The 72089-nt window shown below is 36.0% G+C and overlaps 4 protein-coding genes across 8 annotated transcripts in view; 2 read left to right on the forward strand and 2 right to left on the reverse strand.

Moving 5' to 3' along the window:
- Positions 1–1125, forward strand: part of LOC116144544 (protein ETHYLENE INSENSITIVE 3-like) — a 3378-nt gene extending 2253 nt beyond the window's left edge. For all 3 annotated transcript variants that reach the window (XM_031429988.1, XM_031429987.1, XM_031429986.1), the window contains one exon: positions 1–1125. This exon is cut by the window's left edge and continues 1269 nt beyond it. In XM_031429988.1, coding sequence (XP_031285848.1) covers positions 1–739 — 739 coding nt within the window. In that variant the 3' untranslated portion in view covers positions 740–1125.
- A 27549-nt stretch (positions 1126–28674) lies between these two features.
- Positions 28675–36440, forward strand: LOC116144564 (probable inactive receptor kinase At5g10020). 3 transcript variants are annotated; one of them, XM_031430013.1, is made up of 4 exons: positions 28675–29895; positions 32628–34187; positions 35725–36063; positions 36185–36359. In XM_031430013.1, the coding sequence occupies exons 1-4, from the start codon at positions 28980–28982 to the stop codon at positions 36214–36216; spliced, it is 2847 nt and encodes a 948-aa protein (XP_031285873.1). In that variant the 5' UTR covers positions 28675–28979; the 3' UTR covers positions 36217–36359. The 3 variants fall into 3 exon arrangements, with proteins under 3 accessions (XP_031285873.1, XP_031285872.1, XP_031285871.1); XM_031430012.1 differs by having other exon boundaries at positions 35731–36440; XM_031430011.1 differs by having other exon boundaries at positions 28676–29895; positions 35725–36440.
- Positions 36441–37221: 781 nt separating this feature from the next.
- On the reverse strand, positions 37222–38213 carry LOC116144546 (NDR1/HIN1-like protein 13). The gene has a single exon (XM_031429991.1). It carries the CDS (start codon positions 38211–38213, stop codon positions 37392–37394), a length of 822 nt encoding a protein of 273 aa, XP_031285851.1. The 3' UTR covers positions 37222–37391.
- An 814-nt stretch (positions 38214–39027) lies between these two features.
- LOC116144553 (nitrate regulatory gene2 protein) lies at positions 39028–47778 on the reverse strand. Its single transcript, XM_031429997.1, has 7 exons — positions 47562–47778; positions 47350–47414; positions 45073–46242; positions 44630–44701; positions 42858–43072; positions 42194–42417; positions 39028–40080 (listed from the first exon to the last, which is right to left on the reverse strand). The coding sequence occupies exons 3-7, from the start codon at positions 46181–46183 to the stop codon at positions 39345–39347; spliced, it is 2358 nt and encodes a 785-aa protein (XP_031285857.1). The 5' UTR covers positions 46184–46242; positions 47350–47414; positions 47562–47778; the 3' UTR covers positions 39028–39344.
- Between the last annotated feature and the right edge of the window lie 24311 nt (positions 47779–72089).

The raw sequence follows: 72089 nt of genomic DNA on the forward strand, positions 1-72089 counted from the left end.
AGAAGTTGTTACAAACTTTGATTTTGTTCGGAAAAGGAAGCCATCCACTGAAATTAGCATGGCGATGGAACACAAGATCTATACATGTGAGTACCTTCAGTGTCCTTACAGTGAACCCCGCTTGGGCTATCATGACAGGACTTCCAGGGACAATCACCAATTGACTTGCCCATACAGAAACAATTCTTCAGAATTTGGAGGGTCCAATTTTCATGTTAATGAAGTAAAACCAGTTATCTTCCCTCAAACATTTGCACAGTCCAAGTCAACTGGTCCATCATATAATTCAGTGCAACCTTTCGACATATCAGGACTTGGAGTTCCAGAAGATGGACAGAAAATGATAAGTGAGCTCATGTCAAACTACGATAACAATATCCAAGGCAACAGGAATGTTACTCCCAGTAACACTGCAGCAGTGACAGAAAGTCAAAATCCTCTTCAGCAAAAAGTTCAGCATCAACAGGACAATTATTTCCATGGACAAGGAGTGGGGATGGATGGGAACTTGTTTGAAGGATCCAACATGACTGATAATCATCAGATGTTTCCCCGAGAGGAAGGTCAATTCGACAGGTTTAAGATAATGAACTCTCCATTTGAGGCGAACCACAACAACAATAGTTTCCAGTTAATGTTTGGTTCGCCATTTGATTTAGGATCATTTGATTATAAAGAGGATCTACAAGCAGTAGGAATCGGTAGTCTGCCAAAGCAGGATTCCTCAATCTGGTTCTAGTTACATTGCAAACTTGTCATCAACATGGTTGAGCTGTCTCTCTCTCTCTCACTCTGTCTGTTGGGGTGATGGAGAAGACATTGTTGAATTAGTTAGTTTTTGGTGTTTTGATTATGATGTGGTGAAGTTGTTGGTAGTTGTATTATTTTGTTTGTAGAATTAGAAATTAGGGAGTAAGCAGGGTTGATATGGGGAATAAAAGGATTAGAAGGGTCCCATTCCATCCCATCAAAAGGCCCCTGCTTTAATTACATGTATGAAATGTCAAATAAATAAGCTAGGGTTGATCTCCATTTCTGATTATTTAATAAGGTAAGTTATGTTGAATTGTTATAAGACATGTGTGAGTTGTTGAATGAAACTGTTGGCCACAACACAACCACAAATAGAATAAGTTAAAATAAAAGATGCCAAGCATCTTTATCATGGTAGGGTCAGTTTTAGCTGTCAACACTCTTTTGTTCAAAGTTTGGAACTTCTCGTTTTCACACTTTTTATTGAATTAATTGACCATACCTACTACATATTCATATCTACCATCTTCATCTTCCACTACAAATACTTCACTCACGTGTGCACTGTTCAGTAGCCCACCTTTTCTGACTTACCCTCTTCCAAGTTAAATTTCCACATTGATATCATTATCAAAACATGAAAGCATATATATGTATGACATTCAAATATTTATCATGCATATAAAATAATATCAACTTATTAATAAAAGAAAAATAACATGTCAATTGAAGGATATTATCTTATCATTTTCTATGTAAATAAGTGACACGTTTCTTAGCATGTGCATAACTTGCATAGAATCTTCCCTTTGAACCTTCCATACTCTCATATATTACATTCCACTCTATTTTACACCACAGGAGAGCTCTCTAACTCGATATTTTATCGTATGTAATTCTATACGACTGTCCTTATAAGTATGCTTTGTCGTCACAAATAAGTTACATATCTTACCTAGAAGCTTGATGAATATTTCAAGTCTACAATTTACAACACTCAATCAAGATGATGAATATTCTTATCTCCCATAGGCAAAGCAAGGTGCACATCATTTTCGATTCGTTAATCTTAAAGAAACAATCAAAGTGAATAATCAAGCTTCTACGTAAGATAAGTCAAAGGCTTTTTAGTTTCTCTACCACCCCATTTAGATGAAAGCTCAAAGACTCAATAAATCACTATAGAAAACTCTACTAATTTGGTGGAAGAATTTGAAGGAATTAATTGATTGTCAAAGAGACATCTTCCTCCCTCGTGCTTAATATAAATGAATCTAACTTCAGATCTTAAGACTACAAGACAGTTGTTGAATACAATTCAACTTTATTCAAACTAACTTCAATTCTACAATTATACAGTGAAAAAATAACTGAGAACAACAACATAGAACAAACGTTTTCTACGCTGTACATCTTGAAATTTGATATTGTTGTGCCAGGTTGTGCAACCACCTCGGAACAAGCGGTAGCTTAGAGCGAGCTGTAGCTCAGTGTAACTTATGGTGACGACCAAATTGAAGCGAGTTGCGGGTAGATTGAAGCGAGTTATGTCCAAGCTGAAGCGACCTCTTGGGTGGTTGTCTTATGAGTCAAGGATAAACCTTATCACCACTAATAAGCCTTATCCCCTAAAATCAAAGAGAAAATATAGGCATGACTCCTAAAAATTTCACTTTAATGGCAACACCTACAACCATGGGATTAACTCCTTAAAGTCAGGCCCTTATCCTTGGTTTTCCTCTTGTAACCGTTATTCATTACGCACTACATAAACCTCCTCAAATTCATTGTAAAGGGGTATAAGCCCCGAGGTCATGTGCCACAAGTTAAATATCGGCCTGGAGGCTCGACCTATCCGCCAGAAGAGAAGGGTGATGGATGCAAAGCATTCTCAAGCGTCTTATTCACCCACACCCCACCCCTCCAAAGGAAAAATCATACTGTCCATCACAATGGTTGAGGAGCAGCACATGGCGAAGCTGATGGCGGATTTCCTAATAGTTGACTACATGTCAGCATACAATGTAGTGATTGGCAAACTGCTCCTTAAAGACTTGAGAGCAGTTACTTCAATTCACGATCAGGTGATGAAGTTCTCCGCTCCAACTAGAGTAGGAATAGTCAAGGGATCGCTAAAAGACTATAGGGAATGTTACAACCGAGCAATCACCTTTGCTAAAAAGGAGAGACGACCTCAAACAATGGTGATCGTGAGGACCGAGTTGTAGCCTAGACCAGTCGAGGATACCACTGATCCTCGCATTCACAAGGACAAAACCTCAACTAGCCTAGTGGAGGAGTTGCGCGAGGTCCCCATCAACGAGCGAGAACCTACTCGCACACTCAAGATTGAGGGTAACCTCGATGGAGAGTTGTTTAAACAACTAGTTAATTTTTTTTTAAGGCAAACCTGGATGTCTTTGCTTGGACCTATGCTAATATGGTGGGTATAAGTAGACTTGGCAAAACAAGTTGGTGGGCCAAGTATGGGTACGGGTCTCACAGGTACGAGCCCTAAACGGGTACCCGTACCCTACCCTATGCGGGTATGGGTGGAACCACGGGTGCCCGTTTTCTCTCTCTCCAGATTTCAATTTTTGCATTTTCACCGCCAGTAGTTTTCAATATCACAGTTACATCCCCAAAATTCCTGCAGTTTTAATTTTTACAATTACACCCCCACAATCAACTACTCTAAATTCAATTTAATTCACATAAACAAATACCAACCAAAATAAACAAATACTTAATCACTAATACACATAAACAAACATAATAAGTCAATAACATAAAATACAAAATTACAAATACCAACCAAAATAAACAAATACATAATCACTAATACACATAAATAAACACAATAAGTCAATAACATAAAATACAAAACTACAAATACAAATACATAAAGATAAATTTAACTTGACTTGACATTGTTCAATAAAAAACATTCTTGGCCAGCAAATGTTCATCCCACAATGGGGGTGGTAGAGTCTTTTGATTCTACAAGCCCCGTATTAGTTAATGGTATATCAAGTTCATTATCCGAATCATCATTCACATCGTCATCTACAAAACAATGATCAACTACAAATATTAATAAATGTAAATAATAAAACATATGAAATATTATGTTAATATGTTACCTGTAAACTCATATCCATAGAGCCAAGTCCGAGTGCATATCAAAGATTCTGCATTTTTTGGTCGAAGTGAGCTTCAATATTTGTTGAGCACTTTAATGCCAATACTAAAAGCAGACTCTGAAGCAACATATGTTATTGGTATTATGATGATATCACGAGCCATCATGACAAGTATCAGATAACGATCACAATTGTTCTTCTAATGCTCGAGGATATCCAAATTCTGATGTTTGACGCGATCAAATCTCGTCTCTTCCAAATAAAGATCTAATTTGGATTTCTTAGTGGTAATAAATTCACTCTCATAGTTGTCAAAATCCTGTACCATTTAAATAGTTAAGTATCAAAAGTTAAAATTAAACAATAAACAATCTATATATCTGTATTAATCCTGAAGCCCACCCTCTCAATTGATCACCATTTGGACTCCACATAGGATGCCACATGCAATCTTAGGAGCTCTATTAATATATGATTGCCATGTAGGATTTTAGTTGCAACTCTAGAATTTCTATTTATTAGAATTAATAACACATATTGGGCATCCAAGGGTCTAATTAAAAGATATATAGATTCATGTTAGTCCCTTCACATTCACCTAAATATTAATAACAATTAAATAGTGGCATCCCAAAGGACTAAAGAAAACTTTGTTTATATATATAGATTAAATATTCAGTTTTGCATATATTTTGGATTCGAATGTGAATTAATTTTGCTATGCTTTTAGAGATTGTTCAGTGTAAGAAGAATTGGGCTTTGTACAACAGAATTGATGACTCGAGACCGATTCTCTTAGGCATTCTTGGGTATTAACTTTTATTCTCTATTATATGTGATTTTACCTATAAGAACTTGCTTAGCAGTTACTTATTTTGATGTTTATTTGGTTGTGCTCTTGAATCAGATCAGTGTTCGATGTAACGAAAGGGAAATCTCATTATGGTGTAGGAGGAGGTTACCATCATTTTGCTGGAAGGCTTGTGGTTTGTTCTTTCACTTAAATGCTATTCTTTTGTTTCTAAATAAGTTGTACATAGAAATTTTAGCATCTTCAAAGTTCTTCGAAGAGCTTAAAACATTGTTGGATTCATTGTATTTTATAAATTATGTCTCTAGACCTGCTCTGATAGCTTTTTCTTTTCCTTGCAAACTCAGAGATTCTTCTCATGTATTTGTTTCAGGAAACTTTACAGGTACAAATGGTTGATTGTTATCTTTATTTTATGTTTTAGTTTTGATCTTCTTGATGACTTCTACGCAGGTATCAAGTGCACATTTTCTATGACCTTCTCCTCATCCATATCAGTTGTAGAATATTACCTTTTGAAATTTTTTCTTGTCCCTTACAATAAGCGACCCACTGGCACCCAAATTGCACAATTATTTGTACTTCTGTAATTTCTAAACATTAGAAAAACATGTTTCCAAAGAAATGCACAATGTAATTTGCATCTAGATGTTGGATCTATGGTTTATCTAATTTCAATTGATTTTTTACTTTCTTTGGTAGCTCTCTACTTTGTTGTTGTGGCTACCGTTGCTGCTTTAATTGGCAGCATGTTGTGAAAAAGCTGATTATTTTATTGGGAAGGGCATTGCTTATCATCTTCATTTTAACCTTTACCATATTTGTTAGTGCAATATCTTTAGGTTGGTGCTGATCTCTTTGTTGCCTGACTTGATAATATCATTTTCATTCAGATATCATTTTACTTGGACAAAGTCTGAAACTGATGTTTTCTTCTGTTGATTGGTGGGGTTGGCATATCAAGCATGATCGAGAAGATTGAAGCGCATGACTACATGGGATTTGAGAACCTTTGCAAACAGGCCCGACCAATAACCCGCAAACACGTGCATTTGCATACCACTAAAACTTTGTAATAAAACTATTTACAAACTGCTTCAAAAACAACCACTAAACATACCCGGGCAACACGCGGGCCTTCCATCTAGTACTTTATTAATGTCGTTTCAAGCATTAAAAAGGTCAAATTCCATATAGTGGAAACATCTAATCTTAATCCCATTGCTTTTCATACCCATTTGTACAACAAGTTTTCCAAACTTGATTCTAGCCTCAATTGCTTTAATATATTTCACACTATCTTGAATCTTATTTAAAGCGACACTGGTATCTTTTAACATTTCTTGAACAATAAGATTCAAGACATGTGCAGAATATCGCACATGAAAAAATTCACCCCTACATAACAAAGCATTCTGCAAACAAAGCTGGTTTCTTAAGATATCTTTTATCTTGTCATTACTACTTACATTGTCGAAAGTAATTGAGAAAACTTTCTTTTCAATTCCCCGTTCTTGCAAGAAAGTCATAACATTATCTGCCAAAACAATCACTGAGTGTGGAGGTGGAATATGACAAAAGTTGAGTATTTTACTTTGTAACTCCCATTTCTCATCTACGTAATGAGCCGTCAAAGAAATATATCCCTCAGTTGTGTCAGAAGTCCAAACATCAGAAGTTACGCATATTCTACTTCTGAAATGTGTTTTGGGTGTGAGTTTATAATTATCAGGTTGTTTTTGGTAAGAACTGACATCATGTCAAACAAGGATTTGAAGTGAAGTGGAAGGTGAATGGCATGGAATTCTGTTATAAGTGCATTCAATCCAATGGAAGTTGTGGTTATGATCTCTAGAATCAAACAACTTGCTATTGCCCACATCAACCTTTCCCCCACTTGCTACATCAAGGAGCATGTTCAACCTTGCCTATAGGACAACTGTCAAAAGGTCTTCCAGATACATCAGGTAAGTACCTCAATTTTTAGGGCACTGCTTTTGTGACAAAACCAAAAGAAATTTTGACACTTTGAAGGTTATGCACAGGATCATCTTTCAAGAAGAGAAGGAATTACATCGCTATAGGTACTATATTCACATGACAACTCGTCTATTTTTTATTCACCGCAACATTTTATCAACAAATAATTCTACATGGTTAGAGTGAGGATATTAAACTGCACTCATATTCATTCTTAATCTCATTGAATTACGATTTACCATTATATCTTTCAATACAGGCATTACAGCTAGTGTGGCCGACATAACTCTTTTTTGTCATAAACCATGCAGCTTCTAAGCTTCTTCCTATATATACACATCACTTAATATCTCTTTCAAACACTACTATTACTACCACCATTACTAAGCTCTCAGCTCACTCTGTCAGCAGATAACATACAATTATGATTCCAGGATTCAATCATGCTCCTTATTGAATGAATATGCTGCTTTTAAATGTGCAATGAAACTACTTCATAATAATTACTTATTGATAAGAAGTAAAAACTAACGGGAATAGAAACATACCGGCAGCCTTGAGGAGCAAAACAAAAGCAAGATGTGGAGATGAGATTGGCGTTTGGAGATGAGTGTGAGTGAGCTAAACGCCTAAACAGAGGATGAGAGTGAGAGACGAGAGTGGGTGCAGAGCATTCTCAAGCGTCTTATTTGTGGCTCGACCTATCCGCTAGAAGAGAAGGACAATGGATGGATGCAGAACATTCTCAAGCGTCTTATTCAACCCCCAAATGAATGGTTTTTACAAAAAGAAACAAATGGATAGTACCATGGGGTTAAACAATCATCAGAAGGTTGTTTGTGTTTCATTCATGGTTGAGGATGAAAAGTTACTTCACGACTTCTGAGAAACCATTTAGGGAAGATTCTTTATTTTGCAAAAGTTAGGCTGATACAAGGCTTTTAAGTAACCGAGTTTGTGAAGATGATTCAACTACATGGGCCTTGAGAATTCATAGAGCCAATTAACTAGTCATATTCTAAAGCCATGTTATGCTTGATGATTGGTTATACTTGTAGACTCTTTTAATTACCTCATTAATGGCATCTTCTAAGGAATTTGAATTGTCCTGTCATCTCAAACTCTGCATTAAAACTTCCCCTTGTGTCGTTTCACTTTCCTTTAACTTTAAACACAGCTACTAAGCTTTTTAATTGCCATCTTCCAAACTGGGAGATCTCCAAATATTAAAATATTAATTCTCTGTTCCTTCTCCTCAGGAATTTTTGGGTGACATCAATTGAGGTTTCCTATTCTACCCTTTGCCATTGCACTTACTTAACTCAATCCTCAATCATGGAAAAACAAAATTCTCTCGCTCTTGCTGCTTTGCCAAATCCTACTTTCAGTCAACTTCAATTCAAGTTGGTTCTATAAAACTTTGGAAGGAGGATTGCTTCTTCATTTATGGGGCTTATGAATTTGAATCTGATTAGCCCCTAATGCTTTTTTTTTTTAATGTTTTTCCTCTTTCCTCCTTTTTTAGCTTTCTTAATAGGAAACCTCTTTATGACAAGGGTCTTATATACATAGTATTATATTAAACAAAATTGATTTAATATATATATATAATTGCAAAAACATTGCATACAAATTTCTATGGTATATGTAAAGGTCTTGTATATATAGTATTAAACAAAATTGATTTAATTTAAAAAAAAAAAAAATACTAGTAATTGCAAAAAAGTTACATACAAATTTCTATGGTATATATAATTATATATATAACATGTTTGGTAGAAAAAAAAAAAAAAATAATTAATGAATATTTTTTTCATTGTTTTATTGGTGTACCTTCCAGTGGATTTTATTAATATTATTATTATTGTTTATTTTGGTCACTCCCATGTCGTTGCTCCTTCTTATCGACGGCCGACGACCACTGCTCTTTTGCGTGATAACCCATCTTTTAAGGACAGATTTCGGTCAATTTTGCCACTAAAAATTACCCCTAACACCACCATACAAACCATCATCCTCTCCTCAACAAAACCCACCCACCCACCAGCCGTCCTCTGTCGTCGTTTGCTATTCACGAATTGCCCTCGCCGCCGTGCGACAGTCGCGATTTGCGACCCAATTTGTTGTTTGTAGAGTTTGATTTGTAGGGAAATTTGTAGGAGATTGTGTGTGTATCGAGAAGTTTTTATATATTTATTGTGTTTTGCTGGTGATTTTCTGGTTTTCCACCATTTCCAAGCTTTCCCCATAGCCTCCCTACCTTGACGCACACCACCTGCTCGACCATTTGCCCCAACTAAAATCCAAGCCTTTCTAGACATCACCACCCCACTTGTTAGACTTTTTTTCCCCTAGCCAGCCTTCTCCCAGCCTTCTATCACTACACACAAGCCTAGGTGTTCGGATGGTGCTGAAGTGTGTGCCCGGGCGTGCGCACATTGCTTGGCATTGGGAAGCAGCCAAAAATCTGGCTGTTTTAGATGGTTAGGGTCGCAAAATGCAACTGTCTTGCAGCGCCAATGGTAGGTCACTGGCAACAAATGACAAGATGGAAGGGCAAGTGGAGGTAGGGGTTTTGCTGAATTGAGGGTGGGGATTCGATTGGTGCCGTCGCAGAGAGTTTCCGATGTCACATGCGACTGGAAAAGGCCGCGAAGAGGGGAAAAAGTGTGAAAAAGTAGTGGGTGTCCGCCGATAATCGGTGAGAGCTACGGGTTGGGGTGAGAGGGCTTTTGTTAAGGGTATTTTTGTCTTCACAATAAATATGATTGTATTTAACAGAAATTACTAACAGAATATGGGGTTTGGGCAGGAAAATGGTATTTTAAAGTGCCATCAGTGTTAGAGTAGATGCCCTAGAGCCAATCAATTATTGTAGAATTGACTCTTTGTAATAATGTTCATTAATCAATAATAAAAGGCATTTTATTCTATATCGCGTAAATCATTATTATTGCAATATGTATTGATATATGTCCTTAGAATTGTAGAACCGTGACGAGGGTATCAAGTGTTTCAAATCTTGATAGCGAGAACCCTATGAGCACATATGGTGACCATTCTAGAAACGTCCGTAACCCCAATATTATTATGAAGTAAGGGCACAGATAATACGGTAAGGCTATCATAGTGTTGAATGACCTTGTCGAAAGGCAGTGACTGATCTCACTTGTCAAGGTTGTTTGGTGACAACTTGGTGCAACACATGGGTGCTTGTTGTAGGCGGATATACCGCAGCAAGTTCACTGGACTGACCCACCAGAGGATTCCATATGGATGGTAACCCCAGTGTCTATGGAACAAATCCTCTAACGAATGGTGGTGCATGTGATCCTTAGACTTGAGATCACTGGAGCGCCTTGTGCACCGATTGATACAGTTTGACACTAGCTTAACGCAATTCTATTCAGAGCTGTCAATACGATGGTGATTGGCTGCATCAAGGAGTGTATCAAGACTATGGTGGATTGACAGAGGATTCATCACTCCCGGGTACGGGAGAAGTTATCTCACGGCGCAATTCAGTATATGGCAATGACACTAAAACTATGGCCAAAGTGGGATTGAGTTATTGCTCTATCCGGATTATAATACAGGTCATTGGTCCAGAAACTGAATACATAATATCGAGAGTAACCGAAGGTTGATACTATTTCTATGCCTTCGTCTCGTCGAGATAACGAATGATGAAAGAATCGAATTGTATGGTAACCATATCGTTGACAGGTAGTTGCTTTGCTGAATCCGAATCTATCGGGTGGCCATGATGCCTTGCTAGGGGCCAATCTTGGTCTGTGTATTAGTGAGACGATTAATTGGTGTTAATCATGATACTATACACTGCCGGTATGATGAGGAGCCTATGGGTCACACACATAGAAGATAATTTAAAAGCCAAGAAGAAAGAAGAGCGTTTTCGTCTTTTTAGACAAAATGGTATTTTGGTAATTTCACAGTGCAATTAAATTTGCTGGGGTCGTAGCCTTTATTTAATTTGTTAGAAAATTAAATAAGTGAAATTACGGTTAAATGTGTGTTCGCACATATTTTTAAATAATCATTATTGTTAAATGTTAATTAAATATTAATTGATTTTAATTGAAGATAATGATGAATTAAATAAATATCTAATTGGGAGTGTTTGGCAACATGGGGTGTTTGGGTTGTAGCCCAAGCCTATTCCATATGGGAATAGGTCAACTAAAATTACACTATAAAAGAAAAGTTTTAGTTGAAAAATTAAGAAAAAGAGTTTTCATTATTTCATTTTGATTAAAAAGAGGAAAAATACAGCACCCCAAATACTCTCCCACGCCAGTTTTGGTTGTTGCCAAAATCAAATACTTTTTGTTCTTCTTGATTTCTTAAGACCAAGGAGGATCTAGCAAATCCCTCCTTGGTTCTTGGTGATTGTCTTCGTGTGGACTTCTTGGTTCGATCCTACACTTGGATCGGTAGCAAACACGTTCAGAGACAATATTGGTGGAGCCTTCAACGTGGGTATGAATCTAAACTTTAGATTTAATTTTTATGCAGATTCTTGATGAAATACATAAACTGTAAAATTTGTGCCTTGATTTTGGGCTTTAAGGAACGATCTACGGTTGTATAAATTTTTGTTTTTTGCTGCATAACCGTGTCGTTTCCTAACAAGCAGTACATTATTCGGGCGGGAAAAAGTCATTTACTCTTTCCAAAAAGTCCAGGTTTCAAGTAATGATCAACTTTTTTAACCAACTTACCCTTGGAAGTTTTAAAAAGTAATCAACCACCCTTGAAAACCCTTAACACCTAAAAAATTTGTTAAATGAACAAACGTAAGATAGTCTTTTCATTCCCTCTCAACCATCTTCTTCTTCCTCACTTGCTTCTCCCAACAATTGTTTTTTGAATTAACAACTTTTTCCCACCCAAAAAATGGTTTAATGACACTTTCTCACCCCTAAACTTTTAAAATACCACTTACCCACCCAAAACACAAATTTTGTTGATAATTCCCTTTAAATACAATAATGTTGATTACAAATACAAAAGTACCCCCGCCAAATTCCACTCCCAAATCTCCAGCCACCACAAATTAAACTTTCACGCATGATTCTAGTCGACTCTGACCACCATAATCTGACCCTCTACCGCCAAATGAATCACCAGCCATCCCTCTTCAATAGCCCAAATAATCTAAACCGTGGTAGCTCTCCAATCGCTGGCAATCGTGGTTTAGTCCTTTTGTTGAATGATCGGCGTTTAATGAACGGTGAACAACCAAGGTCTAGGATGATGTGGCTTTTAGAGATAAGGTGTCGCTGATGCTACAAGTGGCTTCAAGTGGAATTTTTGGCAACCAAATCGGTCGGAATCTAGCCTGGAAGCTCAACGGTCGCATGAACAAAAAACCAACGGTGGCTAGCGATTGGCGTGCTCAATGTGGTGGGAAATTGAGGGTTTTTGTGAGTGAAGGATGGGGAAGTTGAGGGTGGAGTCGACACTGATCAATGGCGCCAGAATCATGCCAAATTGCCTAAACCGGCCTAAATCGACGGTTAGGGTTTGGAAAGGTATCCAGCCAAAACGACAATATGACCATTTTGTGCTTCCCTTTAACTAGCTTTTGACTATCTTGCCCTTCTTCACACCAAAAATTACTAACTGATTTATGTTTTGAGTGGGAAAGTGATATTTTAAAAGTTCGAGGGTGGGAAAGTGTAATTAAGCTATTTTTTGGGTGGGAAAAAGTCGTTTATTTTTTTTTGTTTCCTTAAATTTGAAATGGTGCTTAGGGAATAGATCCAACAACGTAGAGCTCCTCCGAATAAATTATTTTTCATTGTAAATGGAAATTAAGTGGGATAATTTGATGTGAAATATGTAATTCATTAAATTAAATTAATTTTCTTATGTTAATTAGTTATATATAATTATTTGAAGTTTATTTTTTATTAACTTCATCTACCTGATGGTCCATTTCAATATGGTGTTAGTCCCTTGGCTTTGATTAACATCCTTTCCTCCCATCCATTTTTAAGATTTGTTATATTGAGTGACCAAAGTAGCTTGGCCACAAACTCCTTTCAATCCACAAAAAGCAATCTAGCCATACTTTTTTTGATGACTAAGGTGTTTGGGTCAGTTTTTGCACATTTCAATTAATTCCCGAAGCCCATTGAATCCAACCATACTTTTGATGCCACTTCAAGAGTTTGTTGGCATCCCAAGTTGAACAAAAAGCATGAGGAAATTTAACTGGCCAAACCTCCCAAGTTTGCATTTAAAAAATAATCCTGAAAATATTTTGCAAATTTTTTTAAGTTAGAAAAACTGACATGGCACACTTAGGATTCATTAAACATGTAAAATGGGTTAAACTTAAAAGATTTAAACATATGTGGGTAATATTATAATTAACAGCAGCTGTTCAAAGGTTGTCAAAAAAGAGGCTCCAGTGGATCATCCGATGAGTCAAGGTGGTCCAGAGGCAGAGGAGACAACGGTGGCACAAGAACAGAGAGAAAAATCCAAAAATGGTTCTGAAGAGGAGGATGCCAGCGAGAATTCAGGCGAGGAGGAGGACGCTGGTGAAGAAAGGGTACGTTTTTTACTAGTGGTTTTGAATTTGATGAGAAAATTGATTGATTTGTGAGAATTTGGGGATATGTAGTTGATTTTATTATTACGGTGGTTGTGGCGTTTTGTCGAGCAGTTGGCGGACATCGGGTGAATGGCTTTGTTTGGGTTCCAAAGGATTAGGGAAGGCAAGGGAGGCCATAGGGAGTTTTTTTGTGGGAGGTTGGAGGGCTGGGGATGACAGGAGGTGGCGAAATAGGGGACTGGAGGGCTGCCCTGCAACGCACGCAACTCTGCGTGGCCAGCCCTCTAGGGGCTATTCCGCCACCTTCTGCCATCCTCAGCCCTCCAACCTCATGGAACCTGCCACAACAGCCTCTGTAAGGCTTGCATTGGCTTCCCCGGTCCTCTCGAGGCCAAAAACACCCACTCCCTGATGCCTTCGAAGCCCATATCCCCCAAAGTGGTAGCCTATTAGTTGTTTTGGTTTCTTTTTTTGTTGATATTTAGTTTATATCGATTGTGTAGATTTTTCAAAGCGTAAATTATAAAGGTTAGACATTGTAAGCGATAAGGTACCGTACTTCCCCGTAAGAGTGACAGTTAGGTCGAGTTGGCAAGTTTTTACAAGAATAATGAAGATTTTCGAGGAACAAAAGAAGGGTATAGACTGATTCAAAGAGAGTTGTTTTGGTCATTTTGTGAACATCGGAGAAAATTGGAAAAAGGCGTTCTGGGGGCAGGGAGTGCATTATATGTTGCTGCACTCAGTTAAAAGCGAAAAAAAAAAAATGAAATGTGGTTCATGGTGGATGGGAAGCCATTACGTTTTGGGATGATGAAATATGCCTTGATGACAAGCTTGAGATGTGGGGCATTTCCAGATGCCGAAGAGCAAGAAAGAATAAAGAAGAGTAAGGCAGCCGATAACTTGGCTAAAAAGGTTTTGGGGGGGAAGGCGTTTATTATGGGACACGATTTAGAGGAGAGGTTAGGAGAAGTGGGTATACCTCTTCAGAGAGGTTCAAGATGAGCCTAGTATGGTTCGTGCGTATGATCATAATGGCTTATGACTCAACAAAAGTCGTTAATATGGATTTGGTGAAGTTTGCAAGCAGCATGGACTTCTTTAATGCTTATCCGTGGGGACGGGTATCATTTCAGCTAACCATAGACTCCATACAAGGAAAAGACATGGCGTTAAAGCATCGCTAATCTATCGAAAAGAAAAGACCGAGCACGTACAATTTGTTTGGCTTCCCATGGGCAATGTAGGTAAATATTAATAGTTTTTTGTTATATTTTTTGTATTATATGTGTTTTAATTATGATATGGACTGTTTTTTTACAATGTAGGCTTAGATGTAGCAATCGCAATTTCCTAGGATGTTGTGGTGGCACATCGAGAAGTGTATCAATTGGGATTACGAAAAAATAGACATGGAAATTCAAGCGGCTAGGATAAGATAAAAGGATTAATCTTTTGAATATGCACTTGCTTTTAAATGTGGCTTAAATTTGATTGATTTTTTTCTTATTGCAGGGAGTCGTCCGTCCTTTCCTCACCGCTACTAGGGGTGAAGTGGGAGACGAGTTGTATATTACATCGTTCAAAGCACTGGAAGATGCAACAAATGAAGGGATAGACCACTAATGCAGGACCTAGAAGGGGTCACGCATGTGAATGCAGTTGTAGAGCCATTGCTTGAGAATGTTGTTTACGCCAAGGATGATAAAGCTCTAATCGGCGGGTGGGAGGAGGAGGAGGATGAAGAGGTTTGTACGCCTCCACCCAATTGGAAAATTAGTACAACAAGTACCGCTTTGCCGAGGCATTAGGGTCGGGAGAATGAGGTGATTGACCTCATAAACGGTCTGTTTGAGAGTTTTGCAACAGTTGTTTATGAGAGGTTTGAGAAGATGGAAGAGCGAATGAAAAGGGTGGAGGAGAAAGTTGATAGGGTGGAGGAGAAAGTTCGTAGGGTGGAGGAGGAAGTTGATGGGGTATTGAAAGTGGTTAAAGTGCAACCTGAGCATAAAAGAGAGGGCTAAAAGAGTAAGCACGTAATTTCTCCTTACATGGCAATAATGTATGGAAAGAAAAGGAAAACGAAGAAAAATAATGAGGAAGTCCGTGAAAGTGGAGAAGCAAAAATGGAGGAGGGTAAGGAGGAAGGTGGAGGAAGTGGGAAAGTGAAAATGGAGGAGAGTGAGGCGGGACCCGAAGGAAGTGGGGAAGTGAAAATGGAGGAGGAAGGTAGAAGAAGTGGGCAAGTGAAAATGGAGGAGTTAAAAGTCGATTTATATAGGCCAATAGATGAGGAAAAGAAAAAACTCTTTTATGCCTATTACAATAATTCTAGAAGTGATGGGCATGTGAAGTGCAAGACAGAGGATTATCCCCGGGAGTGGTTTGAAAAGATGTTGATAATGGGCAAGTGGCTCGACGACTCGGTGAGTTATTTTCCCTTATTTTTGCTTATGTTTTCCATGAGGTATTGTATACTTATCATGTTGTTTTTATTTGATGCAACACATCAATGAGGTATTGACACTTATAAGGCTACGATAGAGCAATAATGGTGATATTTTATATCCGCACTGTGCTATTACTAATGTGGCCTTTGGCCAAACACTAGTAACTACATATGACACTTTAATGAAAAAGGCCAATGGTAGAGGTGCAACAAAGGGAGACAAGCGGAAAAGATTGGCCACAGATGACTTCGACGGTGTCCTTGATGATTTTCAGTTTGATGACAAGATGATGCAGTATGTAAGGGGGGAAAGGCCTAAGCATGGCAACAGTTGGGCAAACGTTAAAAGAGTATACTGCATCATGAACATCAAGGATATGCATTGGATAACTGTCATCGCGCTACTAGAGGAGGGCTTGTTGCAAATCCTTAACTGTAACCCAAGAATTTGTTGAGAGAGGCAATTGGAGACAAGTTGCAGCCACTGTGTATATTGTTCCCGTGGCTATTGCGCGACAGCAGGATGTTTCAACACTTGGGTTATGAACTACTAAGCAGAAAGTGACCACTCAAGTGTCTTCCCGTCCCGACAAATGACTTAAGGTAAATTTTGTATAAAACTTATATAATACAATTGTTCTATAAGCTGATTCTAATGCTAATGTCTTCCTCTTGTTGTAGTGCTGATTGCAGGGCATACACACTAAAATTTATTGAGTTCGACATGACCAACACCCCAATGGACAGCTTGAATGACAAAACAATGAGCAACTGTCAGGAGCGCTGGGCTATTGAGTGCTTCTATGGGCATATGGATCCCTTTTAACTAACCAAAACCCAATCCAAGTCATTATTGATGCTGTCATCAAAGGTATGGAAGTTGGACTTAGAATTTTCTAGTTTATGCGATGCTGTCTTATTGGGTTGTCTTGAATAATTGGATTGTCTTGAATTGGATCAGCTAATGTTGTTAGGCGTCAGGCTGTTGATACTTGGGTTATGGTGTTATGTATGCTTTGTGGCCAAGGCCAAGGCTGGATAATGTTGAAAGGGGTGTTGTAGAAGAAGACGAAGAGTTAGTTGTTGCTGCTACTGATGCTGAAGGTGTTCTGGATAATTTTGGAGGATAGGTGATGTAGACCCTCTAGGCGAATTACCCTAGGAACCCACGAATTCAATGGAATAGGAACAAGTTAGTTTGTTGGGAATGTGTTGAGGATGATCGAATTAGAACCCTAAGGAAACTAAGTCCTTAAAACCCTAATTTTGAGACGCCACAAAGGTTGATCACTGCCTTTGATAAGTCGAGATTCAAGCATTCATTTAAGAACATAAGAAGGCAAGCAAATAGCTTTCTGAAAGTAAACTTCAATTGATAATAATATGTCCCCCAAAAATAACATGGCTGCCCTTTTTTATAAGCAGCAAACCCTAAAAAAAACCCTAGCTAATTGAAAAAAAGGGGTTGGGTTTAAGTAAAAGTGAATTAGGCCTAAATAAACCTTAAATAAATAAAAGACTAAAGAATCTAATGATAATTAAAACATAAAAAAAGCCTAAGATTAACAAAAATGAAAATTAAGTCCTAAATTAATCTTCGCATCCAACTTGATCTTTCGAATCTACCCCTTGCGTAAAAAGATAATAGATCATCCTTGGTGAAGCTTTGAAAACTTCGAATTTAGTCTTAGAGTCTTCTAGTACAGCCTCTTTGTATTACACTTCCATGATCAAGCCTTGCAAAGCCTCTTTCATCCTCTTTGTCTTTGCCCTAGTCATTGGACGCCAATTCCTTGCAAAGGATCTTGCAAATATTTGGGAACATCAACTTGGTCAGCACCTCGATCTCCATTATTCCCCTCCTCTTCGAAAGGATTCATCCTCGAATCACCTACATCGAACAAAGATAAATCAGCAACATTAAAAGTTGCACTAACATTACCATAGTCGCTAGGCAAATCTAGCTTGTAAGCATTATCATTGATCCGCTCTAAGACTTGAAAAGGTCCATCTCCTCTAGGCTGTAATTTTGATTTCCTTTGTGTGGGAAACCTCTCCTTACGCATGTGCACCCAAACCCAATCTCCAGGTTGGAAGACAACCTTCAAACGCCCCTTATTGGCTTGCTTAGCATAATGCTCATTCTTCCTTTCAATGTTGGCCTGAACTTTGGCATGTAAATCCTTCACAAAATCTGCCTTTTTCTTACCATCAAGATTAGCATGCTCATTAGGAGGTAAAGGTAAAATATCCAAAGGTGTTAAAGGATTAAAGCCATAAACAATTTCAAAATGAGAAAATGAAGAAGTAGAATGAACAGTCATATTATATACAAACTCAATATGTGGCAAACATTTCTCCCACTGCCCTAAGTTCTTTTGAATGATAGCACACAACAAAGTAGTGAGTGTCCTATTAACTACTTTAGTTTGACCATTTGTTTGAGGATGTGCAACAGTAGAAAATAACAGCTTGGTTCCTAATTTATTCTATAAAGTGCGCCAAAAATGACTTAGGAACTTAACATCTCTATCACTAACAATTGTCTTAGTTAACCCATGCAAACGAACCACTTCTTTAAAGAACAAATCAGTAATATGTGTTGCGTAGTTGGTTTTAGAACATGTAATAAAATGAGTCATTTTACTAAACCTATCAACAACAACAACTATGCTATCCTTACCACTTTGAGTCCTTGGTAATCCTAAAACAAAATCTGTAGATATATCAATCAAAGGTTGATTAAGTACAGGTAAAAGGGTATACAAGCCATGCGATCTAACTTTAGATTTTGCTTGCCTACATGTAATGCACTTATCACAAACAGATTACACATCATGCTTCATATGAGGCCAATAAAAATGCTCTCGTAATATATCTAAAGTCTTTAGGACACCAAAGTGACCCATCAAACCTCCCCCATGACTTTCCCTAACAAGCAACTCACGAATAGAACAAATAGGCACACATAATTTATCTTTCTTGAATAGAAAGCCTTTTTGCCTATAAAAATCATCAAACGCGCACTTATCACATGCATTCCATACTTGGCTGAAATCAGAATCATTTGCATACAAATCCTTAAGCAATTCAAAACCAAGTAATTTAGTTTGCAATGAAGTAAGTTATACATACCTCCTAGACAGTGCATCAGCCACAACGTTTTCCTTCCCATGCTTGTATTTGATTACATAAGAAAATGTTTCTATGAACTCCAACCACTTAGCATGTCTTTTATTAAGCTTACCTTAGGTCTTCAAGAACTTCAAGCTCTCATGATCGGAATGAATGATGAATTCCCTCGGCCACAAGTAATGCTGCCATGTTTGAAGAGTTCTCACTAACGTATAAAGCTCCTTGTCGTAAGTAGGATAATTCAACGCTGCCCCACTTAGCTTTTCACTAAAATAAGCAATTGGTTTGGAATCCTGAATCAAAACAGCTCCTATTCCAATCCAGGATGCATCACATTCTATCTCAAAAGCTTTATCAAAGTTAGGCAAACACAACAAAGGTGCATTAGTTAGCTTATCTTTCAAAGTTTTGAAAGCCCAGTCATGCACATCATCCTACTTAAAAACAACATTCTTTTTAATAAGTTAATTCAAAGATGTAGCAATAGAACTAAAATCTTTAACAAACCTTCGATAAAAACTTGCTAAACCATGGAAACTTCTCACCTCGTTTGCATTCTTAAGTGTAGGCTAGTCCCTTATTGCCCTTAACTTTTCTTCATCAACACTAACACCCTGCAAACTAACAACAAATCTAAGAAACACAACAGATTCCATGCAAAACGTGCATTTCTTAAGATTAGCATACAATTGGTGCTCTCTCAACACCCTAAACATAACATGCAATTGTTTCACATGTTCATCCAAATTTTTGCTATAAACTAAAATATCATCAAAGTAAACTACCACAAATTTTCCCATGAAAGCACGCAAGACATGGTTCATTAACCTCATGAATGTACTAGGTGCATTAGTTAAACCGAAAGGCATTACTAAGCACTCATACAATCCATATTTAGTTTTAAATGTAGTTTTCCATTCATCTCCCTCTTTCATGCGAATCTGATAATAGCCATTCTTTAAATCAATTTTAGAAAACAATTGAGAGCCATGCAATTCAGCAAGCATATCATCTAATATGGGGATAGGATGTCTATACTTTATCGTTATCTTGTTAATAGCCCGACAATCCACACACATGCGCCATGTTCCATCTTTCTTTGGGACTAAGAGGACAGGAACCGAACATGGGCTAAGACTTTCCCTTACAAATCCCTTTTGCAACAGCTCATTCACTTGCCTTTGTATCTCTTTCGTTTCCTTGGGATTAGCTCTATAAGCAGGTCGATTTGGTATGGTGGAACCAGGTATGAAGCCTATTTGATGCTCAATTCCTTTTAAAGGAGGTAATCCATGGGGAATCTCCTCAGGAAATAGGTCCTCAAATTCCTGCAATAAAGACACGACAACACTAGGCAAAGATGAGTTAAGGTTGTTAGTAGAAAGATAAACATCCTTGTACATAAGTACAAGTACTTCTGACCTCACCATCATTACACTCTTAACCTCACGTTTTTCAGCAAGTACACTCATTCTTTTATGTTTCTCTCCTTCTTGCTCACTTTTCTCTCATTTTTGCTCACTTTTCTCTCCATTTTTCCTCTCGACCTCACTTGCTCTCTTTCTATTTTCCTCTTGCTCACACTTTTGTTTCTCTCTCATTTTGCACTCTCTTGCTATCCTAATCTAGTCCTCATAACCTTGCAAAGGTTTGAGAGGGGCTAGTACAACTTTTCGGTTGTTCATTACAAAAGAATAACGATTTTTGTACCCATCATGCAACACCCTCCTATCAAACTGCCACGGTCAGCCAAGTAATATATGACCAGCATACATCGGTGCCACATCACAAAGAACCTCATCCTCATACTTGTCAATTGAGAAAGGAGCCCGAGCTTGCTTGTTTACCTTCACTTCTCCACAGTCATTCAACCATTGTAGCTTGTACGGTTTAGGATGCTTCTCCCACTTCTAATTCAACTTTTCTACCAACAAAGTACTAGCAACATTAGTACAACTCCCACTATCAATAATCAACGTACATACCTTACCCTTCACGTGGCATCTTGTGTGAAAAATATGCTCACGTTGCTCCTTATCTCCTTCATCCTTAGGCTGTATACTTGGGGCTCTCCTTGTAATAAGTAAATCATCATGCACAGGTTCTTCCACTTCAACATCAGAACAATCGTCCAATTGTGGCATCTCATCATCACTTGAGCTAGGACTTTCGACTTCTCCATTTGCCCGTACAACTATAACTTTTTTGTTTGGGCATTTGGAAGCAATATGTTCAAATCCTTGACACCTAAAACACTTAATATCACGTGACTTAGTAAGAGTTTAAGTTTCGGGTTTATCTTTAGGAATAGCAACCGAATTCTGCTACTTTGCTTCTTCTTTTATTCTAGAGGCGACTTTGTTGTCCTTCCAATTTGATCTCCACGGAGAGCTAAAGGACGAACCAGATCTGAACCTCTTGGACTTGATTTGCTTCTCCACTTTAACGGCTTTGTGCAGTAGCTCCTCCATCTCTACGTAATGTTGCAACTCAACCACGTCAACAATCTCCTTGTTCAATCCAACAATGAATCTAGTCATTGTTGCTTCTCTGTCTTCTTTTATGTTTGCTCTAATCATGGCGATTTCCATCTCCTTATAATAATCCTCTACACTCATGGAACCTTGAACCAGCCCTTGCAACTTCCTATACAAATCTCTACAGTAATGGCTTGGTATAAATCTCTTGCGCATCACCAACTTCATCTCTTCCCATGATTGAATTGGCCTCTCACCATTCCTACGCCTACTGATCACCAATTGACCCCACCATATACCTATATGATCTGTAAACTCCACGGCTGCTAGCTTTACTTTCTTCTCCTCAGAGTAATTATGACAATCAAATACGTGCTCAACATTTCTTTTCCACTCCAAGTATAGCTCAGGATCATTCTTTCCTTGAAAAGTCAGAATTGCCATCTTTATACTGTCTATATTGTTATCTCCTTTGGAGTCAACCTTCTTAGCCTGTTTATAACTTGTTTTCTCCACTTTGGAATCAGTTTCGTCTTCTTTGTCGAACTCATGTCTTCTATGTGATTTAGAAGCGGAAGAGGACTCCAAATCATTCAATCTCGCATTCAACAATTTAAATTGGTCATTAACAGCCTTGATGAAGAATTTCATGTCGACCTCTTATGGTTCTCCTCCTTCCTTACTCATGGTTTCAACCTGTAAAATAAAATAAAATAAAAGGTGTTGTTCCTCACACACTCCCTCACGTGTTTGCACTCAAATCAGATTGTTATCACTTGTGTTTCACACTATTTTGGCTTTTTCTTGATGATGATCTCTCTTGCCTTTTACCACTCAAAGCCAAGCCAACCCCCTTTATGTTCTTAACAGAATCAAAGAATTCACAAATCTCAAGAAGCAACCGGTTAGACGGTGACAATCTCAAAAATCACTTAAGCGATATATGGTTTCGCTTAAGCGACCAAGGCTAAATGCAATCCTGTCTATTTAGCCTTGGTTGCTTTAGCGATAATAAATCGCTTACGCGATCTTGTCAAAAGCAGAATAAAAGTCATCTGACTATATTGGATCGCTTAAGCGATTTTAGGTCTCTCTTAAGTGATCCACTATATTTAGCCTTCGTCGCTTAAGTGATTACGTCTAGTCGCTTAAGTGATCACATACAAGCCAGGATCAAGATCATTTAAGCGATGCTTCAATTTTACCATTGGTTGCTTAAGCGATCATGTCCAATGCAGAATCAAGTCACCATAAGTGCATGATCACTTAAGCGATTCTTTACTTTAACCCTTGGTCACTTAAGCAATCATGTCCAAGGTAGAATCAAGATCACTTAAGCGATTCTTCACTTTTGGCCTTGGTCGCTTAAGCGATTCATGATCGCTTAAGCGACTAAGACCATTTTGCTTCTTATCTCGCCGATCTTTTGATATTGTGCATGTTTGAGTGAGAAATTATATTCCATATTGTGGGTGAGCTCTATATTCAATTATAACCATCCATATTTGTGAAATGAGGTATGTTTCTACTAACGTGCCACACTTGACTAATTCAGTAAATTGATTGATTGATTGATTGATTGACTTGATACGACAATTATATTGATAATATTTATTTTGCATGTCTTACTTCTTTGGGTAGCAATCAGTGTTGTACCGAGGTAATATGCGAAAGTTTACTTACTTAAACCCTTTTTAAAATGGATGAAAATGAAAAATAATTAATTTGATTTAATACGTTATAGAGGGAAATTTGTTCAAGGTAACAATTAAATTTAAAACATAAAAAATTGAAAACAACAACTCTTCAACGGTTGGCCTTGGCAACTCTCTTGATTTCATCATTCTTCTTGATGACATAGCTGGAAATACAGGGATATAAAATCAGTTTAATGCACCACAAAAGAGAAACATAATAACTTCATCAGATCTGCATATAAGAAAAGATCGCTTAAGCGACATAAGGTCGCTTAAGCGATCTAGTTTTCACCAAATCTGATCTGAGCATCAGATTGTTTAAGCGACCAAGGATCACTTAAGCGATCTAGTGTTTAGATCTGATATGAGTAGCAGATCGTTTAAGCAATCTTAGGTCGCTTAAGCGATCTGATGTTTAGATCTATAGATAAGAGCAGATCACTTAAGGGACCAAGGATCGCTTAAGCGATCGGCTGTTATCTGTAGATCTGAACATCAGATCGCTTAAGCAACCTAAGATCGCTTAAACGATCTATTGTTCAGATCTATAGATAACACCCTACCGTTTAAGCGATCTTATGTCGCTTAAGCGATTTGATCTTATCTATAGATTGCTTGCTTTCTTGCTATCGATCAATTCAAACCTAATTTTCTAGATCTGCATGTGATCGATTCTAGCAACAGCTTCTCTTGTGGCCAGGTTGCTTGTAAATTGAGCACTTATTCATCCTCTAGGGAACCTCACAAGCTGATGGAATACGCTTAACTATTTTTCTCCCTTTTTATGTCTTCTTGAATGGTGGATGGATAATAATGTCAACCAACTCTGGCGGCACCACCCACTGCTCTTCTGAAGGAACTGGATATATCGTTCTAAATAAGCTAGCATATAGTGATTTGCCATATGGAGAGGGAAGTAAAGTTCCATGTAAATTCTTGAACCAAAATCTGGCTTCCGTTGGTGTTTCGGTGTTGCTAATGCATGAGGACAAGGTAAACGTTGAATGTTAAGCACTTCACAACTGCAAGTTTTACTAAGAAGGTTATCCGGACCATAATCGCGCATGGTGAACTCTTGAGCATTAAGAGGATGGGCAAACAGTGCATTTGACAGTTCCATATGTTCTCGCAATAATTTTTCAGCTGACGGAACAAGGGTTGTGGTAAAATTATTTGACTCCGTACGCGCTCATGGAACCACCGTGACAATATCCTCTGGATTGCATCAAAAAGGGCAACTATTGAAAACTTTTTTTTCTATTAACAACTTCGAATTTATGGACTCGGCTATGTTCGTGGTCATGACATCAAACCTTTGTCTAGGAAAGTAAGCTCTACTCCATCGCTCGAAACCAATGTCATGCTCAAAATATTTAGCAACTATCATATCCTTGATTCGGATTTGCCAAAAGTGCTCTCTTTCTTTATAGAGTTATGCCTATCGGATATTATGCACAACTCGTCACTGTCAGACACTCTCCTACGTAATTGATGAAAAAACCAAGTCCATGACTTGTTATTCTCAAAGTTAACTACACACCATGCAACGGGATATGTGTGATTCTTGTTGTCCTGTGCAATGGCCACCAATAATGTACCTCCATACTTTCCCATCAAAAAGCAACCATCAACAGCCAACACCTTTCTCATGTTTACAAAACCCCTTATAGCAGCACCCGTAAGCAATAAAAAAAATATTTAAACCTCATATTCTTGTCCCACTTTAAAGCCATCTTACTACCTTGGTTTGTCAACTGAAGCATATAACAATACGCTTCTAATACTGCATACCTGTGCTCCGGCGTGCCTCTCACAAAATCTTGTGCATGTTGTCTCCCTTTCTAGCATTTCTAGTAACTAACAACGCATCTCAACTCTGTGCGCACAAGTCTCTGAATGTCCTTAGGAGATGGACATTTCCCTTCAACAAACTGGCTTTTGACAAATTGTCCAATAACATCAGTGGAGGCTAGTTAATGCTCACCTAAAATGTGCCTTAAACCACATGTGTGCTCACGGGTATATGTGCTAACAATAAATTTTTCAGACTCCGCCAACCTTTTACAGTAAACCCGCCCTTGCACTTTCGGTCACGACATGCAACCGTCACTACTGATGAATTAGACTTTTTGGTGATGAACTCAAAATTACCTCTCACGGCAACAAGTTTTAGCTTCCTCACCACTTCCTCTTTGTCGTCAAATAAATACTCTATGCGTATCTCTGATCCATCAGTAAAAACATGAGCTAATTCACTACTATCTGCAATTGCTACCTCTGAACCTGCATAAAGGACCATAGTGTTCTCTTCCTCACAAACTACACCTTCTGCATAATCTGTATTTAAAGGAATCTCTACATCTACGGGAACATGTACGGGGTCCTCCTCGTCAACATTTTCATTCAATCGTATATGACCAACCTCTTCTACAGTGTCCTCCTCACCACCCAAATCACTGCATACTCTTGATTTTTCAACTAAGAAATCAATGCCCTCGTAGTTCTAATTAAAACCAGCATCTCGTTCCTTTGAACCAACTTCCAACGGTATATCTACAAAAGAAACCCTTAAAATCGACCTCGAACCATTATCGCCCACATCAATCATATATAACTTCACACCTTCATTTGACTTTAATATAGCAAGAGACACTTTATAATGTTCAGGAACTCTGCTTAAAACATACTTCACAACTATATCACTACGTGAGCAACTCAAATCACCTTTTCTAATTATTTCATCAATCAACTCATCAAAACTAACCTCTGTGCTCACAACAATTGGTATAACTTCTTTGTTTGTCCCAATCCACTTCTAACGACTTTCTTCCTCCACCCACTCACCAAAATATTCAACACCCAAAACAACTTGTTTCATGTCTAATAATAGTCATATACCTGATCGCTTAAGCGATCTGCGATCTGCTGCATTATACCAGACGTACCAAATCGCTTAAACGATACACTAGATCGCTTAGGCGATTCATCATATCTAGAACACATTTTCAGTCATCTCCACCTACAATCGGTGCTACCACCCCCAGCTACCCGCAATGCAAGAAAATATTCAACAAATTTCACTCCTTTCAACTTGCATTATATCAAACACAACTCAACAACCTAAACAACTAAATCAAAATCATAACCCAAACCCAATCCATCATTAAATCTTTGTAAATCAAAATATAAAATAGAAATGGGAGATACACATACTTGGACAAAATGTCAGGAGGAGGAGGAGGAGGATTTGTGGCGAAGAAGATGTTAATGATAGAGGAAGAAGATAGTGTTGATGGCGGGAAGAAGAAGATGTACAGGAAGGAGGAAGAAGAAGATGTAGACGAAGCTTAGAATAAACAGCAACCAGGGGAGGGATGTGTTAATGGCGGGAGGAAGAAGAAGAAGATGTTATGTTTGGGTTTGTTTGCAAGAATTTCAGGTTTTTGGAGACATATTATAATTTTTAAAAGATTATATAATACTTCATTAATCCTAATTAAGTAATGATTAGTATTTAATTGTTATTAGTTTGTCTTAATAAAAAATAAGACCATTTAGTAAAAACTAAAAAACTGCTTGGCCTTTTAATTAAATTCAAGGCCAATATGACCTTTTAATCGTTTGTCCCAAAAAGCATTTGCAGCTTTCATGTCTCATCCAATGTAACTAGTATTTAAACCCCCAGAGGCTTGCCCTAATCCAATAAAACCCTGTCGTCCTAGTAACTACTTAGCACCCTCTGTCGTCAGAATCCCTAAAGTTTCTTTTGTTAGTTTGGCCGAACGACTTACGCATACCCAAGGTTTTTCGAAACGACAAGTTGGTACCCAAAAGGTTTTGAAACGACAAACAGGTACCTTCCGTCATGTGTTGTTAGTGATTTCTGTTTGTTCATAGTGAAAAGACTAAAATGCCCTTAAAAGTTTGATATTTTAGTTTTTTATAAATTTAAAACTTTCTAAAAAACCCCCTAAGTTTGCTAATTTAACTAAACACCCCCATATATAAAAAGTTTGTTAAATGACAAAAATACCCCCACCACCTACAGGCCAGATTCTGACCACCACCGTCGGAATCTGGCCGAAAATTGTGTTACGACACAGACCCGTCGGATCTGTGTCGTAACGTGTCGATCTGGCCTTTTCCGGCCAGATCCGTGGCTGATCCGGCCTTTTCAGGCCAGATCTACCGCTAGATCTGGCCGTCATGGCCTCAAAACTCCATCTACGGCGTCGACGGCTAGATCTGACCGTAGATCTGGCCTTTTTCGGCCAGATCAGCCACGGATCTGGCCGAAAAAGGCCAGATCGACGCGTTACGATACAGATCCGATGGGGCCTGTGTTGTAACACAATTTCTGGTCGGATTCCGACGGTGGTGGCCGGAATCTGGCACTGTAGGTGGTGGGGTGTTTTTATCATTTAACAAACTTTTTATATATGGGGGTGTTTAGTTAAATTAGCAAACCTAGGGGGTTTTTTAGAAATTTATAAAAAACTAAAATATTAAACTTTCAAGGGCATTTTAGTCTTTTCACTGTTAACAAAAAGAAATCACTAACAGCACATGACAGAAGGTACCTGTTTGTCGTTTCAAAACCTTTTGGGTACCAACTTGTCGTTTCGACAAACCTTGGGTATGCGCAAACCGTTTGGCCTTGTTAGTTTTAACCAAATTAAGGTAAATGCCATTAATGCCATCACCTGCTATGCCCACCAATTCCAATCCACCCCTTACTCCACTTCATCTCTAGCAGCCCCAAACATCCCATGTTAGGCTTCAAAATTTTAAAATATTACAGATTTTTATAAGAAAAATAAAAATAAACTAATAAAAAAATGAAAATGGAAAAAAATTTAGAATAAGAAATACTTGAAAAAAATTAAAAATAAAATTATCTCAAAAATGAAAAACTTACTTTTAAAAAAGTTGAAAAAAATAATACAAATCTGAAAAAAAAAAAATTTAATTGAACTAGGCAAATATTTTTTGGTTTTTTTTTTTTTTTTTTTTGGGTGTTTTTTTTTTTTGGTTTTTTTTTTTTTTTTTTTTTTAAGTATTCTTAATTTTTCAAAAGCTTTAAAAGCATTTTAAACCTTTTTTATTGGTATTTGTGATTTTAGGGTACATTTGTGTTACTTAAGAATTTAAAAAAAAAAAAATTTAGCTATTTTACCTTTTTATTTAACATTTAGTTGTTAATAAATTTGAGGAGTGAATAGCCAGGTTCAAAATATAATTAGGGTAATTAGTAATTGTGTTTGGTGAAATTAAGTTAAGCTGATAATTTTTTGGGGGTAGTTGTATATATGTTAGTTTTACGGGTGTAAAATTATAAAATTAAAGTGTCTTTATGTTTTAACCTTGTTATGTTAAAAGTATCCAAAAAAGACTTTAGGGGGTTCAAGGAGTTACCAGGACTATTAAGGCAGAATTTGTTCTAATAAATGATTGATTATTGTTAGAAAACAGTAGACTAGGAAAGGTCAATTAAATGTAAAAATTATCGTCTTTGTAAGGCTATCACATGTTGGTATGGAAAATTATCGAGCAGTGAAGAAGAGAGGGTCTATTAATGAATGCATTGGGATTGGGATTGGGATTGGGATTGGGACTTGAAACTGTTGCAAGTCAAAATAACAACTCATCTTCTAACCTAATTCCACATTTTATTTCTGTCCCAACCCTTCTCCTAACCTAACGCTCTCACTCTCTTTTTTCACTTGCTATGTGGACTTGCCTTCTTTGATTTCTCAACTCTCTGGGTTTCTTCTTCTTCTTTTTAACCCACCCACCTTTTTCTTGAAATGTTGCAAATTATTTCTGCATTGTTTCTTCTTCTTCTTCTAGATTTTTGTTTAGTTGACTTAATTCAGTTCCCATTTATGAGACTTTTGTCATTACTTTAGCTAGTCTCTTCATATCTTCATTGTGTCTCTTAAATTATGGGTATTATCACTGCTCTGAGTTTGAGTTTGATCATTGTTTTGTTGGTAGTAAATGCATTAGCAAAATCAGATTTTGAAGCACTTTTAGAGCTGAAGAAAAGCATTCAAAAGGACCCATCAGCCCAAGTTCTTGATTCATGGGACTCTAACTCTTTAGCATCTGATGGGTGTCCCAAGAATTGGTTCGGGGTTACTTGTAGTGATGGGCATGTAACATCTATTATTCTCAATGATGTGGGTCTGCTTGGGAATTTTAGTTTCACTCATATTATAGGCCTTAAAATGGTACGCAATTTATCACTTTCAAACAATCAATTCATGGGGACTATCACAAACATTGCCTCCCTTCAATCTCTTGAGTTTTTGGATCTCTCCAGGAATATGTTTCATGGGTTTATACCCTCTAACATTGATAAATTGAAGAATTTAGTGCTTCTGAATCTTTCTTCAAACAGTTTCCAAGGTACAGTTCCTTCTGGTTTCAACAATCTTGAGAAGTTGAAGTACTTAGATTTGCGGGGTAACGGATTTAATGGGGATATTATGCATTTTGTATCCCAGTTGGCTAGCCTGGTACATTTCGATCTCAGCAGTAATAAATTCTCTGGTTCACTGGACTTGGGGCTTGGAAACTCTAGTTTTATTTCTTCAATTCAGTATTTAAATATCAGCTACAATTCTTTAGTTGGAGAGCTCTTTGCTCATGATGGAATGCCGTATTTCGACAGTTTAGAGGTGTTTGATGCTAGTAATAATCAGTTATTGGGTAATATACCTTCCTTCAACTTTGTTGTCTCTCTTCGGATTCTACAGCTTGGAAGCAATCAGTTGTCAGGGTCTCTACCAGAAGCTCTTTTTCAAGAAAGCTCAATGATGTTATCTGAACTGGATCTCAGCCTTAATCAGCTTGAAGGTACAATGAATTCTGGCAGCCTTCTTGTTCTGATTATAGCAGTTATTATATCTATTATCTTTTGAAATTAGTTTACTTTCTAATTCTGGTAACCTTGGCAAATAGTTATATGCAGAATGCGCCTCATAGTAAGTCAATATTCATTCATTTCTGTATTTCCTATGCATTTGACTTCGTTTATCAATATAAATAGGATTTGATGTAACAATCTCCTTCCTTAAAGCATCAATATATGTTTAGTTGTCGTAGTTCAAGAGGTACTTCTATGGTGCTTGTTTTGATTGACATGAGGTTTTCATTTTTTTTGTTTAGCCTGTAGAAAGGTATCATCTTTGTTCCATTTGTTATGGGTGGTACCAGATCGTTGATATAGCTAACCATAGTGCTTGATAAATCAGATATAGTTTATAGAAGCTATATTTGTTCAATGCATAGATGGGAAAAAAAAAATTCGTAAGGTTGAAATCAAATATTGACTTTTAGTATAACTGCATTTCTTGCTATTGATGTCTAACATAATGGCATGAGATTTGGAATAAACCATGCTGCACAACATAACTTGCGGCACAGTTTTGATAGGAGTTAGACAAAATGAAATGACTTGAAGAATATGGAAAGAGCATTGTGATGATATTTCATTAAATATATATAATGTGTCATGTGTTATACCACTTACAAAATAATGACAAACTTTCTGCTTTAACTAGCCAATGAATGCGGGAATAAAATCATAAATTTAATGAAAACCTTAATATACCAAGTTGGGAAGGACTAAACAGTGTGGCATCAGGAGCTTGGTCTAATTTTGATGAACATCTGACCTTTACTTTAAAAGAAAAGGGAATCTGGTGAAAGAAGAAAGTAAGACATGGTAGTCATAATTTCTTGTGATTTCAGAAACATTAGAATTATTCACTTACTCCTTCTGTATCCTAGGTCCAGTTGGAAATCTAACAGAAATTCAGTATTCGATAATGGTTACTCAATAGGCTTTTTCCTCCAAACCACTGTATTTCATTTCAATAATTTTCAGTGCTTGTTAAAGAGCATTGCAATGTTGATGGAATCAGAATTTTTCCCCAGAGAGGGCAACATACTTATGGTGCACGTTCAAATCGCCAAAGCTTTGTAGATTATCCTCTGAAATCTTAACTAATTTTTATTTCCTTTGAAATTGTTTCTTTTATTTTATTTTTTTTGTCATAAACATGAATTTTCGATTTTCTTTCTTTTTATTTTAACCAAAATTCATTATCTAATTAAAAGAAGAAACTTCTATGCTTAATTAATTACTCTTCTAAACTGCTAATAGAGACAGAAACATAATTTATCTGAAAATTTACTCTTAGACCTCATCTCTTTTAAAGTGCCTTCTCTAATTAACAAATGCTCATCCCTAAGCATTTACCATAAACCAGTGGTACCTAATCATTTTTGTCATGAAAAGACGTAAGATGGTTGTAGATTATCTGCAGTTCTGACGATGATGTTAGATTTTTATCTGGTGATTACTGTAGCAAAAATGGCAAAGATATAAATATAGTTATGGTTTGTGGACAAAGAAATGAAGTCCATTCCTGAGATACAATGAAAAGACTTGCATTTATGTTGTTGATAAGATCGATGGTGGTCAATTTAAAGAGAATTCTGATTCTGGAATGTACTAGTAAGAGACTCTCAATTTTGAAGACAGTATGCTGATTTTTGTTTTTCGGCTGATTGATAAATGTCTGTATTTAATTGATCTTGATGTAGATTATAGGGTTTTGATACAATTTGTTATACATTAGTTAGATTTCAAAAGCTTTAGGGAAATACTATGAATACAAAGTTTGTATCCTAGTTCTAATTTTCCGAGTAATATAGCTCTCATTTAGGATATCTACATAGATGATAGAGTAACCTGGTAAATTGTATGACGATTTAAATGAATGCCAGGTAATTTGGGATATAAACTTTGTATGTGTAGTGTTTACTTTTTCAAAAACAGCTGATGAATTGTAAATTTTAATGAGCAAAAATCTAAATAAAAATGCATAATTAATGATCATAAAATAGTACCAATTAAAGATAACAGTTGAAACAATGCTTTGTGCAGCACAACCATTTTGGCATAAATTTTAAAAAATAGAAAACAGCAATCCCAATTTGTTTAATACTAAAGCAAAAAGGAAAATCTAACTTGTTACTCTTTTGCCTTTACCATCAAAATCTCTAAGTCATATTTTTTGTATGCTAATGTCACCAAGATCAATTTATTGGTTCTATTTGATAAACAATTTAATACTTGTGTCTAACATTTACCATATAGCTTAAGCTTTCAGTTCAAGCAGTAAATTAACATGGTTTAATAGCCGAGGTCATGCATTTGCTTGTCTCTGTCTAGTTTTGGTCTGGATATTTGTTATATTCTAAACTGTCTGTTTTGCTAGACATATGTGATTGGAAATTTGAAAATAAATCAAGGGCTTTACAAGAAAAAATAAAAAAGAAACTAAATCAAGAGAAATGATCATTGAAATATGCCATTCTAAGAATGGTTAATTATCATATATAAATTATTTTTCCCATCTTCATTACAGTCGTCCTTTCGTTTGCAGCAGTAATTAGTTTTAGATGTCATTTTATGATCTTTTTAATGTAAAAGTTATGAGAATAACAAACAATCCATCTTCTCCTCCGTCATCCATTTTGTTAATGTTATTGTTTTTAATATTTTGCATGTGTGACAGGTCCAGTTGGAAGTATAACGTCTGCAACCTTAAAGAAGGTTAATTTATCATCAAATAAGTTATCAGGCTCCTTACCTCTTAAGGTTGGACACTGTGCCATTGTAGATTTGAGTAATAATAGACTCTCTGGGAATTTTTCCAGAATGCAGAGTTGGGGAAATTATGTGGAAGTTATTCATTTGAGTTCTAACTCATTGTCTGGAACTTTGCCAAATGAAACTTCTCAGTTCTTGAGGCTGACTTCATTCAAGGTATCCAACAACTCATTAGAGGGTGTTCTCCCGGCCGTTCTGGGAACATATCCAGAACTAAAAGTTATTGATCTTAGCCTCAACCATCTTAATGGGTTCCTCCTTCCAAGCTTCTTGAACTCCACAACACTGACCGATATTAATCTGTCAGGCAACAACTTTACTGGGCCATTACCTCTTCAAGAAACCAAAACTACTCCTTCAGTAAGTTCTGCCCCAAGTTTGAGCCTACAGTCTATTGATTTGTCTTATAACTCATTAAGTGGTCAGCTGCTCCCAGAGATCAGTAAATTTCATAACTTGTTGTACCTAAATCTTTCCAACAACAAATTTGAGGGTAGCATTCCTGATGGCCTTCCAGATGTCCTAAAGGGACTCAATGTTTCTTTTAATAATCTCTCTGGTGTGGTACCTTATAACTTAAGGCGGTTTCCTGATTCAGCATTCCATCCTGGAAATTCCTTGCTGAGTTTTCCTTATTCACAACTGTCACCAGGTGCTCCAGACCTGACTATGAGTGAGCATGGAAATCATATGAAACCTGCTACTAAAATTGCCCTGATTGCAGGTTTAGTTGGTGGTCTTACTATAGTTGCTATTTTATGCATTATGATATATTGCGTCCCCTGGCTGAAACATAGGATGATCAGTTTGAATAGAGATGGGGAAAAGAAAGATGTTCCTCAAGGGGGTTCTTCTCTTTCTCATACGTCAGTGCTTAACAAAAAAGTCGACCCATCATTATCTTCATTTGGCTTCAATGAAGATCTTTTACCATCATCCCGAATGGTGTCTGCATATGATTCTGGGGACACTTCATCAGTTGTAAAGCCTAAAGATACTTGCTATCGTGAATCAATAAAGAAAGACGAAGGGTTATCTTCCCCCTTGTCCATATTGTCGTCTTCAAATCCATCACCTTCTAAACACCAAATTGACTCCAAGAATCCTGAAGTGCTCAAGGTCTGTTCTCCTGACAAATTAGCTGGGGATTTACATCTTTTTGATGGTTCCCTGGTGTTCACTGCAGAAGAACTTTCACATGCTCCAGCAGAAGTCATTGGAAGAAGCTGTCATGGAACTTTATACAAAGCTACACTTGACTCTGGTAATTTAATGGCTGTCAAATGGTTTAGGGAAGGGATAGCAAAAGGGAGAAAAGAATTTGCAAGGGAAGTAAAGAAACTTGGGAACATCAAACATCCAAATTTAGTTTCCCTTCGGGGTTACTACTGGGGTCCAAAGGAGCATGAGAAACTAATCATATCCAATTATATTAATGCACAATCTTTGTCCCTCTATCTTAAAGGTAAGGTCCCTTCCGTCGTTTGCATTTTCTATAAGCAACAAAGAAATTTCTGGATGTTTCTTAATTCAAAACCTATGTTTGAAAATGATTTACCTAGCTGGTGGTTTTTCCAATCTGATAACTCTGGACCATTAATAATGTCTATATCCTATGTGTAATATATTTTCAACAATTAGAAGACAAGAGTCATCAGCAAAAACACAAGCAGCTATTTCTGATTGCATGTCATGCTATCAGGTTCTTGCATTCGCTTGCAACTGCATCTGTTTTAATCCTTTAGCGCCTACATTCTGATCTGCATGATTATTTATTTTATTTGCATCAGTCTGTCATCAATTCATTTTTTAGTGTTTATCACTCAGTGCAACATTTTCATGAAATTTTTCCCATTATGGTTGTGTGGGCATCAGTATATTATGGAAGTGGTACAAAAGTATGAAAAACCAGCAAAGATATCGCTTCAGGAGTGTGTTACTTGTTTACATGGGACATCACTATCCAATTTGAAAATTAAATTAATTTAGACCCACTAAAAGATGAAAGCGTTGAACAAATTGTCAATTATGGTTTATTAATCTGAGTTTATGTGAGTTTTAGTGTTATGAAACATTATTTTCTAGCAAATTTAGTGTTCAAAGGAAGTAAATATGTATGACTTGAATTCATAAGATCATGTCAAACTCCATTGTACATAGGGTCCACTTTTTTTTCTTTTTTATTAGATATACGCTGTGTCCATCATTTTTACAAATAATGGGTGATTATGAATGTACAAACTTTTGAAGTCTTATCATACTGCTTATGGAAGATAAATAACTAAAAATCCTACATTCACCTTGAAATCAAGCTTTTATGAGTTTTTATCTTAGAATTCAGTCATGTAATCGAATTGATAAGGTCTTATCTTCAGTACGATTCAAATTTATTGTCAGTTAAACAAGATGGATGGATTTGCTACAAAAGAACTATTTCCATTTCTTCAGATAAGTTGATTATCTGACTAGTTGGGGATAAGTCAAATAGTGGTTCCTTGAGATTGTGTATTAATATTTTGTTGCCCACTGATGCTCGTTTGATAGTTTGAAGAGATATTACATCCCTAGTCTTGTTTGTTATAACACCTAAATGGGACGTAATTGATGGAGCCAAAGTTGGGAACTATTTCTTAAATTTTAGTCAGTTTATCTAAATTATAAATATGGGATTTTTCTGATAAACTGACATAAAACCAACTAAACACATTGCAAGACGCACAAATTTCTGCACTCCCAGTAAGTTAGGTTTTAAAACTTAAAAGAGTATAAGGTTAATTTCTGCAATTGTTGAACTACTGCCACAGTGTGATAAATGTAGTCATATCCATTAATTAACTCATGTCAACTACTAGTTTAGAGAACCTATTTCTGATACAATTATGCAACAGAGACAGAGTAGACAAGTTTCCAAAAACATTCACTTTTCACAGCCGCATTGCTAGAGCCTTTCCTTTTTTGTTTGTTTTTGTTTTTGTTTTTAATAACATGGATGTTTTTTGCAGAAACAGATCCAAGAAAGCTCCCACCCTTGTCTATTGATTTACGGCTCCGAGTTGCTGTAGATGTGGCACGATGTCTTAACTACCTACACAATGAGAGAGCAATACCCCATGGGAACCTCAAATCCTCTAACATCTTGTTAGAAACTCCTAATATGAATGCACTCCTCACCGATTATAGTCTTCACCGGATATTGACATCAGCTGGCACAGCTGAGCAAGTTTTGAATGCAGGTGCTCTTGGCTATAGGCCACCTGAATTCGCTAGCTCAAGTAAACCACTCCCATCACTAAAGAGTGATGTCTACGCATTTGGAGTTATCTTGCTGGAGCTGCTCACTGGTAAGAGTTCCGGGGAGATTGTTTGTGGGGATCCAAGAGTAGTTGATTTGACAGACTGGGTTAGGTTATTGGCTATCGAAAATCGCTCAGGCAAGTGCTTTGACAATGTGATTATGGACAGGCATGATGTGGAGCACCCACCTAGAGTTCTAGATGAAATGCTTCAAGTGGCTCTCAGATGTATACTACCAGCGTCCGAGAGACCTGATATGAAGTCGGTTTTTGAAGATCTCTCGACGATTGTGTTAGAAGAGGCCAGCCAAGGTAAATAAAAACTCTTAACTGCTTCATCCCATATTCCATTTATTGGTTTATTCCTTAGATAATTTTGATTGTATGATTATAATCTGAAATTGTAAGTTTCAAACAGCATTTCCTAGTGAATAATATCAATATCTTTAGAAGACTAAGAAGCACAGTAGAGATTTGTACTCCCACCAAATAAAATAAAAAATGGAGAAGGAAGTAAAGTTCCTTGTACATGTTTAGTGTAGAATTAGGGTTAATCTTGGAATTTAATTTTACTCTTAAATTCAGTTTGTGTTTTTTATTTATATACATATATGAAATATTTGATTTAGCAAAAAAGATGGTTAAACTTAAAAATATCTAAGAAATCTTAACTTTATATAATACTAAATCTAGTAACCTATAGTGTCATAAGGAGAAATATAAATATTGTTATGCTCTTAAGATACAATTTAAAAAAGATATCTCTAGGTATATAATTAAGCCTAAGTTTTACTTATTATTATGTTACTATAAGGTTGATAAAGTAGAAGGTTCAAAACAATATTATTAAGATACAATTGATTTGTCCAATAGAGAGGAATTTGTTGACTCAGTTTAATTGTGCTATTGCCCATTGATGATATTTATTATTAGATTAATGAATTTAAATGGGTTGGGTACTTAATATGTTACATTCAAGTTGTTATTTTCAAGAAATATATATACACATTCATGTTTATTGTCAATACTTACTACAAACCAGAAGAATAGTACTATAAAGTTGTTTTACGTTTTTCTAACCTCTAAATAATATTTTTAATCTTGTAAAAGAGACCTTTAATGTATTAATTATCAAATACAAATATTATAATAAAACAAGTGATGGCTCGCATGACTTTTATATTGGAGTATAAATAGTAAAAAGAATTAATCAACTAAAATACATAACTATGTACTGAGTATAACAATAATCTCAATAAGAACATGTATACCATTACCATACCACCACAAAACTAAATAAAAACCAATTACATAGTACACAAACGGGTGTAATGTAAATCCTACAACCAAACACTCCCCTCTAAAATAATAATACCCTACCAAAGTTCCACCCCATAATCACAATCCTTTGACAAAATCTTCGACTGAGACGTTAACTTATCCACCGTTAGATCACAATTGATTTTCACCTTGATCGTCCACGTCTTCACTGACCCCACCTTAATCTTCACAGGAGCTCTCAAATTCACCTTAAGCGCCACCGTTCCCGACTTCTCAGCAGCCACCAGCTGCTTGTGAACAGAACTCGTTAACTGAATAGCCGAACCTTTAAGATCCACATTGAACACTGTGACATTGTTTTTGGGCTGATAAAACCAAGGCAAAACGCCGTCGCATAAGATGACGTCCTGGTAATAAGCCTCGACTGAGCTGTCTTTCTCGTAGTAAATTCCGATGTGGTTATTGGGATTGTTGGCGGTGACTGAGATGTTGAACTGAGGAGAGATACGCGAAGATGAAGAAGAGAGATTGAGAGGTTTGATAGAAATAGAGTTGATGGAATAATGAGGTGACTCTGGACGAAAGACGAGGTAGAAGATGCCGGATGCGATGGCGAGGAGGAGGATGAGGGTGAGGAGAGTGAAGCAGAAGAAGCGACAGCAGCGACAAGTTCTAGAAGATTTAGGGCGGGAGAGGCGTTTGAGACGGTCGGCGTTTTCGGGAGGAGGGAGGCGGTAGATTTGGTCCTTGGGGATCTGAATGACGTAAGTGCCGGCAGGAGGTTGAGGAATAGGCTTTTCAGGAGAAGGAGGAGAAGGTCTGGGAGTGGAGAGTTGATCTTGATCTTGATCTTGATCATGATCTTCACGGGGATGATGGGAGGGTGAGTGGTGAGGGTGGACTCTTTCGGCAGCCATAGGACTTGAAGTTTCTGAAGGAAGAACTATGGAAGATTTAAAGAGTAAAGAGAGAAAGCGCGTAAGAGGAAACTGATGTGCCAAGTCCGTGTTCTTATTTGGAGAAATGAGACGAGTGAGAAGAAAGATGAGCCTGTACGTACAGAAGAAGACAGCTAAGACAACAAAACCAAAAGAGGGTTAAGTCCCATGCCGGCTGAAATCAATGTGCGAGGAGGAGGGTGAATTATAAATTTATAATAATAGAAATAGAAATGGAGATTGGCCAAGTAGTCAAGGAAACTTGTATTAATATTGAATCCTTCGTGTGGGAAAAGAAAACACAAGGCATATTGAAAAAGTCTTCACCATACATGGAATATTCATTTCTTGCTATACGTCTGCCATTTGGAGTAGTTGATGAATTTTGTTGGTGATTTCAGAAACTGGCAGTTGAACATTTCAATGTTTTATTTTCTTTTTCTTCCTTGGAAAAATGCTCTTTATTATTTGGTCAAAACACATGCATTTACATATTCATATTATCAACTTATTTTCATCCCCCTTTTTTAACTTAAAAGAGGTTTTTTAATGCATTGTAGAACAACCACAACTCTGATACTGTTCTATTTCATCTTTATTTGTATTAGGGATTTTGCAATTGTTCATTTCGAAACCAAAAGAAATGAAGAATCTGATTTCAAACCAAACCCACCCTAGATTATAGATTTAGATTCATTAGAGGGTTATTTTATCTCTTAGCATTTTAATCCTTCAATAAGATTAATTACAAAGATTTGGCCCCTAAAACAAATTATCATAATAAATGATTTAGTAACTATAAAAACAAGATAATTATTTGACAAAAAGCACTGCATGTCTATACAACAACATTATGAAACTTGATATTAGCATTGGAGATTTATGCTACTTTCTATGCTAAATTTTTACACATCACCTCATACTTTTCACATTCCTGTATTTTATCCTTCCATTTAACAAAGATCCCTTTATTCTTTTCTCCCAGAAGATAAAATTAAAAACTAAAATTATTGCCATTCAGCTGGGACCTCAAAATGCTTCTGTTTTTCGGCTATAGCAATGAAACTTCTTCCTTCTCTCCATTTTCAACTTCATTTAAGAGTTAAAAGTTCAAGATTGTGACGGCAACTGACCATTACTACTACGTACCTGATCAGCATTACTCTTAGCGTCTCGGTTAATCATCTCAGCGTAATTATTCTTAGCATCTTTGATGGCTTGCAAAAGTTCTACATACTTATCAACTGAATCCTTAGCAAAGTTGTTCAACTGACCAATAAATCTCACCAGGCTTGATCGAAAACGGTCGAAACCTGAAATCCATTCCTCTGAAGCTTCATCTGTCATTATATTAATTGCCGGATCACTGCCATTATCAGCATTCCAGGATGTTGAAAGATGGGTGGCACTCTTCCCTTGATTCTTGTCTTGGTGTGGCAGGAAGCGAATTGTTTCTGCTGCTAAATTCTTGATAGAATTAGTGACATGCTCGCGATGCAATTCATCCAGCTTTTCCAACCAGACATCACAAGTGGCATATATTGGAGGGCCATAGTTTCGCAAAGGGGGGGCTGGTAACGGCCTTTTTCTCCTAGAATACTTCTGACGAAGATAGACACATTTGTAAAGCCAAGACTTTATGGCCTTAAGATAAGAACTCTGAGCTTCAATCCATTTTGTAAAACTCGAAGACAAAGAGCTTAGTTCACTTTCTAAATGAATGGTGATCTGCCGATGTGAATCTGACTGTATGGAGATTTTGCTGTTGCCATTGTTGAAAGCTACTGAGATAATATGAAACTGAAGCTTGTGACATTCATACATTACTTCCCACATCCGACTTAACCTGGAATCAATGTAAAAAGCAGAAAAAGATGAAATTTTCAAGTCATGTGCACAAATAAATATTATAATAAGGGAAAAATAAATAAATCCTGCATGATGTTCCTTGTGTCTGCAGTCTGTATTTAACTTAAAACTGATCATTACGATATTTTAGATTAATTTTTCTTTTTTTACTTTAAAACATTTTTTTCTAAGACATTTGTAGTTGAATAAAAACAAAAATGAAGTACTTTTAAAACCTTTATTTAAATAGAAAATTTCTTAGTTAATATACACTTTAATGCAAGACTAGCTATTTCCAACACATTCCCACCCTTGATATTTTATTAAACTTTATCTCAAAATTAGCCCATAATCTTCACCACCAACATCATAAACAACACCACCACCGCCACAGCCATCCAACACCATAACTATAATTATAGTTTATATTTTTCAAACGTTATTACCATGACTAGAATGATTATTATTATGTAAAACTAATATGTCAAAATGCTAATTTTCAAACACTTCTCTTTTAGAATAACACACTTGATACTTATATCCAGACACAAGAAAATAAAAATAACAAATGCCACAAGATAATTCTATTTGGAAACTGAAAGAAACAGGGCAAGTTATACTTTCAGACTCAGTAATCCACTAGATACGTCTATTCATAGGAATCAAACCCAACTATAACTCACGTCAGACATCTATCTCATTCAACTGTTGATAAGATAAACCAAAAATTAGAATTTCCGTTTCTCTAGTTGTCATTTCGACTGCTAGTTAAGGATAATATTCTGAGGTCCAAATTGATAAGTTTTATAAAAATCATTTCCATGGCACAATGAAACTAGAATAAAGATTCAACAAAAGTGTTGGCTAGTGGGACATATTCCTTATGATTAAGACAAATCAAGCTCAATGAAGACAAAGGAATATTTCATTGAGCTCCTGAAGTTTGGCCTCTACAGGTCCTTCAAGTTTTGAAAATCATTACAGACCACCCAGAGTTTCATGAAATTTATCAAGACCCTCCTCTGTAGACTGTAGAAAAGGTCTCTACCTTATTTTAAAACCAAGTGGTCACCCTATAGCCAAGTGGCCACCCTATCTGATGGGGTCAAATAAATGATAGGATCAGGATAGGGTGAGAAAGGAAGAAAGGGGAGAAGGATTAGAAGAATAGAAAGGTGGGAAAATTTAGAATAAAGGGGAGAAAACTTAAGAGAAAGATAGAGAAGAAAATCTTATTTCATCATCAGCTGCCCTATTACAATGAAGTAAACCTCTATTTATAGGACCAAGCCTTAGTCTTACATGGTAGATAATTATTTTAGGAATATACAATCATTAAATCAAATATCCTAGAAATCTAGCAACCATCTATAAGGTAAGGAGATCTTAAATAAACTAGGAAAAAAAAAAAAAAAATATATATATATATAAAACAGGAAAGAAAGAACAATTATTCTTAGAGATTACAATGCCACCCTAAAATCTCTAGGTTTCCCTCTAGTTGTCCTACACCACAAATTATTAAAGGAAGTTTTGTGACACATCAAAAAGTTTTAGTATCATATATACACTTTGACAAAAAGAAGTTACCATGCATATATCTTCTGTGTAGCCATATATATAATTTTTTTAAATATGTAGTCAGTGTCAAACTATTTTCATATGGCTAATAAGGGGTACTGCCTTCTTTGCAGTTTTATTAGTTCAGGAGAACATACTTTTACTACTTGGAAAGCCACCCAAAATAGCATTCAAATAAGAAAAATTTTAAAGAATGACATCAGGACTTTTAAAGTATAACCAAAAATCTGTGAGAAACATATAAGCAAAAACATCATGACTTTCAAAATATGACCAATAACCTGTGAGAAATAGAGAAGCAAAATTTCAGTCTGTGACAACCAGTGCCATCTAACTCATTTAAAAGGAAGAAATTCAAGCCATTATATAACAAGTTTAAGGACTTACAAACATACCATGTTTCTTGAGACTAATCAGTCCAACAAGAGGCATACACATCTTGTAGTATCCATGATATATAGCTCCTAATTGAAGCTATGTGACATAATATTTAAAGGGTAATTAAGAAAATAATTATATCAAACACGTACCCTTCAATCAGCTCCTCCAGTTGCGGTTGGAGTTCTGTGTCCCGTAGTTCTTCAATCCTCTTTGATATCGACTCAATTCTGTGAATTGCAACTCTGATTCTTGAGTGTAGATCTTTAACAACAGCGCGTGTTTTATCAATTCTGGTGGGACTTTCTCCTTTTGATTCCAGTTGTCTTAATATTTTACACTTTGAGTCATAAACTCTTCTGACCATCTCACTAGCCTGGATTTTAGAGCATTTAGAAAGTTAATATATTTACAAGGACAACATTCAATTATGTCATCTGCTGAGAATTTGATAACCGATATATTCTTTGTGCTTGGGAAAGGACAGCATAAAATAGCAGGACTATATTGTTTGTTAAAAAAGAAATTCAATTTTAGATTTTAAAAGCTTGTATTGTTCAAAGAATGTCAAAGTAAGTTTGTTATTTAAGTTGTAATTTAGAAACAATTCAGTCAAAAAATTAATAACTTTTCTACAATATTTAACTAAACTTTTTGAACTATTCTGAATTCGATTAACAAAATACCTCTATTTTTTTCTCACAATTCCAAATAATTTTATATGGTTCTTATATAATATACAACTTAGAACCGAGTTGCTTGAACTAGGAAGTTCCAGAATCAAAAACTAAAACTATTTAGAGAAACTGATAATACCTTTACTTCATCATAAAGCTTCCTCTCCCATGCATATAGTCTATCCAAGGTTGACGCATGACTGCTCGAGATCATGTGAATACTATCAAAAACATTACTGGTAAGGTCCTCAACCTCGTCTTTTGAATTCAAACCAAGAGGAGTCCTGGATGAAGATGATCGAGATGATTCGGTCCTATGCCAAGTTAAGTACTTTACAGAATTTTGAGCAGGCTCTAAGAAAGCAGTTAAAAGAGATGATTAGTAATTAAGGTAGAAAAATCAAGAACAAGAAAGATGCATGATTTTTTGGATCCTAACCTCTAAGCTTAAAAATTTTGAGTTTAGTAGTCATTTAACATAGTATCAAATCCAATTGATCCAAGAGGGCATGTTCTCAATCTGTTACATGTTTGCATTTGTGTTTGAGCGTTTGCAATTTTATTTTTCTCCACAATCATTTTTTTTTTTCATGACAAGCCCATCAATTAAATGCACATAATGCGAGGCAGAATGTTACTTAAAACTTAAGTACTATCATTAGTCCCCAATGAGCTTAAACTTTTGGGGCTATCACATGATAGACATGCAATGCTTCCGCAGAAATGTTTTCTCTGGTTTTGGGTATTCAGCCAGTACGAAAATGAGAAAATTGAAATTCAAGCAAGCAAGCTAGTAAACTATTTCTCTTTGCTACAAAGGCAAAGTGAGTTTGCCATTTCAAGCCAGGCCTAAGCGAGCCAAAAAAGAGTCAGGCTGGAGTTGTTGTACAAGTGAGCGAGGTGGTAGTTCTTAGGCTAAGTGAATGAATGGAGCACTATGGTTGATTGAAAAGCAAAAGATAGGTGCATATTTTAGTGTTCTACGGTTGAAAAGGGACTCAATGAGGTCCCAATCAGGTTGTTCTAAACAAGCTAGGAGAAGTGTGTGAGAACTACAGTTCAAGTGAAGCACAAAACCAGTGTGCAAAATAATCCCAAGGACAATCTCTTAAGTTATTATACCAAACTTAAAGTTGACATCAAGCTTCAATAGTTTTGCTTTAAGAGTATACGTCTCTAACAACTTTCTACTTTTGTTCATTTGATGCCTTTTCCTTACATTATAAACCAGGATTTTCTATGTGATTTGTGAAACCCAACTTCTACAAGATTTCCCTTATGTTGAATTTTCTAGAATGATCAAATGCTAACCAACTAAAACACTATCTTGCTTTCACATAATTTTTATTCACTTTTTAGGCCAGGCAAATCAATATAGAAAAGTAAACTAAAGCACTCTTAAAGTATAAAAAACAAAAACGGAAAAAAAGCCACTGCCTTTTCTTAAAATGATTTAGAAACAATACAAAAAAGGAAGGCATTCACTTAAATGAAGAATTTTTGAAACGATTGAGCATGATCTTTAGTTTATACCAAATTGATTGTCAACAAATGTAGCATCTTCTACAGATAAAGAAAATAAACTAAGAAGACATTTCTTGTAAATTATGTTATTAAACTTATAGAATTTCATCTTTATCCTGACATTCAAAGATATTAAATTCAATCATGTCCAAGTCTATGAAGACTGTTGTCAATAACTATGAACATAAGCCAGATATACACAACCTAAGAACTCAAACTGTCAAACTTTAATCTAATTAAATCGTTGTTTTACGTGATAAATATTCCTAAACATTAGTTCAAGTCCAAACTTATCCATCTTACTTTGTGCCTTGGAAGAATAATTTTCGTTTCCTTTCTTTATAATTCTAATATGTCATTTGCAAGAGCAGAGATAAGGAGACCTACCTTCTTGAACTTCGCTAAGTTCTTCCCCACAGGAGAAACAAGTTTTGAAGAATGTGGATGCCATTGATCCACCTGCCACAGCGAATTTACAGTTTATTATAAAAATATACCAACTCTGGTCAAAGGAGAAACATCTTAATCAATAATTTCCTATGGTCTCCCAAAAATTAGAAAAAGAACATCAGTTTCTTATCGATCCTCCAAAAAAATAGCAACATTTCAGTCAATACTGTACATGCTAACATTTCAAACATCCAAGTTAATGAACTCCTCCAAGTAGGTCTAAAATTGAAACAAGAATGATGAAATGTAGGGGAATAAAAAAACAGAGAATGTTCTTGCTCTAGATTCTTTAAACCATTGTGGCTAATACATAAAATGGAATCAAAAAAGAAATTAAAATAAAATATTCCCTGACAGTAATTCAAAGAGAAAGAGCATACTTTCTTTTGCTGGTAATATTGGACGGAAATGCAACTTATTTGCTTCAAGCATCCTCGGAACTTCCTTCCCAGACTCAGAAGCTTTAATAAAGAGATGTTCAATATCTTTCATGCTCGAAAGGAAGTCCTTAGGGGTGACCTTATTTTCAATACAATCTTCCTTCACTGGTGTTTTCTTTATATTAGATGGAAGGGAAGCTCTCGAGGAAGTGGCTCTCACTGGTGATAAATCAGGAGAGTTGCTTTTTTCCCCATTCATGAATTCACTTTCTGAAGCTACACTACCAGCAGAAGGCATAGTAGGTGAAGCACTAGGTGCATTATGATCATGTAGCCGGTTAAAATTTTCAAAACGTCTAACTAGAGTATCTGCAGAAGGCTCATCAAATTCATCCTCTGAATCTAGGGACTCTTCCCTTCCACGGAAAGAAGCATTCCCTTCTTCATCTTCCAGCTCAGGAATTCCCTCCTCTTCCCTAGGCTTTCTTAAATCATCAACATTCTCAAACCCTTGGTTCATCCCCTTCCCTTCTTTAAAAGAAAATTGATGGTCAATCGGATGGAGAGGACCAAAGTAATCCCATGGTGGAGTTACTGATGGGATAGCAGATTCTTCAAATAGTGAAGACTCTTGTTTTTCAGTGTAATGAGGTTTGCTATTTTGTGGGGTGCTTGATGATGTTAGTGTTCCAATAACAGGTGAAGGAGGTTTTTCTTCAACCTTTTTGGATGATATACCCCTAAATTTCATGTGACTTGCCTGAAATTGACTTGAGGGAGGAGGAGAAGGAGATGGACAAAGGTTTTCAGTTGCATCTACCCGTTGTGAAAAGGTTGGAGAGGAAAATGAGAACTGGGAAAGAGACTTTTCAGTAAAAGCAAGTGGCTCAGGAGTTGCATTAGTAGAAGTGTACAAAGAAGATTCAATTGGACCTTCAGGTTCAACAAACTTCCTCAGAGCAGTTCCCGTATTTCTCAGTGACTGGACATATGCAATATGCGCACCTGCCAGTGAGCACCTGCCATCAAGTGCTTGTCTAACAAACTTCTTCCTTTCACGACATAGCTGCAGGACCTTATCTTCTTCTATCCTAGAGCTGGAAGCCCCCATTTTCTCAGCTTTATATGTTGGGTATCACTCTTTATAACCAAACAGGAATTAACCTTTCCCTGTAAATTAATAAATGTCAAACAAAATAGATAACTAAACACTAACTTCTGAGAATCTCAGTACTGTTTGCAAAATGGAATTATCATGTACAGGAAACAATTCATTTTGAGAAAAACCAAAAACATCGCCAAAGCCAAATCATCCACTTATTAACAAGAAATACAAAAATGATAATTATAAAGTGTTCATATAAATAAAAAATTGAAGTTTTACTTCATATATATATCACATCCTCCTTGTTTCCACATCAAATATGGCAAAGTGATGGACTCAACATCTCTACAACCAACCAGACAATTTCATTAATTAATCAGGCAGAATAAGGCAGCGTAAAGAAGACATCTATTTGTAGTTCAATGTAATCAACCAATCGCACAACTAAACAATGAGATCAGTCAGACAGGGAACAAAAATCAAGTTTGAAGACAAGACATAAACAAGGAAACTCTCAAAATCTAGGCTCGAGGACACAAGTATACATGTGTTTCATGCATTCGTGGTATAAAAGGCCATAACAGTGTATCTATGATCATGTGTTACTACGTTTCTATAAGAACCATGGATTTTAAAAATGTTGTCCAGCTCGCAAGTTGTTAAAGCTCCATTAGAAATTTGTTTAGCACCATCAATTTGTTGGGCATATTATAGGCACTAAGCATTAAGCAAATCATGGCGTATGCAGCCACTACTGTTTCTTGAATAGTTGTTGAAGTTAGCAGAGACTTTAGTCCCATGCCCTGAAGTATCCAACACACTGAATTTTAGAACTGATTAAAACTTATATGGCTCAAAACTCATAAAAGTAACACTTTAATCACAAAACTAGATGCTGTTTGATGATAAGCCAAAGAGCAAGAATGATTAAATAATGTCCACAGATCTTTAATTTTTCATTGAAGAGTAAGCTAAAGAAACCAACAATAAAAGAAGAGGGAAAAAAAGAACAGAATCTCTAGGGATAATTTCAAGTGCACCCAAAGCAAACCAATAACAGTATAATTTCATCAGCAAAAGCCATGAAAACAAGTAATGAATGTCAAAATCAAATCCATACAACAGAATTCTATTGTTTCTTGTAGTTAAATAAGTAAAAGAAAAAGACCCACCTGAAAAGGAAGAAAACCCAGTTCAGCGAGGTAAAGTTGCATCAAATTTGAAGTCCAGAAGATAGCTGGAGATGAAAAATGAAGATATCAAACAAGATTCACAAACAATTCAAACAAAATTCTAAAACCCCGTCTTACTGATCAATCAGAAACAAAACTAAAAATTTGAATCAAACCCAATTACCATAAGTAAAAAGAGATTATAAAATCACCTGGGAAAAGAGATGGAGAAATCAATCAATCAGCTTGAATTTCAGAGAGAATCTTTGAATAAATAAAAAGATAAGAAGAGAAGAGAGAAGAGACGAATCTGAAGAACTAATGGCAACTTCCATGCAAAAGGGTATTTGGAAAAACTGCACACATCACTTATTCACTTTGCAGAGTGTGGGTCCCATCCCTTTTTCATTTCTTCTTTTTATTATGTAACTGTAACTCTGTAACCGTAACGTTCCTCTTCATCTCAACATTAAAAAAGTTTTTTAACTTTTCTGATCTACATTTTGCTGATAATTATATTCGGAGTAAACAACATGTTCCCACCCAAGGTTTTGCGAACTGATAAGTCCCACCGCTGGTTTATAAATTATAAATTATAAATTATCACCCTTAAATTAAGGTTTTATGTTTCGTTTAACGGTGGGTAAAGTAATAATTTGTATTGTATTAAATCTAAAATAAAAATAAAAATTTTAAATAACCCTTCACATTTCACAGGGTAAAGTGGCTGGGTGGTGGCTTTGGGTGAGGAATTTTGTCAAGCAAGTGGTGGACAGGTTAGTTGTGGGAAGGTTGGAACTGCTTGGAAGTCGCCGGCAACCAGATAATTATACACAATAGCAATCAAATATCAACAACAACCAGCAAGGAGCTACAATCAATGGATAAAAGGCCGCGAGCTACACCAAATCGACACAAAATTTGGGTCGTCATTCCAAATTCTTAGTTATCCTTTGACTGTTGCGTGCTTATAATGTTATTGCTCGCATGATTTAACGTTTCCAGATTACTTATCTTTCGGTGGCCCAAAGCAACATCCAAAAGGCGAAGGGGTTCAAATAAAACCAAACCAAAACAACAAAAACAGCTTGAGGAAGAAGATAAAGGAAAACCAAAAAGGCTCACGGCTGTTTGGTGCCAAATTCTTTTTAGTTAGTTGAAGCAAAAAGGTTTGCAATAAATATTAGTGCAGGTCGTATTCTAAGATTGAATATTACTTCACAAAGTTATCCAATCTAATGGGTTGAGAGCTCTGCACTTCACTTATTCCATGTTACTCCTAACCCATTGGTCATTTTAATGCTTTATTTAATAATACAAGAGGAAAATAAGCAGGTTCTAAATAATTTTCAGATCTTTATAACTATTCAAATGTCATTATTTTATTGGAAGATTTTATTAATTTGGCTGGATGGTGATACTGGCTGGGTGGCGGCAATGGCTAGATGGTGGTGGTGGTGACAGTGGCAATGACTGGGTGGTTGGAGATAGAGATGATGTGAATGTTGAAGAAGAGTGTGTTATTGAAATAAATTTGAAAGTAAGAATTATTTTTTCTAAGTCTGCTAACTACCAATTTGAAGGTTAAAAGGTAATTTGTTAATTTATTTGTAAGGATAGTATAGTAATGACTCCCTCTGCACCTAAGTTATAACTTAAAAGTTTGTAACGGTATTGATTTAAAGGTGAAAATTTAGAATTTAGAATTTAGAACTTGTCATTTTGCTGAGCCTTGGGTGGGAACATATGGTTTACTCTTATATTTGAGTTGATCAAAATCTTTGGACGGCTTGTCGTCTTTTGCCGCCATCATCGCATGGCTTCCCCCACCTAACAGTTAGATCAGATATGGTCCAGCGGGTTAAAATCAGGATAACATTATCATACTAACATGATTATGCGATGTTACTTCTATAATATTGTTAATCTTCAAGAGTGAAGCACAAAATCCGATTATCCGAACCGAGGTTCTCAAGCCTGCATTAAAATCCATCGGTTTAGTGTAGAAAATCCGAATTAATCGGTTCGGATATGGGGTTTTAATTCGATTTTACTTCCCCAATCGGGTTTATTCAATTTTACAATATAGAGACCAAATTGATTTTGGTTCGATTCAAAGTTTGTTGAAACCTTAACCAAACCAACTAATGTCTATTATAACTGATTAAGGTACCTATTTTTTTTTTTTGTGAAATCGATTCAATTTCGATTTAAGAATTCCTTTTAATCGGTTGTTTGATTTGGTTACCGGTTCAAAGGATTTTGGAAACTAATTAACCAAAATCAGTTTTGCAATAAAAATTAACAAACCCAAAAGGCCAAAAGCCTAAAAGAGGCAAAATCCCAAAAATTGCAAAAAATTAAAATCCCCAAATTCTTAACTCTCTCTCATTCTCAATCTCAATTCTCAACCTCTACTTGTTTATTTGTAAACTAAACCCTAACTTCCTTCAATCCTTCCTCAAGCTGCTGTCGAGTGCCGACTTTTCTGTTGCTGGGATTAATTTCAGTGAATCGAAATACATTGTATCTTTTCTTAGCATCATAGGAATGAGAACACCTAGTTATTGGACATTATCTTCTTCCTGTAATGAGCCTATTGTTTTTGTTGATTTGCTCCAGCATCTTCTTCTTGTTTTTCATCTTTCGTTCTTTATTTTTTTCTCACTAAGTGAAGAATTTGTTTCTTTTGTTCTGTAGTTGTTTCTTGCTAATTCAAGAATCACTTATTTGAATAAATTTTATTGACCTCTTTGTATCTCATCACTTATTTGAATAAATTTTCTCCATGAAAATTGAAAAATTTGTCTGCGAAGGGACTTGGAGATTTGTTGCTAAGATTTCAGGCGAAAACCAGTTCAAAATCGGATAACCGAAAAATCGGTTCGATTTAAAACTGATTTTTCTCTAAAACCGGTTCAGTTTTAGTTTAAGGATTTCCCTAAACCGAAAAATTGGTTCGCTTCAAAAAAGTAGTTAACAGATTATGAATAATCCTAATGTCATCTTATATTACTTAGATTATTACATTTGGTCTTCAAGTAATATAAGATTCTGATAATCTTCTGAAGCCAATAATAATTATTGTTGATTATATATGTAATAATTTGATTACTTCAATTTTTTTAGGTATTTTATGATTACTTGATAATCTTAATATTGCTATAATTTTACTCTTAACTATTAAATTTTTTGGATAATAATGTCTTTATTTTAAAATTAATATAGATAAATCTGTCATTACAGTTTTACGCTAAATAATTAAGTTTTTGCACAATAACGCCATTATATTTAAAACAATTTGCAGGTCACCCAGGACCACTATTGCCTGCCAGCCACCACCGTCGAGCTCCTGTAATTAATTAAGTTTTAGACAATTGTACCATCAATATTTTAAAAAATGAATAAGTACAATCATTTAATAGAACCTTTTTTTTTTTTTTTTTTTGTGATTTATAAATATTTAACTGTTAGATGGATTGAGATAGATCATCCACTAATAAGCTAATTCCCATGGTTTGTAGTAGACCTACGCTAATATTAGTGTTGGACAGTAAATCCACACAAAATGGATTCACGCCACGTGTCGAAACCATACACTACTCTTCAGTTTGTGTGTCAACCCATGAAAAAATTACTTCATTTACAAGTCTAACAATTATTACTTCAAGGTAAGATTCAAAGTTAAGATTCAAAGTACACTATCTCTCGGCCGCATGTCACTTCCTCAAAGGACTACTTCATGTGTAAGAATACAAAAGATTACCTCACCAATAAGATTTCAAGCTATGATGTCATCTTGGCCATGTGTTGCGTCGCATGAGGGTTACTTCACACTTAAACTTACCAATGTAAGACTATAAAAAGGGGTCTCCCACTTACATTTGGGAGAGGACAAGAAATCTCATATACAGTTTGTATTAGTTAGAAACCTTGCAGAGGGTGATACCATAATAGTGGACGTATGAATTGTTTATTGCTTCCGAACCAATATAAAAAAATTTCTTGTCCTTTTTATTGTTTGCTTTACTTTCTCGTCATTTAGTTCATTATTCTTTACGTTTTTTTTTTTTCATATTTATAAATCCAACATTAACGTAGCATTATTTTTGGTCTTCCGAGGACCCTTGCATGAATCCCACAGATAGAATTCACGTACTTCTCATTAGTGCAAAAATCCATATCAACAATTAGCTATAAGAATTTTTGTTGGATGTAAACGTTAAGTTATTGAATTACAAGAAGTCATTGATTTGTAAAATAGAACTCCAAGTAGTAATATAAAAAGGTATCTTGTTATAAGTTTTACAAAATTCCATAATATAGAGGGTTAGGATGAATAGTCCCATTTATTATTTAATATACAGAAAAGATGAATAATATCATAAAATGAGTGTAAGTTAAAAATAAAGACAAGCAAGGTGTAAATCTTGTAGGTTGTTGCATGGCAGTGCCATCCATGTGACAAAGACAAGTGAAAAGATTCTCAAAACTTTAATCTCAATACCCCTTTTATCTAAAGTTGTAACAAATATATTTGACATAAAATAGCTGGCACTTACTAGATGTTTCCAAAAGTATATGATAGCTTTTGCCATTCATTGGTCTGAGTAGATACCACATTTAAGATAAGCCTGTCACTTTAATCCTACTTTCTATCTTTTGAAATTGCATTGAATTTATCTCTTCACTATAATTAGGGTAAATCACACATAACCCTCCTCAAAAACTATTGTAATTCAACATCCCACTTTGATCTCACAATTTGCAGTTGCTATTTGGGCATCCCACGTATCAGCTATCATCATATTTTTTAATTTACAAAAATGCAAAATATATATTTAAAATTTTCAATACGATGGTCAAGTTAAAAATAAACTTATGGATAAATTTGTAATTGTAATGGTCACTAATAGTCAATTGATCACTTCAATTAAAAAAAAAGTAAGTGGAAGGAGATCGAAGTAGTAATTTTGGATTTAGTAGTGGCGGACTTCAATTTCCATAGTTTGATGGGATCTAGGTGGGCCATTTTATTAAAAGACCAAATAAAGTTCAAATTTAATTAAAAGATCATATAGTTTTAAGAATAATACTAGTTTTAAAGTGTTAAAGTAAAATAGCCTTATTATTGATTAAGGTTAATCAAACATGATTAGTGGTTAATTAGGATTAATGAAATATTGTGTAACCTTTTAAAAATTATAATATGTCCCCAAAAAACCGAAATTCTTGCAAACAAACCCAAACACCTTCTTCTTCTTCCTCCTGCCACATTAGCGCACCTCCTCTGGTTGTTGTTTCTTCTTCCTCCGCCATTAACATCTTCTCCTCCAAAGATCCGCCTCCTCCTCCTCCTCCTCTTGACATTTCGTCCAGGTATGTGTATCTCCTATTTGCATTTTAAATTTCAATTTACAAAGATTTAATGATCGATTGGGTTTGGGTTATGATTTTGATTTAGTTGTTTAGGTTGTTGGCTTGTGTTTGATGTAATGCAAGTTGAAAGAAGTGAAATTTGTTGAATATTTTCTTGCATTATAGTTTGTTGGGAGTGGTAGCACCGATTGTAGGTGGAGATGACTGAAAATGTGTTCTGAATCTGATGGATCACTTAAGCGATTTGGTGTATCGCTTAAGCAATCTGGTATGTCTGGTATAATGCAGCAGATGGAAGATCGCTTAAGCGAGCTGCTATAAGTCTGGTATATGGCAGTAGATCGCTTAAGCGATCTGCTATAAGTCTGGTATATGGCAGCAGATCTCTTAAGCGATCTGCTATAAGTCTGGTATATGGCAGCAGATCACTTAAGCGATCTGCTATAAGTTTGGTATATGGCAGCAGATCGCTTAAGCGATCAAATATATGCTAGAAGATTACTTAAGCGATCACGCTTATTTATACCAGATTGCTTAAGCGATATACTTGATTACTTAAGCGATCTAATACGCGATACACCACATCGCTTAAGCGACTCTGCAGATGCTTTTAAAATATGTCAGCCCTTAATATATCGATTAATAATTTTTGATAGGTAATTGGCTATTATTAGACATGGGACAAGTGGTTTTGGGTGTTGAATATTTTGGTGAGTGGGTGGAGGAAGAAAGTTGCTGGAAATGGATTGGGAAGAGCAAACAAGTTAAAGCAATTGCTAAGAGTATATAAGTTAGTTTTGATGAGTTGATTAATGAAATCATTAGAAGAGCTAGGTTGAGTTGCACGCGTATTGATATAGTTGTGAAGTATGTTTTAAGCAGAGCTCTTGCAAATGTTAAGGTACCCCTTGTTGTATTAATGTTTGATGAAGATGTGAAGTTATTTATAATTGATGTGGGCGATAATGGTTCGAGGCCGATTTTAACGATTTCGGTTGCGGATAAAGCTTTGGAATTTGTTTCAAGAGTAAGCAGTGATTTGGGTGGGGAGAATGCTAGTTTTAATTTTAACTACGAGGGCATTGATTTATTTGTTGAAAAATCAAGAGTATGCGGTGATTTGGGTGGTGAGAAAGACACTGTAGAAGAGGTTGGTCATGTGGGGCAGAATGAAAATGTGGACAAGGTAGACCCGTACATGTTCCCGCAGATGTAGAGATTCCTATAAATATAGATTATGTAGAAGGTGTAGTTTATGAGGAGGAGAACACTATAGTCGTTTATGCAGGTTCAGAGGCGGCAATTGCAGGTACTAGTGAATCACCTCACATTTTTACTGATGGATCGAACTTACGCGTAGGTTATTTATTTGACAACAAGGAGGAAGTGGTGAGGACGCTAAAACTTGTTACTATGAGAGGTAATTTTGAGTTTATCACCAAAAAGTTTAATTCATCGGTAGTGACAGTTGCATGTCATGACCGAAAGTGCAAGTGGTGGGTTTATTATAGAAGGTTGGCGGAATTCGAAAAATTTATTGTTAGCACATATACCCGTGAGCATACATGTGGGTTAAGACATATTTTAGACGAGCATCGACAAGCCTTTATTGATGTTATTGGACAATTTGTGAAAAGTCAGTTTGTTGAAGGGAAAGGTCCATTTCTTAAGGACATTTAGAGACTCATGCACACAGAGCTGAGATGCGATGTTAGTTACTGGAAATGCTAGAAAGAGAGACAACATGCACACAATTTTGTGAGAGGCATGCCAGAGTACGGGTATGCAGTTTTAGAAGTGTACCGATATATGCTTGAGTTGACAAACCAAGGTAACAAGATGACTTTGAAATGGGACAAGAATATGAGGTGTAAATATTTTTTTGTTGCTTACGGTGTTGCTATAAGGGGTTTTTTTAAACATGAGAAACGAGTTGGCTGTTGATGGTTGCTTTTTGATGAGAAAGTATGGAGGTACATTGTCGGTGGCTGATAAGTTGCATAAATTTAGTGTTTTTAGGTTTGTTTTTATAGCCTTCTAGTTAATTTTTCATTTGTTTTATGTGTTTTTATGTTAGTTTTTGTTAAGTTTGAAATATGAATAGTTAGCTATTGATTTGGAGAATTTTGTAATTTTCAGGCGTTAATTGAGTAGATTGGAGCATTGGAATGAAATTGGAACTTAAAGCTTGAAGAAATTGAGATTAGCTGACAAGTTTGAAGGCTATGGCCTTGCCTTGGTGGTTCATCACGGCCATGGTGGTTGAATGAAAATAAAATAACGAGGACAGAAAACACCATGGCCTAGGCTGTGGTGACGTACATTTGGACACGGCCAGGGCCGTGTCAAACACTTTTAGGGTTTTTATTAATTTTTCTTTCCTTTTTCACTTAGGACTCTTTTGGGTATTTAAGGGTTATTAAGATTACTTCTTGGGGAGGCCGAATTTTACCCATTCTTGGAGAGAGATTATTGTGTAACAAAAGAGAAAGGAGAATCAAGAACAAAATTCATCAAAGAGTTTGTTTTTACTTTTCAATATGATTTATTTCTTGGATTCTACTCTTGCTTCTTTTATTATGAACTAATTTTCTTAGGCTAAGACTAAGGTTAGTCTATTTATGGATCTATGATCAATCTTTTACTCTTTGGTCAGTGAATTATTTTTGTAATGATGAGCTTATATTATGTGCTTAATGCTATTAGGAACTTGATCAATTTCTGATAAAATTGTTTTGTGTGATTGAGACCGAGATGAGATATCACATGAGTGCTATAGTAATATAGGCCATGGATTAATTGGATATAGAGATATATGAATTGATACATGCAATAGTCATAGGCAGGATTAACTTGTACTGAAAGCTAGAGGATTTCATAAAGCTTAATGCTCGTCTATTTCATTAAATCTATGTAGAGATATCTAGGTTGTGAAATAGAAGTAGAATTAATATTGCTTGAGAAAGAATGTTGGTTAACCTAGGAAATCCCGTTGTCACATTAATTAAATAAATTCATTGACCATATTAAATTGAGGGGTGCAGAGAAGTTATAGATGAGCCTGAAGCCTTAGCCGTTTTCTCTCATTGAATTCTTAATTTTAGTTTTACTGCAATTCGTTTCTAATATTCCAGATTTTAATATTTTTAGTTTTAAAGATCACCATTCTAAGTTTTGACTGTCAAGATAAAGTTAAGACTAATTAATATTCAGTACTTGTTTACGCAATCCCTTGGGTACGATAACCTGTATTTTGTTATACTATATTAGTTGAGACTAGTACACTTGCTAGTAGTTGTTGCAAATGACACAACAGTGGCCACTGCATAAGACAATGAGAATCACACATATCCTGTTGCATGGTGTGTGGTTGACTCTAAGAACGACAAGTCGTGGACCTGGTTTTTTCAGCAATTACTTACGATAGTGCCTAATAGTGCTGAGTTGTGCATAATATCCAATAGGCAGAACTTTATAAAGTAGGGAATTGCCACTATTTACCCTCAATCACATCACAGATTCTGTATGAGACACCTTGGTAAGAACATAAAACAAAAGTTTAAGTGTGCTGGCCTCCTTCAGACATACTACATGGCAGCAAAAGCTTATCGAGTTGATGAGTTCGAGGAGCACTTCCAACAAATCCGAATCAAGGATGATAGAATTGTTAAGTATCTTGAGCATGATATTGGTTTCGAGCAATGAAGTAGAGCTTACTTTCTTGGAAGAAGGTTTGATGTCATGACCACGAACTAATCGAGTCCATAAATTTGTAGTTGTTAATAAAAAAGAGAGTTTCCAATTGTTGACCTGATGCAATCCAAATGACATTGTCACGGTGGTTCCATGAGCGTCATGCAAAGTCAGATAATTTTAACACAACCCTTGTTCCGTCAGTTGAAAAATTATTGTGAGAACATATGGAACCGTCAAATTCACTGTTTGCCTATCCTCTCAATGCTCAAGAGTTCACCGTGCACAGCTATGGTCCGAATGCCTTAGTAAACCTTGCAGCTGTAAAGTGCTTGACATTCAACGTTTACCTTGCCCTCATGCACTAGCAGCATTGAAACACCAACGGAAGCCAGATTTTGGTTCAAGAATTTACATGGAACTTTGCTCCCTATCTATATGGCAAACCACTACATGCTGGCTTACTCAAAAATGATATATCCAGTTTCCCTAGAAGAGCAGTGGGTGGTGCTGCCAGAGTTGGTTGACATTATTATCCATCCGCCATTCAAGAAGATAAAAAGGGGATAAAAGAGTTAAGCATATTCCATCAACCTGTGAGGTTCCCCAGAGGATGAATAAGTGCTTAATTTGCAAGCAACCTGGCCACAAGAGAAGTAGTTGCCAAAATCGATCACATGCAGATCCAGAAAATTAAGTTTGAATCGATTAGAAGCAAGAAAATAAGCAACCTGCCATAAGATCTATGGATAAAAAGCAGATCACTTAAGTGACAGAAGATCTCTTAAGCGACAGAAAATCACTTAAGAATGGCTATAATCTGCAGATCTGAACAACAGATCGTTTAAACGATCTTAGGTTGCTTAAGCAATCTGCTGTTTAGATCTCCTAATGAGAGTAGGGTCGCTTAAGTGATCTGTGTTTATTTGTAGCTTTGAACAGTAGATCGCTTAAGCAGCCTAAGTCGCTTAAACGATCTGCTGCTCAGATTAGATCTGGTTAACACGAGATCGCATAAGCAATAGTCAGTTGCTTAAGCAATCTGTTGCTTAGATCAGATCTGGTGAACACCAGATCGCTTAAGCGACAGAAGATTGCTAAACGATCTGCTGTTATCTGTAGATTTGACCAGCAGATCACTTAAGCGACCGAAGATCGCTTAAGCTATTTGATGAAGTTATTACGTTTCTCTTTTGTGGTGTATTAAACTGATTTTATGTCCTTGTATTTCCAACTATGTCATCAAGAAGAATGATGAAATCGAGAGAGTTGCCAAGGCCAACTGTTGAAGACTTGTTGTTTTCAATTTTTTATGTTTTCAATTTAATTTTTACCTTAAATAAATCATCATTTATATCGTATAAAATAAAATTAATTATTTTTCATTTTCATCCATTTTAAAAAGGGTTTAAGTAAGTAAAATTTCTCATATTATCTCTGTAAAGCATTGACTAATACCCAAAAAACTAGGACAAGTAAAATAAATATTATCAACATAATTGTCGTGTCAAGTCAATCAATCAATCAATTTATTGAATTAGTCACGAGTGTGACACGTTAGTAGAAACGTACCTCATTTCACAAATATGGATGGTTATGATTGAATATAGAGCTAACCCACAATACGGAATATAATTTCTCACTTAAACGTGCACAATATCAAAAGATTGAGGAGATAAAAAGCAAAATAGGCTTGGACACTTAAGCGATCATGCATTGCTTAAGCAACCAAGGCTAAAAGTGAAGAATCGCTTAAGTGATCTAGATTCTGCCTTGTAAGTGATCGCTTAAGCAACCATTTATCGCTTAAACGACTAAGGCTAAATATACTGGATCGCTTAAGCAAGACTGGAATCACTTAAGTGATCCAGTATATTCAGATGATCTTTATTCTGCCTTTGACAAGATCACCTAAGCAATAACATATATCGCTTAAGCTATCAAGGCTAAATATACAAGATCGCTTTAGCGAGATCTTACATCGCTTAAGTGATCAAAGCTAATTTACTTTAGTACTTTAAAAATATTAAAATTTGTATTATATAGAATTATTCTATACTTTAATATTTTTTTTCCATGTTTATCTACACACATAAAAAAATTTGTTTAATTAAATATAATTATAAAAAAAATTGATTAAGTGATATAAACAATCAAATCAATTGACACAAGACACGTGTACAATAGCGTGTACAATAGTATATAAATTAGTTTTTTTTACACGTTTCAAAAAGTGAAAAAAAAAAAAAAAAAAGAGTGGTTATCAAGTTTGGGGTAGGTGACAGATCATGGTTCACTAAACTAATCGTACAGTAAAAATTCAAGTTATTTCAATCTAGTCCCCTCACTTTGTACAAGATTTGATTGCATTTTGCTCAGTAACAAAAGCACAATAATCATTCTCAAATACACCATCCATATTTGTGAAATGAGATATGTTTCTACTACGTGTCACACTAGTGTGCTATGACATTCATCCATATATCATATGGTTGTATGCCACATATCGTAGTTGTTATATTTTGATGTTGTGAATGCCCGAGGTGTAATTTAACGTTAATAATCTTCTTACATGACCTTAATATGTGTTGTTGGAATTAGGTTGCAAATAATCCTTCTTAATTGGTCTTAATATGTGTTAATAACTGATGTTGCTTAACATTAACATTAATAATCTTATGATGTTGTGAACGTCCGAAGTTCACATTAACATTACTTAATATGGGGTTGACAACCTATTCCCAAAAAAAAAAAAAAAAAAAAAAAAAAAAAGGAGATCGCTTAAGCGATTGAGTTATTGCTTAAGCAATCCAATTTTATAAGCCTTCATCGCTTAAGCGATAAAATAAATCGCTGAAGTGATCGAGGCCAATTATTGTTAAAAACATCCTCAATGCACGATTGCTTAAGAGATTCGACATATCGCTTAAGTGACCCTGTACATTTAACCTTGGTTGCTTAAGTGATGTATGTTATCGCTTAAGCAATCTTGTCAAAGGCGAAATAAAGATCATCCGAATATATTGGATTGCTTAAGAGATTCTAGGTCTCGTTTAGGTGATCTAGTATATTTAGCCTTAGTCACTTAAGTGATGTACAGTTGCTTAAGCGATCACGTACAAGGCAGAATCATGATCACTTAAGTGATTCTTCACTTTTAGCCTTGGTCGTTTAACCGATGCATAATCACTTAAGTGATGCATACTTAAGCGATCACGTACAAGGTAGAATCAAGTCACTTAAGCGATTCTTCAATTTTAGCCTTGGTCGCTTAAGTGATGCATGATCGCTTAAGCGATCATGTACAAGATAGAATCAAGATCATCCCAAGTGCACGATCGCTTAAACGATTTAAGGTCCCGCTTAAACAATTCTTCACTTTTAGCCTTGGTCACTTAAGCGATGTAGGATCGGTTAAGCTATCAAGTCCAAGATAGAATCAATATCACCCCAAGTGCACAATTGCTTAAGTGATTTAGGTTTCGCTTAAGCGATTCTTCACTTTTAGCCTTGGTCGCTTAAGCGATCAAGTCCAAGGCAGAATCAAGATCATCATAGGTGCACGATCACTTAAGCGATCTTAGTTCTCGCTTAAGCAATTATGGCCTTTTAGCCTTGGTCACTTGAGCGATGTTGGATCGCTTAAGTGATCAAGTCTAAGGCAAAATTAAGATCACCCCAAGTGCACGATCACTTAAGTTATTTAAGGTCTCGCTTAAGTGATTCTTTACTTTTAGCCTTGGTCGCTTAAGCGACCATGGCCGAGGCATTGTCAAAATATCCCCAAGTGCACGATCGCTCATATCTCGCTTAAGCGATCTTGTATAGGAAACCCTTGATTGCTTAAGCGATATCTGAAGTCACTTAAGCGATCATGGCCAACACATATTATTTCCAGTTTTTCTCCTCAATTTGACAACCTAAAATCACCAACACATATTAATTCCATCTTTTCTCCTAAATTTGACAACCTAATTGCATCAACACATTAATTCCATTTTTTCTCCTAAATTTGAAAACCTAATTGCATCAACACATTAATTCCATATTTTCTCCTCAATTTGACAACCTAACTGTATCAACACATTAATTCCATATCTCCTCAATTTGACAACGTATTTGTGTCAACACATACAAATTCCATTTAACAAGAATACCAAATAAACTCAAAGTCAAAAGAGGGAAAGAAATACTGAATTGCTTTTGTACAAATCTAAAATGTGTCAATTACATGAAATTGCAACATTATAAACAAGAAATAAATGTCCTATATACACCTAAAATAAAAGCAGCGTCAGCAGCGTCAGCAGCCTCCATCCTCCCTCTTCATCATTGTCTTCAGCCACTTCCCTGTCTTCCAAAATTATCTAGCACACCTTTAGCATCAGCAGCAGCCTCTTCGTCTTCTTCTACAGCACCCCTTCCAACATCATCCAGCTTTGGCCTTGACCACAAAGCATACATAACACCAAAACCCAAGTATCAACAGCTTAACGTCTAACAACACTAGCTGATCCAATTCAAGACAATCCAATTATTCAAGACAACCCAATAAGAAATGCATTTTACATAAACTATAAAACTCTAAGTCCAACTTCCATACCTTTTGATGACAGCATCAATAATGACTTGGATTGGGTTTTAGTCAGTCAAAAGAGATCCATATGCCCATGGAAGCACTCAACAACCAAGTGCTCCTGAAAGTTGCTCATTGTATCATCATTCAACCTGTCCATAGGGTGTTGGTCATGTCAAACTCAATAAATTTTAGTGCATATGCCTCACAATCAACATTACAATAGGAGAAGACATTAACATTAGAATCAGCTTATAGAAAAATTGTATTATATAAGTTTTATACAAAATTTACCTCGAGTCATTTATCGGGACGGGAAGAGGCCTGTGTGGCCACTTTCTAGTCAATAGTTCATCACCTAAGTGTTAAAACATCCTCCTGTCATGCAACAACCGTGGGAACAATGTACACAACGATTTCAACTCTGTCTCCAATTGCCTCTCTTGACAAATACTCGGGTTGCAATCAAGGATATGCAGCAAACCCTCCTCCAATAGCCAAACGATGGTTATGTAGGTAAGTGATTAGGTTTGCGCAGCGGAAAAAGCGTAATATTAAAATGAAAAGATCACTTACTCAAACCAAGATCCGAGTACGGATTATAACGTTTTCATGCATAAACTAAAACGTGAAATAAAATATGTGTAAAAACAAATCCATACAAGGATTTAGTTCATACCCTATTTTGGAGGCTCCTTCGAATATCTCTAACTTCACTCACAAACACTGTTCACTAAGTATTGTTCATTGACACTGTTCACTGGCCACTGTTCATCGATACTATTCACCGAAATTGTTTATCGACACTGTTCACCGTATTTCTTCGCTAATTGATCTAATGTAGGATCGCACTCACGAAAATCTACACGAATATAATCTGAAGAATCGACAATTGTTTTGCTAGAACAATTGCTAGCTTTAAGAATCAAAAGACAATCAAAGAAAAGAAAATTTTCTTTTTGCACTCAAAGAGTGAAAACATGAGAGAGAGAGAGAGAGAGAGAGAGAGAGAGAGATAGGGTGGCTAGGGTTTTTGTTTTTATAAAAGTATATATTGTGTTTTAATTAAGTTGCACTAATATAGTGCAACTAATTAAAACCCTATTCCAATAAGGAATACCCATGGGCATCAACCCAAGCTTACCCTTGCAGCCAAACACCATGTAATTGGTATTTTAAATTAATTAATTATTATTATAATTAAAATCAATTAATATATAATAATATATTAACATTTAATTAATAATAACAATTCATTTAAATATATGCATACATATATTTAAATATAATCTCACGTATTTAATTTTAATATCAAATTAAATATAGACAACAACCTCAGTAAATTTAATTGCACTGCGAGTTTACCAAAATATCATTTCATCCTGAAAGACGAAAATACCCTTCTCACAAATTGATTCTTAAATTATCTTCTAAGTGTGTGACCTGTAGGCTCATCATCATATCGGCAGTGTGTAGCATTGCGATTAACACCAATTAATTGTCTCACTACAGACAGACCAAGATTGGCCCCTAGCAAGGCATCATGGCCACCCGATAGATTCAGATTCAGCAAAACTGTAGCCTGTCAACGGTATGGTTACCGTGTAATCAAATCCTTTCATCAACTGTTATCTCATCAAGACTGAGGTACATAAATAGTATCAACCTCAGATATCCTCGACATGTTTGTATTTAGTTACTAGACCAACACTACAACAAAAATGGCCTACGGTAACATGCAAAAAGTGTTACCGTAGGTAATTCGTAGCATTTATGAGGATGCTATGACAGCCCATGTTACTAAAAAGCAGACATTCGTAACACTTTTTGCATGTTACTAATCATTTCAGTAACTGTCATAAAATGCTTTTGTTAAGTATATTGTAGCACTTATTCATAGTTACGAATGATTTTTGGTAACACTGCATAAATGCTATAAATAAGTTTTCTGTTAACATTTTCACTGTACAGTTTAGTTTTCTGTAACATTCTCAAAATGCTATAAATAAGTTTTCGTAACATTCTTAACCTGTTACAGTTTAGTTTTCTGTAACATTCTCAAAATGCATAAATAAGTTTTCTGTAACATTCTTAACCTGTTACAGTTTAGTTTTCTGAACATTCTCAAAATGATATAAATAAGTTTTTTGTAATTTCTTAACATGTTACAATTTAGTTTTCTGTAACATTCTCAAAATGCTATAAATAAAATTTCTGTACTTTCTTAACCTGTTACAGTTTAGTTTCTGTAAAATCTCAAATTGTTATAAATAAGGTTTTTGTAACATTCTTAACAATTATATTTAGTTTTCTATAACATTGTTAAAATGCTACGAAGAGTTTTTAATACATGTTAAAAGTGCTACCAAAGTATCATCATTGCATTTTGTAAATGTTACAAAATTATTTTCCATAACATTTTGAAAATATTAATGTGTTTGTTATACATATATAAAATTGTTTAGTTGTTATTAAATAATTAAATTATAAACAACGATACACTAATTTTCCAAAGACATTTCATTGATGGTGAACTTCATATACAAAAAGTTTACAAATATGCCTAATAAATAGGCACCCAAAATCCTTTACATCCATAAATTAATATGCTTCATATATCATATCACATTTTGTAACATATAAACTTTCTATACAAAAAGTTTCATATAGCCTAACAATATGCACTATCTTTTACATTATAATACCTAGATGATTGGAAAATTAACTATGAGCAATAGTGAATACCTTCCAACATTCAAAAAATTCAACAGCAAAAACCATCATGCAAACTATCTTCCATTCCAAATTGTGCTTACCAAAAAAGTACTCTTGCATTTACAACCTACAAAACCATTAATACAAAAAAATCTTCAAATCCCATGTATATCTCAAAGATGACAACACATATATATTGTAAATTCAAGAACAGATCAAGACAAACATCCCAAATATTTAATGCAAAACAAAGAGGAAAAGAACTGCTTAAATCTCCAAGTTCACAAGCATACTATGATAACATTCCAACAGAAAAACCTAAGCCTTGTAATGAAATATTGTCAACATAGGCACAAAAAATGGGTTGAGAAAATACATATTTACAGTAATAAACAAGAAACAAACCTAAAGCCTCGTTAATGATATACTGTCATCATTGGCACAAATAATGGTACAAATTACAAAGTTAATCACGTTTCTCCACCAGCAAAGTCTCATTTATCAAACCCAAGGTTCACAGGCTCATCAAATTTTTGTTCTAAAGAATAAGTTATCACAAAATCATTCCTAGCCAATGAAAGCGTATAAAGCAAAAAGCTTTTCTATCTTTGGAAACCGTGGTTACTTAACTACATAGTGTAAGACGACCAAAGTTAGAACCATACAAGGAAACATAAGGATTATTGTCGCAATAAAATTGCAGACTGCAGTATGCAAAATCACAGACTGCAGTATGCAATTTTGCATACTGCAGTTTGCAAACTGCAGCTGCCAAAACTGTAGACTGCAGTTTACAAACTGCGGACCCTGAACATTATAGTAAGATATATATATATATCCTATTTTATAGTACCTTCAATGCTTTCCACACACACACACACACACACACACACACACACACACACACACACACATATATATATATATATATACATATCCTATTTTACAGTACCTTCAATGCTTTCCACAGGTTTAGCTGGAATTTCTTCTACCTGTCCTATAAAAGAGTGAAAATAAATGAATTTCTAATATGGTGTATACACAGATATAGAAAATCAAAGAATTTTACTCACGGTACTCAGCCCTATCTCATTGTTGCTTTGAATCGCAATCACCTCCTCAATCTGCAAGATCTCAGATTTTATTGTATAAACTCGCTCCAAGACCTCTAGAGTGCTCACAAACCTAGGAAAAACAAAATATAATAGACTCCCATATCGAATTCTGGCATAAGAAAGTCAATGTAGCGCCAATTTGACTCCAAAAATTCTAAAAGAGTGACAAATTCAGCACTCAGAGCACATACGACTGCAAATTCAATGACCAGTTCAATAATGAATGTAGCTCACACCAAGAACTCTACTAGTTGAGAGAGACATAAACAATTTTTTCCTTTTTTCTTTTTTCTCATAGGAGAGAGACATCAACTATTAAAGCACATAAATCAGTTGAGTAAACTCAAATATTATTTGGTATTCGTTGGATGGTCCTTGATAACTATAAAAATCCCAAAAGACTGCATTGTGGCCTTGTTAATAATGGCTTGCAAACTGCAGTCTGCAGTTTTGGCAATTGCAGTTTGCAAAACTGCAGACGATATTAGTTATTACCCCTTTCAAAATCAAATAACAATGGACTTATGGCATACGAGTCTCCCTTCTCTCGCACAACTAGACAAAAATGTACTTCATAAAAAGAAGAGGGGCAGCTTTGGGCGATTAAAAAGAGCACTCATGAGTCTTGTCTTAATATTATAGAAATGATACAATGAATTCAACTTTTTTATTTTATTTTTTTATTTTTTGAGAAGCTTCTTAATCCTTATTGGCTTTGATCCCCTCTATGTGTTGGTACTTCTTTGACTCATGAGGTGTAAGCGTTTCATTCCAGGTAAGCACCAACACCAAATCTCTATGCTAATCTTCAGAATACTATATTCATTACACCTACTCAATCCTTGAGTTTAAAGTTTGCAAATTGCAGTCTGCAATTTTGCAAGCAGTTTGCAAACTGCAGCTGCCATAACCGCAGACTATAGTTTGCAAACTGCGGACCCTGAACATTACAGTAAGATATATATATATATATATCCTATTTTACAGTACCTTCAATGCTTTCCATAGATTTAGCTGGAATTTCTTCTACCTGTCCCACAAAAAAGTGAAAATAGATGAATTTCTGATCTGGTGTATACACAAATATTGAAAATCAAAGAATTTACTCACGGTACTCAGCCCTATCTCATTGTTGCTTTGAATCGCAATTGCCTCCTCAATCTGCAAGATCTCAGATTCTATGTATAAACTCGCTCCAAGACCTCTGGAGTGCTACACAACCTAGGAAAAACAAAATATAATAGACTCCCATATCGAATTCTAGCATAATAAAGTCAATGTAGCACCAATTTGACCCAAAAATTCTAAAAGAGTGACAAATTCAGCACTCAGGCACATACAACTGCAAATTCAATGACCAGTTAACAATGAATGTAGCTCACACCGAGAACTCTACTAGTTGAGAGAGACATAAACTGTTTTTTCCTTTTTTCTTTTTCTCATAGGAGAGAGACATCAACTATTAAAGCACAAAATCGTTGAGTAAACTCAAATATTATTTGGTATTCGTTGGATGGTCCTGATAATTATAAAAATCCCAAAAGACTGCATTGTGGCCTTGTTAATATGGCTTGCAAACTGCAGTCTGCAATTTTGCAAGCTTATAAATCTAAGATTTTGTGTTAAACATGTAGGTTTCCCAAAAGCACAGAGCAAAAAGCTTGCTTTCCCAAAAGCACTTAACTTTCCAAAACAGAAGGCAGAAAAGAGCACCACAATGATCATAGCACTAAGTTTAGTTTAATGTAAGTAAAACAACTTTCAGCACACAAAAAGAATAAATCAATCTTATTAAGCACCATAATGATTCAATCTTTTAAAATCACACTAATAATTTACTCACTTGAGCAGCTTCTTCCCCTCTTAAAAAAATGCAGAGACAAAAGTAAGAAAATGATCACCGAACCAAAGCTTTAGTGATTGCTTCTTAAAGGATGTGGGCTTCCATTTACAGTTCATAGGTTGTGGGTATTGGAGATTTTAAGCTAAAAAATTGATAAACCAATGATTTTCACTAGATTTTTTGAATGAAGATGATTAAGAGTAGGGTATTTGTTTGAAGAGTAGGTTGGATGAGTTAAAAATGCTTTAGGTGTCGGGTGGCTCATTGACATAACGAAATTATGTTAGAAAGAAGCTTGGAGCTGAAATTTTAGTCAAGAAGCAAAATTGAAAAAGTGGTGTGAATTGGAGAGAAAATGAGTGAAGAGGTGGCGTGAATTAGAGAAAATGAGTGAAGAGGTGCGTGAATGGAGAAGATGAGTGAAAAGGTGGCGGGAATTGGAGAAGATGAGTGAAGAGTGGCGTGAATTGGAGAAGATGAGTGAAGAGGTGGCAGATGAATTGGAGAAGATGGGTGAAAAGGTGGCGGGAATTGGAGAAGATGAGTGAATAAGGTAAGGGGGGGGGGAATTTTGTTTGGGGGTAAACAAATTTTTTCCGGTTAAAGTTTAGGAAAATAAAATTTGTTATTATATTTTTGATTTAGTAACACTTTAGTGTACAATATTTTAATTTAATGAAATCAATATGATTTCAATACACGCAAATTGCCTACTGGTCGGGACGCGCTACCCCCTGCAACCCTACCATTGATCGAGCAACGAGACTCCCGAATGCATATGTGTGACCTCTATTGTAAAGTTGGACAACTCCAACACTTGGGAGACGACGACACCAAAAAGTGACGAAATCACACCAAAGATTAAGGTGAAGAGTCAAGACAGTGAAATGGCTTTTTCAAGCGAGATTTTAGTCAACCAAGCTTACGGAAGGTGGATCTAACCTTAGGGAGTATGGGCCAGCCTAGGATGTTAGAGTTGCCAAAAAACTAAGAAATTAAAGTCACCAAGAAGATGAATGGTCATAGATAGAGGAAGCTTAATGGTCGTTGGAATCCAGGAAGGTGTTACGTGATGACGGCCAGCCATTGAGAAGGAAATGGTCATCGAAGGTGGAAGTGGATGGTCTACGGAAAATGGATGAAGATGGGTGGACGTTTTTGGCTTTGCATTTAACCTTCCATCTTCCTTGTATACTATTTGTAAAAACATTTGTTTGGTCCCTACATGAATGAGATGTAACAAAGTAAACCCCAAATAGTAAATTTGACCCCTAAACAATAAAAATGAGACAAAATCAACCTCATTTCATATTGGCGGGAATAATATTTTGTTTTCCGGTAAATAATTGGGTTTATGGTAACACTTATAAAATGTTACTGTATTTTGATTATATGGTAACATTATAAAAAAGTTACTATATTATTAGGTTTATTGTAACACTTTAAAAATGCTACTGCAGATATATTTTCCATAACATTTAAGAAGAAAAGTTACCATTGATAAAAAATATGTTACAAAAAGTTAAAGTGTTACATATAAAAATTGTTATCGTAACATTTTAACATCAAGTGTTACTATAGATTGTCTACAGTAACACTTTAAGAAAAAGTGCTACTGTCTAGTGTTACCGTAGGCCATTTTTGTTGTAGTGCAATGACAGGAATATTAAATTGGATTGAGCAATAACTCAATCTCATTGTGGCCACATATTTAGTGTCATTGCCATTTACTGAATTACCTAGTGAGATAACTTCTCCCATACCCAGGAGTGATGAATCCTTTGTCGATTCACCGTAGTCTTGATACACTCCTTGATGCAATCAATCACTACCGTATTAATAGCTCTGAATAGAACTACATTGGGCTAGTGTCAAACTATATCAATCGGTTTACAAGGCTCTTTAGTGATCTCAAGTCTAAGGATCACATGCACCACCATTCGTTAGAGGATTTATTCTATAGACACTAGGGTTACCATCCATATGGAATTCTCTGGTAGGCCTATCCAGTGAACTTGCTTCTAGCAAGTACCCATGCGTTACACCAGGTTATCGACAAACAATCTTGACAAGTGAGATCAGTCACTGCCTTTCGACAGGGTCGTTCAACACTATGATAGTCTTGTCATATTATCTGTGTCCTTGGTCAGAATAATACTAGGCTACAAACATTTCTAGAATGGCCACCATATGTGATCATAGGGTTCTCACTATCAAGATTTGAAACACTTGATACCTCGTCACGATTCTACCATCCTAAGGACATATATCAATATATATAATATGATTTACGTGATATAGTGGATAATACCTTTTATTGATTAATGAACATTATTACAAAGAGTCAATTCCACAATAATTGATTGGCTCTAGGGCACATACTCCAACAGGTTATCCAATGCATATCCTTGTTGTTCACAATGCAATATACTATTTTCACGTTTGCCCTACTATTGCCATATTTGGGCCTTTCCCCCATATATACTGCATCATCCTATCATCAAACCGAAAATCATTAAGGACATCGTCAAAGTCCTCTGTTGCCATTCTTTTCCGCTTGCCTCCCCTTGTTGCACCTCCACCATTGGCCTTTTTCATTAACATATCATATGTGGTTACTAGGCTTTGGCCAAAGGCCACATCGGTGATGGCACAGTGTAGATACAAAATATCACCATTGCTGCTCTATTGCAACCTTATAAGTGTCAATACCTCATCAATGTGATGCATCAAATAAAAACAACATGATAAGTGTCTATTCAACTACCTCATCAACGGCTTTTCCTTAAGTGATCTCTTAAAACAAAACAGATCACTTAAGCAACCTCCTAAAAAAAACACAAATCACTTAAGCGATTCAGTACACAATCCTTATGGAAAACATAAGCAAAAATATGGGAAAATAACTCACTGAGTCGTCGAGCCACTTACCCATTGTCAATATCTTTTCAAACCACTCCCAAGGATAATCCACAGTCTTGCACTTCACACGCCTATCACTTCCAAAATCATTGTAATAGGCATATAATAGTTTTTTCTTTTCCTCATCTATTAGCCTATACAAATCGACCTTTAACTCCTCCGTTTTTACTTCCCCACTTCCTCTGCCTTTCTCCTCACCCTCCTCCATTTTCACTTCCCCACTTCCTTCGCCTTCCTCTTTACCCTCCTTAATTTTTGCTTCTCCACTTTCAACAACTTCCTCATTTTTTTCTTTGTTTTCCTTTTCTTTCCATACATTATTGCCGTGTAAGGAGATTTTACGTGCTTACTCTTTTGACTCTCTCTTTTATGCTCAGGTTACACTTCAACCACTTTCAATACCGCACCAACTTCTTCCTCCACCCTACCAACTTTCTCTGACACCCTATTAACTTTCTCCTCCACCTTTTTCATCCTTTCTTCCATCTTCTCAAACATCTCATAAACGATTGTTGTAAAATTGTCAAATAGATCGTTTCTGAGGTCAACTATCTCATTCTCCCGACCTCGACGCCTCACCGGTTTGCCAATTGGGTGGAGGCGTACGAACCTCTTCCTCTTTCTCCTCCCTCCCGCCGACTGGAGCTTCATCCTCCTCGGCCTCAAACACATTCTCAAGCAGTGGCCCTGCAGCTGCACTCACATGCGTGACCCCTTTTAGGTCCCGCATTAGGTAGTCTATCCTCTTATCTGCTACATCGTCCAGTGTTGTGAACAATGTAACATACGACTCTCCCACTTCACCCCTGTAGGGATGAGGAAGGGATGGATGACTCCCTGCAATAAGAAAAAAATCAATCAAATTTAAGCCATATTTAAAAGCAGGTGCATATTCAAAAGATTAATCCTTTAATCTTACCCGAGCCGCTTAAATTTCCTTTTTTATTTTGTCGTAGTCCCAATGGGCACACTTCTCAATGTGCCACCGCAACATCCTAGAACATTGCGGTCGCTCATCCGAAGTCTTCTTCCCCCCCCCCCCCCCAACCGGCCAACACCTTAGCCAGGACAGGGACAACCTCATACATCCAAGCCTACATTGTAAAAAAAAATAGTCCATATCTTAATTAAAACACATATAATATAAAAAATATTACAAAAAAACTATTAATATTTACTTGCATTGCCCATGGGAAGCTAAACAAATTGTTCGTGCTCTGTCTATCCTTCTCGACAGCATGGCGATGCTTTATTGCCATGTCTTTTTCATGCAGGGACTCAATGGTTAGCTAAAATGATAACCTTCCCCACGAATAAGCATTAAAGAACTTCATGTTGCTTGCAAACTTCACTCAATCCATATTAATGGCTTTTGTTGAGTCAGAAGCCATTAGGATTGAATGTAGGAACCATACAAGGCACATCTTAAACTTCTTTGAAGAGGTATACCCATCTGCTCCTAACCTCTCCTCTGAATCATGTCTCGTAATAGACGCCTTCCCCCCCAAAACATTTCTAACCAATTTATCGGTTGCCCTCTCTTCGCTATTCTCTTTTGTTCTTCTACATTTGGAAATGCCCCACATCTTAGGCCTATCAGCAGAGCAAATTCCATCATCCCAAAACGTAGTGGCTTCCCATCCAGTATGAACCACATTTCATTTTTCTTTTGCTTTTAACTGAGTGCAGCAACATATAATGCACTCCCTACCCCCAGAATGCCTTCTTCCAATTTTCTCCTATGTCCATAAAATGACTGAAATAACTATCTTTGAATTGGTCCATACCCTTCATTTGTTCATCTAAAATATTCTTTATTCTCATAAAAACTTGCCAACTTGACCTAACAGTCACCCTTATGGGGAAGTAGGGTATCTTATCGCTGACAACCTCCAACCCGTAGTCTTTATAATTTACGCTTTGAAAAATCTACACAATTGTATAAACTAAATATCAGTGAAAAAAGAAACCAGAACAACCAATAGGCTACCAATTTGGGGGATATGGGCTTTGAGGGCATTAGAGAATGGGTGTTTTTGGCTTCGAGATGATAGGGCAAGCCAATGCAGGCCCTACAGAGACTGTTGTGGTAGGTTCCATGATTGGAGATGGCTGAGGATGGCACAAGGGGGTAGAATAAGGGGATTGGGGGCTGCCTTGCAATATGCAGGGCAACCCTCCAACCCCCCTATTCCACCCCATTCTGCCATCCCCAACCTCCAAGCTCCCACAAACAACCTCCCTACGGCCTTCCTTACCTTCCCCCATCCTCTGGATCCCAAACAAAGCCATTCCCTCGATGCCTGCCAACTGCTCGACAAAATGCCTGTTGTGACTATTTCGTATGCTAGCAAGTGCACTAATCGACAAGTTATATAGAGATGAATAAAGTGTCGAATCTCACAAGGACTGAATGCTAAACAAACAAATAAATTGAGTAATCTTAATTGTTATTTGAGATAACGAAATTGATTATGTGAATTTAAAATAAAAACAA

This window comes from Pistacia vera, unplaced genomic scaffold (genome assembly GCF_008641045.1).
Source record: "Pistacia vera cultivar Batoury unplaced genomic scaffold, PisVer_v2 Contig447, whole genome shotgun sequence".
Taxonomy (NCBI): domain Eukaryota; kingdom Viridiplantae; phylum Streptophyta; class Magnoliopsida; order Sapindales; family Anacardiaceae; genus Pistacia; species Pistacia vera.

Excerpts from the sequence above, each read along its gene's own strand:
- LOC116144546 (XM_031429991.1), bottom strand. The coding sequence starts at position 38,213 with ATGGCTGCCGAAAGAGTCCACCCTCACCACTCACCCTCCCATCATCCC.
- LOC116144553 (XM_031429997.1), bottom strand. The coding sequence starts at position 46,183 with ATGGGGGCTTCCAGCTCTAGGATAGAAGAAGATAAGGTCCTGCAGCTA. Across the intron at positions 44,702-45,072 it reads AATATTACCAGCAAAAGAAA|GTGGATCAATGGCATCCACA; the intron begins GTATGCTCTTTC and ends TCGCTGTGGCAG. Across the intron at positions 42,418-42,857 it reads AGCTTTATGATGAAGTAAAG|GCTAGTGAGATGGTCAGAAG; the intron begins GTATTATCAGTT and ends TCTAAAATCCAG.
- LOC116144564 (XM_031430011.1), top strand. The coding sequence starts at position 28,980 with ATGGGTATTATCACTGCTCTGAGTTTGAGTTTGATCATTGTTTTGTTG. Across the intron at positions 29,896-32,627 it reads CAGCCTTAATCAGCTTGAAG|GTCCAGTTGGAAGTATAACG; the intron begins GTACAATGAATT and ends CATGTGTGACAG. Across the intron at positions 34,188-35,724 it reads TTTGTCCCTCTATCTTAAAG|AAACAGATCCAAGAAAGCTC; the intron begins GTAAGGTCCCTT and ends TGTTTTTTGCAG.